This window comes from Marmota marmota, unplaced genomic scaffold (assembly GCF_001458135.2).
Source record: "Marmota marmota marmota unplaced genomic scaffold, marMar, whole genome shotgun sequence".
Taxonomy (NCBI): Eukaryota; Metazoa; Chordata; class Mammalia; order Rodentia; family Sciuridae; genus Marmota; species Marmota marmota.
In genome coordinates, this window is record NW_025999932.1 from 41,569,871 (window position 1) to 41,641,959 (window position 72,089).

The following is a 72,089-nucleotide window of genomic DNA, read 5'->3' on the forward strand; positions in this document are numbered from 1 at the left end:
TCCCAGAATCTGAAATCACTTTCAAGTTGTCTGATACAAGGCAGTTGAGCCCAGAGGTCCCTTAGAGAAAGATGGCCTTTCCTTTGCATTTTATGCTCTGATCTTAAATGTAAAGAAAGAAATATTCATGGAGGATGTTTTCTATTTTCTTAGAATACAGATTCTTAACCCGAGTTTCTTATTCCTTTGAGCTTCAAGGAGTTTATACTGTTTCTCAAGTGTTTTTTACAAATTTGTGGGCGTGTTAAGTAGAATCTAGGCCTCAACAGACTAAACCAAAATGGAGTCACTCAGGCTGAAGTTCCACTTCACCAAACCAAAACTAAATTGTTTCTGTGATCTTCTGCAGAATCAGGAGAGAGATAACAGCTAAATTCCCAAGCTGGTCAGTTTTAGCTGGTGCGATAAGGAAGTTCTCTGGGCTTTAACCCTTCCAAGGAAAATAATGGAAGTGACCTGATGCTAACCAGTCCACTTTTGGCATTGTGTGGTTTCCTTGTTTTTGCTCAGGCTACCTCACAAAACCCAGCTAGCTCTTCCTGCATGCCTGGTGTAGCACCTCTCTATTTTCAGAAGAGAGGCTGCCTGATCTATAAGTTGCAAGTAAAATGTCAATTTGATCATTTAACTAAATTTGTTAAAATTTATCTTTTGAGAGAAGACATGAATTTTCAGGGGCAGGGGCTATAGCTTTCTTTAGATTTTTGAGGGAATCTGGTTTCTATACAGGCGAGGACTCTTTCCTACAGAGAAACGTCACTGAGTATGGTTATTGGCTCAATCCAATCAGCTTCTATGTGCAAGTTTGGTCCAGGGACTGGGACCTATGGACCTAAGGAGAAAGCAAGCCCAGAAAACCCAAGAAATAATGGGAAACACACTCCAGACAGGGCCAGCTTCTGAGAGGATCCTCCTTTTTCTCTCCTGTTAAATTAAAACAGTCTGCAGGCAGAAAGGGTGAAAGCTGAAGGTCTATTTATTTTGCAATGATTGTTCTTTGGTACCTACCAACCACCCTAGAAGCATAACCAATGCCCAGTAAGTACTTTTCAGGAGACTAATTGATTAAGGGACTCTTTCCTAAATTTCTGCTTGGGATTCAAACCCTAAGTCCTCCTAAAAGCAAGCAAACTATCCTTTCTCAGATGTTGCTTCCAATTAGAATTCCCTATGCCAACTTTACCAATTGGCTTGTTTGCCCTGAGTCCAGTTTATTCTAAGTACCCATCAGTCATTTGAACAGCAGATCAGTTGTAGTAGAACTGCAGTGAACGATCGTTACTGTTTGGTCTTCCAGCATCTGAATCCACTTTCTAGGTGTAAGGAATCTCCCACTGTGGTGGTACAGGTGGGAGTCAGAGTCCTAACTCCCACTAAAGAATCTATCACAGAAAAACTATATTTCCTCTCCCATTCTTCTGATGTTAGGATGAAGGCACCTGACCTATTTAGGCAAATAACACTCACCAGGGACTTTGACCCTTGAATGAATAGTGCAAAGAGAGAACAGTTATGAGATTTGATTCACAACAGTGGCACTGGTTTAACATTGACAGTGGTGTGGCTTCAGTGTCCAGTGGTGGAGATCCTAAGTCATTGGTGATTGAGTTCTGCAAGCTACTTCTACTGCCCAGACTCTTTGTTATTTTTGTTCTGTTTTGACATCCTCACATCCTTGTTAGTGAGCAGATATCCTTCCAACAGATGCATGAACCAACCAGGTTTGGTTTCTGTTGCTTTCAGTTAGGTATTCTGAGCAATATAGGAAAAGAAAAACAAAATAGTATCTCAGGTCCTTTGAATCACCTTCATGGAGCATGGGTAGAAATGGAGCTCCCAGGCCTTGAATTGTCACCTGTAATGGTTACTTTTACATATTCACTTGCCTGGGCCCCAGAGTGCCCACATATTTGATCAAATATTCTTTTGGGTATTTCTGTGAGGGTATTTTTAGATGAGGATAACATGTAAGTCTGTAGACTAGTAGATTGCCTTCCATCTCAATCAGTTCTGTCTTAGAAAAGCACTATAGAAGAGGTGACTTACAAGTAGTAGAAATTTATTTCTCATAGTTCTGGAGGCTGAAAGTCCAAGATTAGGGTGTGGGCATGGTTGGCTTCTGGTGAGGGACCTCTTTTCTGGGTTGCAGATTGTCAACTTGTCATATCTTCACATGGTGGAAGGAAGAACCAGAGGGTTCTCTAGGATCTAACCTCATTTATGGGGTCTCTACCTTGATTCCCACCTTCTAATACCATCACCCTAGGGCTTGGGGTTTCAACATATGAATTTTGGGAAGACATAAACATTCAGTCCATAATACCTTTCTTGTTTTCTTCAATGTAACTTTTCTTACTATTATCCTAAAACCAAGCTCTGTGGCCAACACATGGCTTCCTTAGCTCCTATGAAAGTATGATTGTGTGTGTGTGTGTGTGTGTGTGTGTGTGTGAGAATAGCTGTTCAAATTGGTGTGTCTAGGGGCACACAATAACTGAAGAATTTTAGCTGCCATCTTGCTCTGTCTTTATGTTTTTGCCATAAAGGATACATTTTTGAGGAAATATATTTACTCTGATTTGATCATGTACAGTGTATACATGTACTGAAACATCAAATGGTACCCCCCCAAAAGTATAATTTTCATGTGTCAATTTAAAAAATATTTGGAAAGTTTATCACTTATAAACTGATGGAGAAATAAAAATTTCTAAACCAAACACTACCATTTGCTATGGCTTGTTTGCTCTGAGTCCAGTTTATTGTAAGTAAGAATCTAGATAGTTATCAGGACCTAGCCCCTACCCAGCATGTGGCAAAGAATTCAAACTTATTTTCTGCAAGGGTTTGAACTTGTTTTTGGATCCTCTATGGAAAAGATGAATTCATCAGGGGGCCAAATATTTACTTGAACTTCAGATAAAAGAGTTTATTGTGTCCAAGTGTTCTCATCTCTGAGAGAATATGAAAGTAAGGAGTGTGGGCTACAATATAATTTTTTAAAGATAAGCATGAACTTTGAAACCAAAGAATCTTGGAGTCAAAATCCAATTCCTACCATCTTACTGGTTATATTATCTTGGGTAAGGTATTATTTTATTTTTCTGAATCTTTTCATATCTAATAAGAAATAAAAGTACTCTGCTTATAGATGGTAGTGAAGATTTCCTGAAGTTATACTTATAAGTACCAGGTGGACTATATACTGGGGCACAATATCTATTGCGTCCCTTCTCCTTTCCTGTATGAAGAGTGTTCAAACAACACCAGAGATTTAACCAAGGACAACAGAGGAACTCTTGGCCTATGAGTACAATTAGGTGCTGTCTTAGTCTCCTTGTGCTATTACTGGTCAATGTATAAAAATAGAAATTTATTACCCATGGTTACAGAGTCTGAAAAGCTTTCAAGGTCAAGGTACCAGAAGGTTCCTTGTCTGGTGAGGGTCTTTTGCCTGTTTCCAGAACAGCATCTTGACTGCTGTGCTCTCTGGAGAAGAGGAATGTGGGTCCTCATAGGACAGAGGTGGAAGGGCAAACAGGGGTGAACTCCTTCCTTCGGGAAGCCCTTTTGTAAGGACACTTCATTCCATTCGGGATTTTCCAAAAGCCTGGATTTTCCCAATCCAGGAGGATAAGGTTTCAACATGAATTTTGGAAGGAGCAAAAGCACTCAAACCATAACAGGTGCAATATACCAGTCTGTTTATTGAAAAAGTGAAATCTTAATTAAAGGGCTAATCACAACAACATTGGCATTATTGAATAAAAAACTTAGATTACAGACCATACTTCTAGAAAATGTCAACCTTCAATACTCTGTTCACATGTGCTAGGCAGGCACTCTACAAAAGAGCCACAATCGCAGCCCAACTACCCTGTGATTTTTAAGAATAATATAACATCCATAGAGTAACCCATAAAACTAATATTGTAAATTCCCTGTATATTATATTAATATAATCATTATATTATCATTATATTATTATTAATTATTAGTATGACATCATTGTTATAGTATCTAAAACTGAAGATCTCTTCTATGGCCTTTACTATAGCTATTAAAAGTGGCATAATAGTTTTCTTGCAGCCTTTAATACTATACTAACATGATATCCATACTCTACCACCTAAATATAACAAAATAGCTTCCCTGGAGTCTTTAATAATAATGTAATATAGTCTACAGCATCTAAAACAAATAGAATAGCTGCCATGTGGCCTTGAATACTATCTTATTCATATTATTAGATAATGCTGACAAAATAGCTGCAGAGAATAGATGCTATAACAGAAACAGGATAGCCTCATTATGGCATGTAAAACTAATACAACAGCTGCCCTGTGACCTTTAATACTAACATTATCCATATGATAGCTTTGAAAATTGATAAATTACCTGCCTGTGGTAGGTAATTTATCCTTACTATAGCATCATTATTATAGCATCTAAAACAAATATAATAGGTTCTCTGTGGATTTTAGTACTAATATAATATTCATATTATAGAATCTTAATCTAATATAATATCATATAATATCTGCCTTGTGATCTTTAATACTAATAAGATATCCATACAATAGAACCTAAAATTAATATTATAGCTGTCCTGTGGGCTTAAATACTGACATGATATTAAGAGAGAGAGAAAGAAAGAAAGAAAGAAAGAAAGAAAGAAAGAAAGCCTGACTTTTCATACTGAGGGCTAACAGTTGGGAGCTGCATTTATTTTTCTTTTATTTATTTATTTTTATTATTTTAAGTTTCTTCACTCTAGGTTTCACTGAATTAACAAGAACATTTTCTTTTTCTTTTCTTTCTCTCTTTCTTTCTTTACTTATTTGTTTTACTTTCTTTGCTTAGCTTCCAAATGGGGGAGATTAGGGATTTATTTTATTTTGATGGGCAGCCAACACTATGTGCTTGGGATTCTTGGATAGAAGACTGTACATCGAAAATATCGCCGTTGACAGAAATAAATCAAATGTCAACCTTCAATGCTCTGTTCATCACTTCATCAAAAAAAAAAAAAAAAGCTGTGTAGGACATTTCTGGTGAAATATAACACATAACCTAACATAAATTTCTTACAAACTATTTTCATAGGATAAAATACTGTTTTGTTGGGGCTGCCAGCTACTCTTTTGTTAACATTTCACTTGGAAGGCAACCTTCAAAGCTACCAACCAAAAATATACATGAATTGCTCTCTTTTCTCAATCAGCTCTGGACAAATGGCATTGACTTTGGAAGTTATTCTTTGATGGCACAGGAACAAATAAAGGCAGGGGGCGGGGGAGACCCATGGAGGAAAATCACCTAGTGTCCTCCTAAATCTTATTTGAACACCCCAAGCTATGAACAGCAAAGATTAGCAGTAATGCTTGGATGTGATGGCATTTGAGGGGCATCAGATAAAACGACATAATTCTCTTTTCTGGAATTGGTTATTTTAACATTTAATTTCAGAATCGTCTCAAAAGAAAAGGCAGAGAAAATTAAAAAGGAAACTACAGCTCTCTCTGCACTGGCCTCCACTGCCCACCCTACCCCAGCAGAGTGGAGACCTTGAAAACCCAGAAGGTCACACTGAAAGTGTGCACACCCACAGGAAGGCCATCTGGAGGCTGCCCCAGAGTCCCAAACCCCAGGCATTCCAGGGCCGAGGTGCACATGGCACAGCGTCCCTTGTCAAGAGTGTTAAATCACTTGGTCAGTCTCCTGACTTCTTCTCCAGTTCTGAAGCCCACCATAAAGAAGACAGAAGACAAAAGCATGTTGACATTGCTCCAATATGACCAGGCCAACAAGCTGGAGAGCAAGCAGGGCAGGACCCAGCTGGCAGCCCTGGTGTGGTCTGGGCCACAGTAATGGAGACAAGATGTTAGATCATCTCTGGCTGCATCACAGTGGTTGCCAGCAACAAAGGTCACAACAACGCAGCTGGCTTGACCCAAATACAATGCATCTTTCTCAATGGGGAAGAGGGGGAGATAGTCCCGACATAGACTGACTTAATAAGATCAAGTTTAACATGCTTACCAGAGCTGAAATTTCCCATTGCTGGTCAGAGCTAGTGGCCAGAAATTTCAGGAAGAAACTTGCCCTAGGCTTTCTTTCATAGATCCACTGTTATTTAGTTAACTGTACTCAAAGAATAATTTCCAAAGTCAATGCCATTTGTCCGGAGCTGATTGAGTGATAAGATAGCTTAAAAAGTCACTGGAAAAAGCAGTAAATGTGATCTGGGGCCAGTGTGAGGAAAGCATGAGTGCCTGGAACTTGGCGTTCAAGTAGTGCTAGTGACCAAGTCAGCTGCAGTCATTTGACCTGCTTTTTCCATGATGAATTTCGTTCTCTGCATACACTGGGAATACTGGGACATGCTGTCACGCATCACTTCTCTCTATCATCCTTTTATCTTTCGGGGCTAACATTCCAAAGCTGCCTTATTAAATTCTAGACCCCATGAGATGTATTTTATATGCATTAGTTCATTTACAGCCAGCCTGTGAGGCAGGTGCTATAATTAACTCCATTGTAAAGATGAGGAAACCAAGGCCCAGAGAAAATATGGTCCCCACCCAAAAGTCACCCAGTGAACAGGGACTCCAGTCCAGGTCAGTTTATTCCAAAGCCTGTACTTTTAACCTTTTTCACTGCTTCTTAATCCTGAATTAAAAAGAAACCTGATCCAAAGTAAATGAAAATAGAAGGAAACAGCCATGAATGTGAACACGAAGTGTAGGGTTATTTGTGGGTGTAAGGGAGGAGGGAAGAGGCAGGTCAGTGAAAGATAATGCTGTGGTGAGTCCCTGGGGACCTGAGAGGAACCTGTCACCACCAGATAGCTGCTAGTGACTGAAGAGTGAAGTATGAGGACCAGAACTGGGACCTCATATAGTATGTAGAGAAATGTGCCTTGCTTCCTCCCTGGGAGAGTTCTCCCTCCCTTATCTGCTTTCTTATCCAGTTTGGGCTGGTTCCTAAGCACTCCATGATTGTTGTATTCACAATATGGAAAAGTCCTAGGCTTGCTGCCCAATTAGCTGCCTTTGAGTCTTGGCTCTGTCCCTCACTAGCTGTGGGTCCTGGGGTTGTTGCCTGAATCTCTGAATTAGTCTTATTACCTACAAATGACAATATTACCTACCTGTGAGGCTGGTGTAAGGATGAAGTAATATAGTGTGTGTTGTGTGTTTAGAGCAGTGCTGGCTACATACTGTGGTTCAAGATGGTTGATATATATATTGCTATTTGTAGTGTTTTATCCCACTCAAGAATATTATACTCGAGAATGGATGATGTGGCTTCCAATGAAAGAGCACAATACCACCTATGAATTAGTTTGTAAGGGCGACCATGACAATGGACCACAGGCTGGATAGCTAAACAACAGTTTATTTTCCTCAATTTGGAGGCTGGATGTCCATGAGCAAGGTGTTGGCAGAGATGGTTTCTTCTGTGGCCTCTCATTGGCTAGCAGATGGCCGTCTTTGTGTCTTCACATGGCCTTTGGTCTGGGCCTGTCACCAGTCATGCTGGATAGGCCTACGCGGATGGCCTTGTTGTAAGTGATGACCTCTTTAAAGGCCTAATCTCCAAATACAGTCACATTCTGAGGTCCTGGGAAGGTTAGGTCTTCCATGTATGGATTTCAGGGGGTCACAATTCATCCCCTTAAGACAATGAGCTTAATCATCCAGTTAGTCCTTTCATACTAGGATGAACCAACTATAGCTATAGCTCTCATAATCCAAACTATAGCTCTCATAATCCAAACAGTTCACCTCTGAACATTCCTGCATTAACACAGGAGATTTACAGGGACCCCTCATATCAAACCATAACAGCAACATAAAATGGACTAAGATCTTAACTAGAATAAAAAAAAAGACAAAACATTATGAGACCATCAAAGACATTTAAATACTGTCTAGATAGAGATCTTCAGACATTTTTTGGCAATTTCAGGGGTGTGTTAATGGTGTTGTGGTTTTGTATTTTAATAGCTCTTTATTACCTGGAGATATATGCTGAAATATTTATGAATGCTATGTTGAGAGTGCTGGGATTTTCTTCAGTTGGATGAGGAAAGGAGGTGTAGGGAAATAAATCTGATAACAGAAGAAATAAGATTGTTCATGAGTAGGTAATCCTGGATGGGTTATAATAGTCTCACTACTTTGTATATGTTTGAAACATTGTTATAAAAAGATTAAAATAGATGGAGAACATTTTTTCCATGTCATTACATATTTTTCTACATATTTTTCTAAGTTGTTAACATAGCCTTCCTTTGCATGGATTTATCATAATTAGTTGACAGCATCTTGTCCAACTGTTAAGTGATTTACTTTTTTTTTCTTTTTGCTATTAAAGATATGTAAATCTCTATACATAACTGCGATTATTTCTTTAGAGTAGATTCCTGAAAATGAAACTGTTGGGCCCAAAGGCAAGCTTGTATTTAAGGTTTTTGGTTCCATGTTGCCAAAATACCCTCCATCAGCAATAGCCCTTTGTTAAATAATAGTCACAGACCCCTCCTGCATTTTGCCAGTTGTATATATAGTGATATATAGTTATGTATAATTGACTTGGGGAGAATATGTATGCTGTAATGTTATCAATCATGGTTTGGTTTTGATCTAGAACCTTCATCATGGGAATGACAAATCAAACAACCAACTAACTGACAAAACTCTCCTGTTTGATGTGATAGAGATTAGAAAAAAAATAGTTACACTGTACATATTTTTCTACAATTTGATTTTTTTTAACTTATTAAATGTCTTGGAGGGCTGAGTTGTGGCTTGTAAGAAACTTACATTAGATATAAGGCAATAAGGTGAACACAAGGAAAATGTTAAACAAGATCAGCAAGTTTAAGAACTGGTGTGTGCATAAAGAACAATAGGAATTATAAACCCCAGCTGAGAAAAAAATAAAAGTGAGAACCAAGTCAGAAAATGACAACCAAGAACCCTGCTGGTTCCTACAATTGGCTGGAGGTCCCTTAAAGAGGCAGGTGTTACAGTCAGGATGTGGCTCAGTGGTAGAGAGCTTGCCTAGCATGCAGAAGGCCCTGGGCTCAATCCCCAGCATCTCACTCACATACACACAAATAGAGGCAGTTCTGAAGCTTTGTTTTCTGATAGTGAAAAAGAACACAAGGAAATTTCATGGCTCAGTTTATTTTTTGTAAATATGGATAATGAAGACTACTTCATAAGGCGGTTGTGAGTTGAATAAATACCTCTTATTTGCTTAGCACGATGCTCGGCACTTGGCAGGAATTATAGAAATGTTGACTGTATGTGGTGAATTATTTCACAACAAATTTATCTTGTGTTTCCATAGCATTTTTTTTCAAATGGTAGTTAAAACCCTACTACAGTGTTCTGTAATTGTTTGTTTCCATGACATTGTGTTGTTTATCTATCCTAGGGATACATGCTAACTTTTCAGCAGACTAGATACAACTCAAATTCCAACATCCACAATAGTAAACATGTTGTTATTGTTAAGTAACAAATTGCAAGTGAGCTTCAAGATTTCACTTATGTCCAACTATTCAGCATTTAGTTAATAAATTTTTTTTCTTTCTTTATTTATTTGGTAGAAAGTATCTGCAAGTGGAGAGAAGTATGGTCTATGGGGACCAGAGTTTCAATCTTGGCTTTGCTCTCTGCTACGTATGTGACCTTGGGCAAGTTTTATAACCTCTGTAAGTTTCCATTTCCCCATTTGACAAGTAATATTACTTGCCTCACTTCATTATTATGAAGATTAAGTGGGATAAATGTAGCAAACCACTCAGGATAGAACAGCTGGCATATAGCAAGTGCTCAGTATGTGTTATGCAGCAATTTTTTAAAAACAAGTTCAAGCCTTTTTATTCTAAACAGCAGTTTAGGTTCATAGTGATAGTGAGAGGAAGGAGCAAAACTACCCCATATAATCCCTTCCCCCACACATATGTAGGCCCCATGACCCACATCTCACTCCTGAGTGGCACATTTATTACGGATATAAATGTTATTATGGAAATATTATACAGGAAGGATCTGAGCTAGGCATTCTGTGATTTTTTTTTTCTTTTAAGCAACTATGTAATAGGTTTTTGTCCTCAATAAGATTGCAGTTTTCTTACAAAGATAAAACAAGTCAATATGAGTGAGTAGATAATAAAAGTCAATCTATGTTTAAGTGCCTAATAAGAAGAACACACAGAAATTCTCTAAGTCCTGGGCATGGATCAGTGAAGCAGATTTTTATCATTTTCTCCCGTTCCCTTTCTTAATGTCAACCACAGAAAGTTGGCCATTTTTTTTTCTGTTGTCTTCCTTTCTCATCTTTTGAATTTTTAAGACATAAAATCAGAAGTTTAGATCAGTAGTCACAAACTCAAGTGACTTCATGGATCAGGCAAGTAAAGCAAATGAATGACAACAGGAAGTAACCATAGAGACTAGTTGCTAAATAAAGCATAAAAATACCAGGCCTAAACAGAGGAGTCAAATATATGTGTTTGAAAATACTGTGTGGGTCAAACACAATTTGTTTTTGACAAATTTTGTCAAAGATTTTTTTTTTGTTATTGTTTGCAATTCTTGGTATAGGAAGTTTCCAAGTCATAATATATTCACAGGTTGAAAATTAATGTCATCAATTATTACTAATAATGACTGGCTAATACTTATTGAATTTCTTACCCCGTGTCAGATATTGTACTAAGTATATTTCATTCCCAAAGCAAGCAAGTGACTATTGTTATTCATTATTACATATAAGGAAACTAAGGCTCAGAGAGGCTGAATTGCTTATTCAAAGTTACAGAACTGGTAAAGAAAGACAACCTTTCTATGCTAACTTGTTCTTATCTCTTTCTTGGTGAAGATAATCATTGCAATGTTCCCTAAAATTACAATCCATTGAATGTTTAATATTCTGGTTTATTTTGCCAGATGATCAAATTTCTGTGAAATTAAAACATGCTATACAATAATAATGTCCTAAAAAATAAAACGAAGAGAAATGTAGCCCTAGTTGAACTTTGTCCTGCCCAGGGAACCTCAGGACAACTACCAAGCAGTAGGTATTTTCTGATCCTTGGATTCATTAACATGCATGACACAGTTGCCAAAAGTCACAAAGGAAATTGCCACTCTCTTGGTTGAAATTTGGAGCTAAGAGTGTAAATATCCACCTACCCATTCTCTAAGCTGCTTCTATGACCCTTATCGCTGTAGTGTCTGTGTTTTTATGGTGTTTTCAAGAACATTTCGACACTGAGAGCAGTATAAAGAAAATCTTGTTTGTTTCAAAGTTTCCCAGGAGCAGACTTCTGAGCAAAGAGGTGCAACTTAGCTCACTCAGATCCTCCTCTGAAGCCACTGCCATTAGCTCCTGTAGTAAGGTGGGATCACTCTGGTGCCAGACAACACAAATCCTCACCAACCAAAAGGCACTTATGGGGCACACAGCAAGTATGCAGCAGGCATACACAGACACTCTGAAGTTTCCAAAGACTTTAAGACTGTGGTTCTTGCTCTCAAGGGGGTTTTAGTCTAGAAGACTGAGCACATCTATTAGATATGTATCTACACGTATCTAATAAACAGTAGAGCAAGAGAGGATCTAAAAGGACAACAACATGTGATTAAAATTCTACATCTTTTTTTTAAAAAAAGAGAGAGAGAATTTTAATATTTATTTATTTTAGTTTTCGGCGGACACAACATCTTTGTTAGGTTAGGGTTAGGGTTTTAGTTTTCGGCGGACACAACATCTTTGTTTGTATGTGGTGCTGAGGATCGAACCCGGGCCGCACACATGCCAGGCGAACGCGCTACTGCTTGAGCCACATGCCTAGCCCAAAATTCTACATCTTTAATCTTGACAATCACCTTAACCAATACTTCTTAAGAGAAATTTCTAAGACCGTTTCTTTAAAAAGCTACTTTGAAAATACAATTTTCAAGAATTCACAAAAAAAAGACATTGCCAGGAATGTGCTTAAACAAGAATACAAAGTTTTAAAAGTGAAGTCAACTTATACAAAGCTATACACATAATTACATAGAACTATCATAAACACACACACACATGCAAATGAGTCTGTATAAAACTGCTGAAATGTCAACATTCTCTGAGGTGTACCAATGTCAGTTTTCCATTTCTGATGTACTATAGTTATATACAAAGTGACCACTAGGAAAGGATAGGCAAAGGGTTCATGGACCATATCTGCTCTATTTATTTATTTATTGGTGGCCATTATTTCTTTTTTTTTAATTTAAAACCCAATTTAATATTTCTTTTTTTTATTGGTTGTTCAAAACATTACAAAGCTCATGACATATCATCTTTCATACATTTGACTCAAGTGGGTTATGAACTCCCATTTTTACCCCAAATACAAATTGCAGAATCACATCGGTTACACATTCACATTTTTACAAAATGGCATATTAGTGACTGTTGTATTCTGCTACCTTTCCTATCCCCTACTATCCCGCCTCCCCTCCCCTCCCATCTTCCCTCTCTACCTCATCTGCTGTTGTTCAATTCTCTCCCTTGTTTTAAAATTATGGAACGCTTCACGAATTTGCGTGTCATCCTTGCGCAGGGGCCATGCTAATCTTCTCTGTATCGTTCCAATTTTAGTATATGTGCTGCCGAAGCGAGCACACAGTCATTATTTCTTGTGAATCTACAATAATTTCTAATTAAAAGGCTCAAAAATTGAAGAAAAATATCTTCCCCCCCAACCAGGAAAAAAGAATTAATCTCTAAACACAGATAAGGAAAAAACTCTAAGACATTTTTTAAAAAATATATCTTTATTATTTATTTATTTATTTTTATGTGGTGTTGAGGATTGAACCCAGGGCCTCATGCTTGGGAGGCAAGTGCTCGACCACTGAGCCACAACCTAGCCTTCTAAGACATTTAATAAGTTAAAAAAAAATCAAATTGTAGAAAAATATGTACAGTATAACTATATAAAAGGCATAAAAGAAATATATATAATATAATTATATATATATATATTATACATACACACATACATAAATATTACTCAAATATATTAGAAAAATATTTAAAACAATATACATCAAAATGTGTAAGGGGGCCTAAAGTAGATATTGGGGGATTATTAAATCAAATAATCTCTAATTTAACCGATGATTCAAAATTTTAATGAGAATTTATTGCTTATATAATCAGCAAATTTTTTTTAAAGGAAGACGATTTGGAGTTCCACTCCAAAAATTTTTGGTAATGTGAGACTGCAAAAGAAACAGATTGGCTCAAAGAGACTTTTGATGACCGATTTCTCATAATTATGTATAAATAAAATGGAAGTTTCATGCCCTGACATGCAGGATCAAAGGGTTTAATTCAGTCAGAAAGTTCCAAATAGCTAGGTGATAGTTGTGTCCAATTTTGTGAATTTCGGTTTTAAAAATAATCCTTCAGATATAATTTATTTCCCAAGGACTACCCCTGCAGTTCAGGTAGCTGTCACCATGGCGCCACTCATTGCTAACTTGTATAAAAGGAAGAATGCACCTTACAGCAAGATATAAATTTAAAAAAAAAAAAATACTTAGGTACAACATGCTACTTTTAGCCCTTAACAATGCCAGCTAATTACCACTGCCTAATTTAACCTTGGCTGTCTATGAGACCTAAGCTGGTTAACGTACCTAAATTTTTTAGTTGAGTCAAAAGTCTCTAGGCATAAACATTGATCTCTGTTTCTAGCACTTTGGAGCTTTAGAACAATGAAATGAAGCTTTTGATTCCTCCAGGTCCTGTTAGAACATCAGTTCATGATTTGTAACTTGTTGGAGACATGCATTTATTGATCTTCTGAATAGTCCTAATTATTTTGGGGTCTTCATATTTACCTCCCCGCCTTTCCATTTATTATAGGAAAAAATCCTGCCTATTTCTCCATCAACTTGGCTTCGCTTGAAAGAGTCTAGCCAGCCTGTCTCCTTCTCCATGCCAACCATCCCAACAGTGGTCATTTCTAACTGGGATTGTCTGATGATAACCCTCCTCCGTTTTCTTCTCAGGATGCTTCTCTAGTGTATTCATGTTTGGATGACTACTAATTTGGGTTTACTAGTCCATGCAAGCTTCCAAATACATTACGAGATACTGTGAATAGGACAAGGCCTTTCATCATCTGAGAAATTCAAAACACATTTAAATCAACAGTTCAAAATAGGACTTTACAAGTGAATTTTCTTACTAACTTCCCAACATACAGTGTGTGTTTCTGTATTTGTGTATAAAACGGATCATAGATATCAGGTAGGTCATAGTCTGATGTAGTCAGACAGAAAATAAAACGAGAAGCCTGGAGAAACTTCTTGATTTGGAAAATCTTGGCCTTTTCAGACTTGTTTCTCGTGGTTTTTCCATTGGCAGTGGTTAGAATTGAGATGACTTTCATAGTTGCCTGCACAGAATAAGTTTTTTTTTTCTTTTTCTTTTTTTCTGTGCTCTACATTCACGGTATTTATCAAACCACAGCCTGCTTTATACTGGGGGAAAAGTTCAATTTTTATATCCTGGTGATAAAACCACTCCGCAGGCATTCCTTGGGAAAATTAACATAAGATGTGCACTTCACCTCATGACATCGGATGGTGCTTTAAAAAAGTATATGAATGAGACACAAACCCAAAAGTAAAATGAGAGTTTTCAAAATCTCTGAACCAGGCTCCCCAAATCAAGATGGAGTAATAGCTACTTCTGTAATTTCTGCCAATTAATCCACCCCCACACCACAAAGCAAAGATTCCAAAATAAGTTAAAGAGCAGCATTAGTGACTCAGAGAGAATGACTTCACCCATGGGGCCTCACTGCCAGTGGTTTTCGGTTGCCACTGGTATTTCCCTCTGTACTAACAGTGACATTTACCTGGGGAGATAGAGGGGGAATAGATGACCTGACTTTCCCAGCAGCCCCTGCAGCCCGAGTTCTCGTCCTCAGAAGTGAAGGAGGCAGGCTGTGCCTCAGATTTGGTTCCCATGACCTCATGCTTTTCCCTGTCAAGGCCTTTCATTGGCTTCCAATGCACAGAGGCGAGGTTCTGCAGTAAAGCACCATGGGCACGGTTGTCCCCAACTGCCACAGTGTGCCCCTCCAGCCTTATCTCTCGCTCACTATTTTTTACCTTAAGCCAAACAAGTGGAATTAGTCTATTCCCCTTCTCCCTGTCTGGCTCAAGTTGTTAACCCTGTCTTCACGGTCTCTCTCCCTTCCCAGCCTTCCCAAACCCATTGTACTTATCTTTTAAGTCCTATGAACCCTTGTAAGATACCATCCCCTATTTTTCCAAAGATATGTACCTTCCCGAAAGCATTGCCACCTCTGCCTTATAATCAGATTGTTCATGTATGTTACAAGCTTCTTGAAAGATAGATTTGTTTTTGTGTGCTGGACTCCAATTAGCACAATTTTTGCAAGGACTTGAACTTCTCTGCAAGGATGCAGTGGGTAGTTATTAACGTGAACCTCAGACTCAACCTGTCTGAACTCAGCATCTGTTTCCTCCACTCCCTTCCCAACCTCTTCCTCCTGAAGTTCCTGCCCTCGTAATGGAAACCCCATCCATTTCACTGCCCGTGTCACAGAAATTGACATAACTCTTTCTCCTCTGCCCCTCAATCCCTCAGCCCCCATCTAATTCATAACCAAGTCCTGTCGACTCTTCAGTTTGCACTGGTGTTCTTTCCTGTCACAGTGCTGTGGCTTATTTTGGCTACCATCATCTCTCACCTGGATTGTCATAGCAACTCCTGAGTTAGAGTTAGTCTGTCTTCCTCTTACTCTCTCCATCATCCCTTCTCAACACTATTACCACACCAAAGCCACTGTGATATCTCTAAAATGAAGACCTGATTATGTCACCTTTTTTGCTTCTCCAAATCTAGTTGCAACTCTTTCACATTCTATGTGTGGCCTTGGCACATGTATCGCTATTGTGCTATATGCAACATCATAGGTTATCAGAGATATTTTAGTATTTACTATAAGGCTGGGATGTTTGCTGCTGACCTTCAAGTAGTAGTGAAGAAGGCAAGCCATTTTTTTTTAAACTACTGTGATTAAATTTTGAAACTAAAAATATCTTAAACTTCTTGCCCAACTTTTCAGATTCATTTATTTTGGAGGGCATGCATAATATGACTGAAAGGAGAGCTTTAAAAAAGAATACTTTCCATTTGCCTCTACTTATGTGAATTAGAATTTTCTAGTGACTTTAAAACACACAAACTTTCTTAAAATCAAAACATAACCAATGACAACTAAAATAACTAACTTGGATGCAGAGATTGATATGAAGCAAAGCATGACATTTAATTACAGATAATTAGGCTCATCAAAGTTGTCTCATTATCCTTTTTGATAAACATTTAAAGTAAAAATATTTGAAATAAACTTGTAAAATACCATATTTATCTGTTTTCTATAGTCAAAGCCTAAGTTAAATTTCATTCCAAAAGACAGTTTCCAGTGATTTTTTTTTTTTTAATAGGAGAAAACATTGATGCCTCAGCCAGGACCCTGTCTTCCTCTTGATCCTAGTAAGACGTTCACAGTCTGTCCAAATGCTGGCAGACCCACAGCCCTGTTTTCTGTTCCAGCCAGGATTATCTCTGATCCAAATGGAGACCTGTCCATTTCCTGTTGACATTTCTTGGTGTTCTCAAAGGGACCAAAAGAATGGCTCACTCTGAGCAGGATTGACCCCATCCTCTCCCTGTCTTTCACCAGGTTACAACTCTGGAAAAAACCCTGTTGGGTATAGAAAGCATGGCCGTACATATTCTTTCCCTTTGCTTCGACCCCACATCTCCTAGTACATGCACATTACTATTTCCAAATGCTTCAAGGGAGAGAACTTGCTCTGCAGAACTAAGAAACTCCCGCACTGTCAGGTAATATCTGGCTATCCGTGTTTTACAAATAAAAGGGCACCCCACTTCACAGGCAATCATATAATCCCTAGAATTTAGACCCTCGATCAGTAAGAAATACAATAGAGCTTATTTTGCTGAATCTCGACAGAAGGCTACATTAATGGCATGCTTGGTGCTTGTGGTCAGCAGAGTTAGGTGGTAGCCAGGCTGGTCATGTGCTGTTACGGTCTAGTTGAATCCATAAAGACGTGGATGATGATAATGCTAATTCCTCTGGATTAAATTCCAACAAGAGGTGCTTACAGCTGCCCAGAATGGCATTGAGAAATATGAGTTTGTCCTTGTCCTTTTGACCACAGTACTGGTTGGGTTCCTGAGAGCTTTAATTATTGCTTTGTGAACAGAGCTTGTCTTTGGCTTGGTGTTTATCAGCTCCAGAGCTTAGGAAATTGGGCTTTATCTCTTCCAGATTAGATCACTACAAACCTCATTGGGTAAAGATAGTAGAAGGAGGGTGGGGGACAGAGGCCCTAACTCCCTATCCTGTAAAGCCCAAGCCCTTTATAGAACAAAGCCCCAGGACCCTCCCTCCCCACCCAGCACAGGAGAACTAACTGGGATTTTATTTATTCACTTCTTTCAAGAGCCTTTTAATTGGCAAACCTCTCCGGCTAACTAAAGCACTGATTTTTCTTTCAAGATAAGGGACCGACTGCCTCAGGTTTCTGCTTCTTTTTCCATCCCCTTCAGGTTTTATTAACTTTGTAGCCAGGTTGGAGGTGGCTACTGTGGGATAGGTTGTCTGGCTCACTGAGGGACCTGGTGCCTGCCTCCCTCTGCCTCTTAGCAGATTCCATCCTTTTCCATACCACTCCCCAAGGAAGGAAGGAAGGAAGGAAGGAAGGAAGAAAGAAAGAAACAGAGAGAGAGAGAGACAGAGAGAGAGAAAGAAAGAAAAGAAAAGAAAAAAAAATGAAAAAACCATATGCAGTTGTTCTACCTGCTACTTATTTTAAAGGGACACCTTTCCTGGGGGAGTCAGGGTTGAGCTGGGTTTTAGCAGTCTTCTGGGGCTTTGGTATGATGAGAGGTCACAGAGATGCTGTCACAGGGGTGGGACCTGCATCCCTCAAAGGGGTTCACCTGTGGCTCCTGCCCTGGGCTTCGCTCCTGTCTGTGGCCGCAGCACTTTTCTGAGGGCTCTGGATGCCGCTCACCGTTTTCTGTTTCTGGGCACCACGGCCCTGTTCTTTGGCCTCCAGTGACAAAATGACTTCCTGATATCTAAAGCCTTGCCCCACCACCTCCCCGGCCAGAACCTTCCCGGAAACTTCCACAGAGCACTGCACATTTAAAATCCACCACGCCAGCTGTTGCTCCTTGGATTCCCAAGAAGTTAACTCCCTGGGCTTATTTATCTTGGGGGTGAGCTGGCTGCGTCTCAGCTCCTGGTCATGAACTGGCTTCTTCTGCTTTCTTTCCTTTTAACTCCATGGAAGTATTGAGAAGGGCTAATTCTATCCTTGTCACTTTGACAGACTCCAGGAGACATCCGTGGGGGGATTGAGAGACCCTCACCTGCTAGACTGGAGAGAGAGAGGGAAAAAACCAAATGCCAGGATTTCTGCAACTTAAGTCAGCTCATTCCTGAACACATCAGCCCGTCTCCTGGTTCTTGACCTCCTTTGGGCATTGTGTGTCTGATGAGCTCATGCTTGTAAAGACTGCAAGCCTTTAATTGAAGTGTAATTAATAATCATCTGATAAGTGAATAACAATAATAATGATGATGTAATCCCCTTCCCCCACGCCCCACCCCTGTTCTCTTGGGTAGTAACACTGTGAGATGATGTCCTGGTGTACTCAGGGAGATGAATGGCTGGAGGTGAGACGAATCATCATAGCTATAGGCTTGCTGGCAACGCCTGGGGTTGGCCTGCCAACCGGAAACCTAAGGGCGCAGAACAATGCAGCAATGTTCTAAAAGTGTTGAGCCATTCGGGTAATGGGAAAGTTCAAGTTGTTTCATGCCTCGGGTCCCAGGACACCCACTTGCTTCTGGCCAACCTGGTGGCCTCTCAGGCAGGATGGAGGAGCCTGGAAACCATATTGAAACTGATAGTTACTTATTTCTCCTGCTGCTCTGCCTCCCTCTCTTTCCCCTGGGGTGAGTGAGTGAGGCTCCTCAGAAGGGGTAATATATATGCATCAGGCTGCCATCTGCATACCATTGATGCTCCGATGGATGCCAGTCATGGTGCACCTAGTCATCTTGAGCACCTGATGATCTGAATGCAGAAGCCATAGGTTTTGGAAAAAAGAATCAGTTTGGTTCTCAGGCTTCTTGTGGTTTAATCTCCAAAGTAGACCCGAAGCTAAAAGAAATGGTTAGAATGGAAACATATAAACAAAAAAATGGTGAAGGAGAGACTTCATCATCCACTTTTGCCCTGAAGGCTTCTCAGGCTGAAAGGCTGAGATAGGTAGAATGGAATCCGCAGCTAGAAAAGATAATCATACCTTTCATTTGCAAACGGTTTATAGTTTACAAAGTATGACCTCATTTGAGCTTTGCAATAACTCTGTAAATCTGGCTGAACTGATTTCCCCAATTCACAGATGAGAAAACTGAGGTCCAAAGAGGCTGAGTGACTCCCTCCAGGAAGTGCCAGGGTCAGAGCCAAACCCACACTTCTAGAAGACGATTGGACTTGCTCCACAATGGGCTGATTACACCATCTCTTCTCTGCTGGAAAGATTGATATTCAACTTAATCAATAGTTAAGTAGTGAATGACTACTGTGTGCTGGGGACAGTGCTAATTGGGAAAATAGCAGTGAACTTAACATACAAGGTTTGCTTCATGATGTTTTCATCACTATTTTAGTTTTGAGTTTGCTTGAATCTCTAGACCACAATCCTTCTAGAGAGATCTGTAGTAATTAAAGTTCTTTTGGCTGCAACAGTGAAAGTTAGTTCTGGCTAGCAGTGCCATCAGAGGGAAATTTATTTGAAAGATTATGGGGTATCTCACAGAACCTAAGCAAATGTTCCACCCCAAACTTTGGGAAAGCTAAGAATTTCCCCAAGCTTCTCCAAGTTCAAGAAGGGCGGTTTCTAGAGTCTCTGCAGTAAGAGCAAAGAGGCTTTCTCTTTTAATCTAGAGTTTTGCCTACCTGTGACTTTCTTCTTCCAAATTCAAATCCCCAGCACAGAATCTCAATGGCCTTGTTGGCCCAAAGTCTCTATCTTTGGAATAACCTCTTGGGCCAGCAGGGCAGGATCATAGAGAGCAGACATTACTACTGGTCAGTTTCCAAGGAAAAGAAATCAGTCCGTGCTCAGGAAGCCACATAAAAAGGTGTTGGTACAGTACCCTACCCAGGGCCTTGGGGATCACTGCAGGGCAAAGCATGCAGTAGAGTACAATATTCTGTTACTGCCTCTCTAAGACCTTCCTCTCCTTTCAAATTTCCTCTTTAAGTTCTCTATCTTTCAGATGGAAATTTCTGTCAAAAATGCAAAAGACACAGTGCTTTATGAATATATTCTGAGAAATTTATGGTGAAATGAAATCTCTGGGATTTTTAAAAAAATATGCTACGGCTTGGATCTTTAATGTCCCTTTAAGGTTCCTATGCTAAAGGTTTAGGTTCCATGTGGAAACTTTAAGAGCTGGGGACTAGTGTGGAGGTCTTTAGGTCATTAGGGGTACACTCTTTCGGGGGATAGTGGGACCCCCAAGTTCTTTTCTTCCTCATTTTTGCTTCCTGGCATTATATGCTCTATCACATGCTTCCTGCCATATGTGCTGCCTCCCCAAAGGCCCAAAGTAATGGGGCCATGCCATCAGGGACTGAAAGAACCCAAGTAAACCTTTCTCTTTATAAGTAGATCAAGTCAGATATTTGTTATAGTAACAGCAAGTTGAGTCACACAAAATAGTCCAGGTACAAGACAGTGGAGCAGATAAAGTAAGAAGGGCCCATGTTCACGTTGGTTAGAGTTGGGTGATAGACACACAGGGTTCCTTTGACAGTTCTTTTTGCTTTTCTACATCATTGAAAATGTCTATTTTTAAAAGGATTATACAGGACTGGGGTTGTGGCTCAGCAGTGGAGCGCTCGTCTAGCACGTTCGAGGCCCTGGGTTCGATCCTCAGCACCACATAAAAATACATAAATAAAATAAAGGGATTGTGTCCAACTACTTCTAAAAAACAAATGTTTAAAAAAATAAAAGGATTATACAATTATGTTTATTCCTTCAGAATTTTTTTTTTTGTACTGTATTTGAAGCCAAGGGTACTTAATATAGAGTTACAACCTCAACCCTTTTTAAAAAAAAAAAAAATTTAAGACAGTGTTGTCGAGGCTGGCCTTGAACTTGCAATGCAACAGCCTTAGCCTCCCAGGTGGCTGAGATCATAGGCGTGTGCCAGCTCACCTGGCTTTCAGCCCTTTTTAAATGGATGTCTTTCTCTGTATAGATTCTTCTGGTGATTCCCTATGCACCTTTCTCCTTATTTGATATTTCCCTGGCTCTTCTATGTACTTGCCTGGACTTCTCTCTTGCCCTCTGTCCTTTGAACAGGGTTCCACAGAATGCTGAGTGCTCTTGTTTCCTGGCTGCTCTTGTGACCCTCCCCGGGTGGCCCTTCTGTGATGGGAGAACGTTATTGGGAGGAGAGGTTGGAGTGAGAGGAGGCTCTTGGTGGCATTCGCACCTGCAGGTGAACTTTTTACCCTGGCATCTGATGCCCAGCATCCCTTCACACCTGGAGAGACCGCTGTGGGGGTCCAGCCAGGTTGTAAAACATGTTTAGGAACAAGCTTTATTTTGGACCCAATGTGAAAGAAGAAAAGAGTGAGGCAGAGAGCTGGCTCGGGCCACAGCTCAGGTGGGGTGGGCCAGGGAGGGCGGCTTGCAGCAGGTGCCCGGTTGTCTTTCATTTCCAGCAGTTCCATTAACAGTTGGCAAGTCTCACTCACCTGCGGCATTTGTAACATGCAGCTGTTGACACAACTAATACTACCTCATGCTCTTGGGCGTTTATGTGTCCCTTGTCACGGTCACTGGAACTCAGGGGCTGCAGGGTCTGTTTTCTCCACTTGCTGCATTTGTATTGGGTGGGGAGACAGTGTCGCCACCACACCCCACCTCTCTTCATCAAATCCTCTGTTCAAAGCACAGTGCCCTCATTTCCCCCTCTGGATTGATGTTAAGCACTTAATGTAATTGCCTCACAGAAAAAAAAATAGCCAAAGATATACAGTCAACCACACCGTGGCCTCATATTTCAAAACCAGCCTGGCTTCTTTTGAAATGCTCCCTTACAGGGTGTGAAATCAATCATGTCATGCCTAGGTCTCCTCTGGCACAGGGGCACCAACGTCTCATCTTACTCCAGAAAATACAGCCAATGACTTGATTCCCTCTTTCCCTCAGCCCTGTCTACCCCAGCCTTCTACCCCCAACTTCCCCAGGGCCCTTTCCAGTGGACCCCCCTTTTTGCTGGGCAGCCTGCTCTGTGATTCTCATTTACCATAAAGACATTGGCCAGGCTGTTCGCCGTCTATTCTGCTCCCTGGTGCCAGCCTGTACCTTGTCCTCGTCCTCTGCTTCAACCAGTGCCAGTGACAGTCACTCCATTTCCCAGTGTGAGTCAGATCCTGAACGCTGGCCATTTTCTTTGCCCCCCTCCCCCATCCCCTTCACCTTTCCACCCAGGACACGTGATCTTCCACAAAGGAGAGCAACTGGGCTGGAGGCAGCCCTGTAGCCCTCCCTCTCCCCCTGAAGAGCCCTGCAGTAGCAGTGGGGAGAAGAGCGAGTTGGAGATGGCTGGTTCCTGCTCACCTATCATAGTGTTAGAGGGCAGGACCAGCAGGGAAGCAAAACCAGCTTATGGAAGTGAAGACTGTTGTCTAAGTCAACTGCCACCCTGAGGACCTTCTGCCTCTCCCTTGGAGTAACTGTTGGCAACCAAGCAATATGGATCCGGATGTGTCCTCCCAATGCATGTGTTGGAAACGTGGCGCCCAGGGCAGCATTGTCGAGCTGGGGGATTTAGTCTCCAGACCCTGCCCTCATGAATGACTTAAGGCTGGTCCCTTGGGAGTGAGTGAGTTACGTGGCAGCGAGTTAGTTATGGAGGGGTGAGTGCAGCCCCCACTCTCTCCATCTCTCCCATACTCTCTCCCTCCAGGTGACGTCTGTGCCATGTTATCAATGCTGTCGGGGACCCTAACCCGACACCAGCCCCTTGATCTTGGACTTCCCAGTCTCCAGAACTTGAACCAAATAAACTTCAATTACTTACAAATGACTCTGTTGTATTCTGTTGTGACAAAGCAGACTAAGACAGCTGTGTGGACAATAACAAGGAGGTGCAGGCAGGGGAAGTAAAGGCAAAGGGTGGGAGGGCAGGCGCGTCTATCAAGCAGACTGACGGACGACCCTCAGCTGCGCGGCTTTGCTCATTTCCCAGCTCTGCCGAGTCACCCACCGCCACACAGGTGAACCTGAAAATCTGAAACGTGACAATGTCTCCCTGGCTCTGTTCTGTTCTGCATTGATCTCCTCTTCCTATCACTTCTCTGATGCGTGTGCTGTGATACCCCACCCCCCAGTAGATAATGACAAGGTTATTATTCTTCCCTAGCAACTTGGCTTTGAAGAGAAAAATCAAAACGCACACATTTGCCCCCCTCAACCTGACCTGTTCTGATCATCTCGAACTGTCCCCTGAGCCCTTCCCTGTGTGCACACACTCACACAGCTGCGGTGCTGTCTTACGGTCTCTGAGTTACCTTGGCGAGATGCCTACGGCTAGTTCAGAATGGTAACTATAAATAAGACTCGGCCCAGAAGGTTAAATACCTGGCTACCCAAAACAGACTACCATTACCCCAGGGCACTCTTCTCCTGGTGCCCTAGAATGGTAAGCTTGGTTCTTTATTTGGGCCACTTATCGCCTATTTCTTCAAAGACTGTTTGTCGTGTAAATTGGCTTTGATCTTTGTCTATAGTTCAAATAATGGGAAGTTCAAAACATGTTGAATGGAAACACACGAGGAGATACATGATATAGATGCCAAGATGGAGGTGCCTGCCAACTGCATATGCCGAATCACGGGCACCGTTGAGTGGAGACCTCTAACCACTCACCCATCTCCTATGCCAAATAAGGGGTGGGTACCATTTAGAAAAAGGTGATCATTACTGCTTTCATGACAGTCTAGTGAGGGAACAGACTTCCATAAATCAGACCATGATTAATGCAACATAAATGCTAAGAAGAAAAGACACGAGGGACCGTGAAGATGCATTAATCTGTTTTCCATTACTATAACAAAATAACCAAGGCTGGGTATTTTATTTTAAAAAGAGATCTATGTAGTTTATGCTTCTGGAGGTTGAAAGCTGACACAGCATGGTACTGGCTCTGGTAAGGCCTCCCCGCCACCCTGGCTGTGTCACATCATGGTGGATGGTATCACAATGGTGGGCGGGAGAACTCCCACGGTGTGACAGACTAGGGCCAGTCTTGCTCTTTTAGAACAACCCTTTTTTGAGAACTAACCAGAACCATATGAGGACTACCTTATTCCCCCTCCAAAAGCAGCTCCCTTAATGACCTAATGACCCCACCAGGCCCCACCTCTTACAGGTTCACCACCTCTTAACATCATGGCAGCGGGGACCAGCCTCCAGCACGGATCTGCGGGGAGATCCAACCATATCCAAAGCGCAGCAGATGGAGTTCACACCTCCCAGGCTACAGAACCAGGGAAGGTGACATTTATGCAGTGATGTCAAGAATGTGGGGGAGATGGCAGGAATGGGGTGGGAGGAGGAGAGAGCTCAGCCTGTAAATTGCCAAAGCAAATAGGGATGCTAATGGTTGTGCTGGAGAGTGACTCTCATCTCCCTGGCAGAGACTTAACATTCCTGAGTTCCTCTTGGAAGCTTTCATAAGCAAATGGGTTAAGTACGCGTTTTATTAATAACAATCACACTGGCAATGCTGACCCTGGTTGAATGGTTCTTGTGCACCAGGCATCAATCAGAGTGTCGAATGGTACCTCAGTGATCCTGGTCCCCACCCCCCTAAACAGCTCAACGCCTGGCCCTTTACCCTGCTTAGCGTTTCCCTATAGTTCTCCCCACCACCCGACATGTTATGTGTCCCCGTCCACCTGTTTATCGCCTGTCTCTCTGATCGGAATGTGACCTCCAGGAACCCAGTTGCTTTTACTTATGTTGTTCACTGTTGTTTCTCTGGAGCCTCGAACACTGCCTGGCACTTCCTTGGTGCTCAAGAAATACACGTTTGTTAGATGAAGGCGTGGATGTTGTTCATTTACTCCCCACAGCATCCTTGTAGGTTAGTAAATTGGCACAAAGAGGTTAAGTCATTTACCCAAAGTCACACAACCAAAGGAGTGGTAGAATCAAGACTTACGCAGCAGGGTTATTTGAAAAACAGAAACAGCTATGTAGAGTGCATCAGTTTGACTTAAATGGCATTTGGTTAAATGGCATTCTGTTCAAACACTTCAGAAAAGTAATCCAGTTCAGTATGGCAGTTCTGACCACCATGGATTTTATAAAACAGAGATCAACGAGCAAGTGGCCCACAAGGACTGTCTTAATTATAGGAAGCCTTGTACCAGCCCAGGGAACTTGCAACCCAGATAAGATAAGGCCTCCTGAGTCATAAAACACTTTCAGATTCCATGGTATAATCCACAGCCAGTGTTGCTGGAATATCCCTCACGACTGACGCCTTAGTAACTCAGTCTGGTCACCAAGCATGTGAAATATGGAATATAGAAACACAGTTTGCTTGCTTGGCTTTTTCAGTTGAATTGAAAACTTGAAGGTCGTTGTGTATGTGTGTTTAAACAACAAAAGAGCTTGGAGTAAAGAAAGAAAACAGCAGCCACCCTTCGCCCCACCTGTCACCTTGTCTCCTGTCCAAAGGGGCAGAAGCTGAGTTGGCCTGAGGAATGTGAGTCTTGTTCCTGAGGCCATTTTTGACGGTTCTCTCCTTTCTACGGATGGCAAGGCATGTTGTTCAGTGGTCAAGTGACCCTGAGTTCAATCCCCGGTATCAGAAAAAAAAACATGTTTTGTGTTTATGAACTTATGTTAAGTTTAAGGAGAGTTTAAGCATATCCTGAGTGGCTTTATGTATTGATTACTGTTCCCAGCATATCTTGGGGGTACTTTTGTTGTGCAAAGGAAAGAAAACAAGCAATGCTTGTTGCTGTGAGAAATGTCATAAGCAACAATTTTCTGCAGGTTTTAAGTGCTTAAATTTTAACTTTCGTCACTTCTCCATACCTAATTAGAGCCATGGAAAGGCTATTACAACAAGGAACTTGAAACCCCAGAACAGTTTCATTACTGTCTTTACCAGGTTGTTATGAGAATAAATAAATTTAATTCAATTCATCAAATATTTAGTGTTCACTAAGCCATGTCGAATTCTGTGGGCACAGATGAAGAATTAAACAACCCTCCTGCCTTCACAGAACTTATGGACCAGCATAGGTTGAAAGACCAGTATACATATATTCATAGTAGAAAGTATCGTACCCTCTAGGTGACAGGGGCACAGAGTGATCCAAATACAAGTAAAGGAAGCACTAATTCTGACTGGTGCTACTGGGAGAGACTGTGGAAGCTATATAAGTCAGCTTCAGATTGCTATAACAAAATGCCTAAGATAATTAATTTATTTTAAAAAAAAAAAGATTTATTTTGACTCACTGTATTAGAGGTTCCAGTCTGAGATTGGGAAAATCCACTGCTTTGGGCCTCTGATGGCAATGGTGGGGAGCACATGGCCAAGCAAACTACTCACCTCAGGGTTAGGAAGAACTGAAAAAGAGGAGGAGATGAAGGTCCCAAAATCCCCTTCCAGGGGTACCCTCAATGACCAAAGGACCTCCCACCAGATTCCATCTCCTAAACATTCCGCTACTTCCCAATAATACCACCCTGGGGACCATGCTTTTAACACATGGGACTTTGGGGAACAATTATTGAAAGCACAGCAGAAGTGGAAACATGAAGAAGACCTTGAAGGAGGGTGATTAGAAGAAGACCTTCTCAAGTAGAGAGACCATGAGACAAAGCACGGAGATCAGACACCGTGAGATTCAATGAAAGCCTGTAAAGTACTCTTCAGTTATAAAATACTTGATGCCACTACTGCCTTTCCCAGTAGCCATGACCTCTCTAGGCAACAAGATAACAGCAATTCAGAGACACGGCCAGCTGCCAGCTTACCTGCTTGCAGAATTTGAAGTAGACCTGACTGGCTTTACCGCATGCCCCAGTCCCAAAGGAGGTGATGGTACGTGTCAAGTCCAACTGGGGAAAATTAACCCTGGCCAAAGGTTAACAGTTTCCTTCTCTTTCCATCTGTGAACGTCTTCCCAATGCCCTCTCAGCTCTGCCGTTACACATCAACTTCTCTCTCTCTGGCCATTCCAGGATCAAGTGCTGGTGAAGTTGCCTTCTAGCCAGTGACAGAAAGCAGCTTACCTTCATCTATGGAAGACTCACATTTTACATATGGGTCGGGTTTAGATGTTGAATGTCCTTTAAAGTCTCATGTACTGGAGGCTTGGTCCCCAATATGGTAATGTTGAGAGGTGGCGGGTCTTTAAGAGAGGAGACCCAGTGGAAGGTCATTAGGTCATGGGAGCACAGCCCTAGAGAATGGCTTCATGCAGATAAAAAAACTGTTATTTTGTTTCGTTGCTGTAACAAAATAATCAACATAAAATGGACTAAGACACACATGTAAATCGAGACTAAAAATTATAGTATCCACTTCATAGGAGAGGAACAGCGCTCACTTCATGAAGATGAAGTAGAATAATATACCTGGCATATAGCACTTAAAATATTATTTATTATGATTATTGCTAAGAGCAGGAGTCACCAAACTGTGGCTTATATGACAAATCCAGCCAGATCCATTCATTTATATCTTGTCTAAGTAAACTTCTGCTACAGTGGAATTGTAAGTGATAAATTGAGGGATTTATCACTTGCAAAACTAAAGTACTTTGTATCTGGCCCTCTACAGAAAAAGTTTGCTGATCTCTGATCTAAAGAAATGAGAAGAGAACCTCCTTGTGTTACATTCACAATCAATTAGATTTTTGTCTTTGTGGGTTTACCAGTGATTTTATCTCCTATTGTGGGCTCTTTTGTCTTATGATACTACATGGTACTCACCCTGGAGTCTAGAGAAGTCCTTATGTACATCTCCACATCTCAGCACCATGGAGTGCCCTAGAATATATTTATGTCTTCCCAGAGTCTTGCATTAGTGCCTAGGACCACATAGCAAATGTGAGGGAGGTGGATAAAAAGTTCTGTCCCTGATCAATTATACCATAATCTCTACTGAAAACTGCATAATACTTCTAAAATGACAAGGAATTCAACACCTTACCTTGGAACAACTGTTCTCTGGGTAGAGAGAAGCAAGAGCATGGAGAAGGCAAAGCACTCAGACAGTTTGAAATCCCCACTGACCCTCTACGAGGCCCCTTAGTTGAAGGGTCCACTCCACTTAAGTATCTTTCTTTTGGGGGAGAGGGGGCGGGGCGATATTGGGGATTGAACTCAGGGGCACTCGACCATTGAGCCACATCCCCAGCCTTATTTTGTATTTTATTTAGAGACAGGGTCTCACTGAGGTGCTTAATGCCTCACATTTGCTGAGGCTGGCTTTGAACTCTGGATCCTCCTGCCTCAGCCTCCTGAGCCGCTGGGATTACAGGTGTGTGCCATCATACCCAGCTCACTTAACTATCTTTCTTTTCAATAGATTCAGCATTATTGCTCTTCTGAGATGTACAAAAGTCTAGGTAGGTTGGGACTATGCATTCTGACAATATTTCCAGATTTTTATTATTTGTATATTAGGAAGAACATGGAGTTTGCATTCAGAAGCTCTCTGAGCCTTGGTTTCCTGGTATAGATAATCTCTTTGTTAATTGAAAAATGTGATTGTAGAGAGGCAATCAAGGACTGATGCAGGTGCATCTTGGAGTGACAGAGGTGTTCTTCGAGAGGCACAATTATGCGTTGAATATTAAGTGCAATGAAGAAATACGCCAAAGCAGGCTCCAGTTGCTATCGTTTTCACCCATCCCTCACCTGGCGGCCTGGACTGACTGCTCCAGCTGGTTGGACCCAGGGAAGGTTGCTTGGGAACCCCATCCTCATTTTTGCAAAGCCTGAAGCCTGTGTTCACTCCTCCCCAACTTTGATTCAAACGTGTCTGTTCTTACAGTTATTGGCCAGGGGAATTATGTCTTGCCAATGAAAATAGCTTTTTCTTAAATGCATAAAAAACACAAACAAACATTCATTTGTTAAAAATAACATTTCTTGAGCTTTCACTGGATTGCAAGGACTGTAATAAATGCTGGGGCCAGCAAGAATGGACTGTCATTGTCCTGCAGTGACCTCAAATCCAGCCTTGAAATACTCTCTAACAATTCTATTAGGATAACATATCGTCCTATTTTATTATAGCTGGCCGCAGCGGTGAAGGTCTCTGACCTCCTCCTACCCCCACTCATAACTCTTCCTCCCTGGAGTCCGCATCTCCTGTCGGTCCCCTTTTTTTCCCAGTGTCGGTCTCCTTTATGAATTTCAGTCCTGCTAAGGTCGAGAGGCTGTCAGCAGCTCGGAGGATTTGTTTTTTCATCCCGGGACTTGCAAGATAGCAGAGTTCAATGTCCTCCCAATATCACTTTTTCCTGCCAAGCCTGAATCTGGTCTTAGAACCATTGTCATTACCAATCAAGGTTGGCAGTTATGTTGAAAGCTGCTTATCATGGTTTAAAGGAAGGCTGGAATTTCAGGGGTCAGATAGCAAACAATAGTGTTTTGTTTCTATTTTGTTTTGTGGGGAGATTGAAAAGAAGGCTTCACGGTTGTTCCCCCACCCCACACACACACAGTCTAAAAAGTTAGGTGACATCAGAGCCTACCCCAATTACACATAAGGTCTCAAGGTAGCAGAAAGCATAGCCCAGGGGTGGCAATTATCATGAGGAAATGTTCTCGACCAAAAAGGAAATCAGAGATCATCCTCACCAGGCTGAAGATCTTGCTCTAGAAAGGAAGAAGGATGGTATTTATATCATTAAAAAGGAACAGTCACTTAAAATATCCACCTGACCGCAGGATTCAGAGCAGAAGCTTTGCAGATAGACAGAGATCCCGAGGTGCTTTAAGGCGCAAACAGTTTGCCTCAAGAAAAATCTAATTTGCATGCTGTAGAACAACACGACGAGGAACTCTATTCTAGAAAGTTCTACCACCTCAAGCCCTTTGTTGGATAGGGGCTAAAATCCACAGAAGAAAAATGAACATATTCAGTAATGAGGATTCAACCTGTTGTTCTGTTGTCAAGGAATCATTTTATAATTTAAGTATTATTCTTACCTTGAACAGCTTTTAAATATGCAAATATTCATTCAACTTGACTACCTGCTGGGTTACCCTAGACTGTAAAATTTTCAATATAGCTGTAGAATTTCAAGTGCAATGAATATGTCCTCATGATTATAATAGAAACAGGAGAGCTCAGATGGAGAACCTGCATTGTTGGAGCTGACCCAGAAGAATAAACTGTCCCCTGGTTAATGGGTGTGCTGACTGCTCCTTCCTGGTGGGGAACTGGGGTGGGTTAGGACAGAGAACCACAGAGCTGTCCACGATCCACGTCTGTTCTTTGTGAAGGCTTTGATGGGGGTCAGGCGGCGCTCCCTCAGGAAGCCTCCTCCCCCTGTATCAATGGCAAATCTCTGAGACCCTTCTCCAGGGATGGAAAGTGTTCCAGTCACTTGTCTGAAGGTACAAGCCTAGTGAGGTAGTCACCTTAACAATCCAACGAAAACTCGGTGCATTTCAAATGTGCGCAGGGTTAAATTTGTATTTGATATCGCATTACCAGCATAAAAACATCACCTACCAACTGTTTTGATCACTAGTATAAATTATTTAAAATTCCCATTTCCCTCCAAACCTTGCTTTTAGAATTGCTCGTTTTTTTTCTATCAGTAATACCACGATGGAATTTTTTCCTGTTTTTACCCAAAAAGCATTTTACATAACTCACAAACGCACCCAGATGTAAAAAGTGTTAACAGTTAAGAGCTCACAAAACACACGCGTTATTTTTATCAGATTTTGAACACAGGCCTCACATTATGAAAATACACCTCCGTGTTGTTCTCTCGATCAGCAAGATCATCCTTGACCTATCTCCTCAGGTCATTGTCCCATGGATGACCCCAGCTATCACTTCATGGAGAAAGAGTCCAAACTTTCTGCGACATTCAGAAGCATTTTTTTTTTCTCAAGCATATTGTGCTGGAGAGAAATCAACACAATGGGTTTGGAGACGAGACTTCGGCCCCAAGCTCACCCAAGGAACATTTGCAGAAGCCTGATTCAGAGCCTCAATTTTGGCAACCCCGTCGTGGTGAATGTAATGTTTTTCATATTAAGCAGCTCATTTAAGAAAATATGATTTAATAACATAATCTTTGAGAAAAGCACTTGGTAAAAACACTAATGAACATTCAATAAACATAAGACCGTAGAAGACTTTCTCTTACATTGGCCGCACCACAAGTCCCCGTCAGCTCAAGGATGTCCCCAAACATGGAGGGTCATTTCAGCCTTACCTGAAACCAGGCCAGGGAGACCTTGCCTGGCCCAATACTAATGAAGGCCTCCCTGTGCCCTCTTTTGCTCTTGCCTGTCCACCATTCACACCCCCTCCTTCTGATCATGGACACGGATTTTCCATGGAGAACCATCTCTTTCCTACTTCTTCTCCATCTGATTGGATGGGGCTTGCCCAGTGTGATAGACAGATGGCCAACCAGAGTACGGCATTCCTCTGGACACTGTGACTGGTTCAGGGATGAATCTAAGATATCAGGCAAATAAAAACTTGATTCTTGGATTTCCTCGGGAGGGAGTCTCTTTTCTCTAGAAGAGGAAGTAGGGAAGTTAGGAAGTGAGGCTGGCGTGCTAGCAGCCACCTTATTACCACAAAGCCCGCATTATTGAAATGGACTATGAACTAACTGTTGACACAGAGGGAAGCAGGAAATGAGAAAGGACACATCCAGAATTGCGTCATTTGGACTTCTGGATTCGTCCATTCCTGAAGTTTGACTCACGCACTTTTCGGTGATCTAGCCCTATTGACTTCTTTTTTACTTTAGACTTTGAAGTTGTTTTTCCCACTTGCAATAAAAAGAGTCCTGACTAAAATCCATACTATTCCTATTTGCGAAGGAGAAACTATGACTTGTGCCTGAAAGACAGACACAGTGCTGTCGTGCGTGGCCTTCAGCCCACCCCGCAGCTACTCTGCCTAACAGAGCTGAGTCTGGACCTTCAAATCCAGGTTCTCCAGAGTAGGGAAGAAGAGCATGAGAAGAAGATTAACATTAAACAGGGATGAGAGGTGGGAGGGAAAGGGAGAGAGAAGGGAAATTGCATGGAAATGGAAGGAGACCCTCAGGGTTATATAAAATTACATACAAGAGGGAGTGAGGGGAAAGGGAAAAATAATACAAGGGGGACAAATGAATGTCAGTAGAGGGGGTAGAGAGAGAAGAGAGGAGGGGAGGGGAGGGGGGATGGTAGAGGATAGGAAAGGCAGCAGAACACAACAGACACTAGTATGGCAATATGTAAATCAATGGATGTGTAACTGATGTGATTCTGCAATCTGTATATGGGGTAAAAATGGGAGCTCATAACCCACTTGAATCAAAATGTGAAATATGATATATCAAGAACTATGTAATGTTTTGAACAACCAACAATAAAAATTATAAAAAAAAAACAAAACAAACAAACAAACAAAAAAAAAAACAAAACAAATCCAGGTTCTCTGTGGGCACTGCAGCTCACTACACCCCAGCCAACAGGTGGGTCTGCCTTCTCACCAGGTGGTACCAGCTTTCAACCCTAGCTCTGGGACAGGCTTCTACTAAATCCTTGTAGACACTTCTGGTGTCTCAACTCCCCTCTGCCTGACCCATTTGAGATTTCTTGTTGCTTGAAGAATCTTTAAATGTTGCCCTCCTCCCTTGGCTCCCTGAGACTCTGCATTTGAGATTGTTTCATACTCCGAATATAACATCAAAGTTAAACTCCTGACCATTGTCCTTCCCTACTCTCAACAGGACCACCATTTATTTCTCAGTTTTCCTTAACACCTACATGGTCAATTCTTGCTTACCTTCTATATTTGGTAATAATGAGAAAGATTTCATTTATAGACCTGTATTAGTTTTTTTTTTCCCTGTCCCTATGACAAAATACCAGAGGCTATTTAATGTATAAAGCAAAAAAAGTTCACTAAGCTCCATTTTGGAGGCTGAACGTGCAAGATTGGACAGTCCCCTTGGTTTGGCCCTTGTTGAGGGCCCTCTTGTCTCTCTCACATCATGGTGGATAGTATCATGGTAGGAGTGTGTGTGAGAGGGAGAGATCACAGATGAGTCAGGAAGTGGCCAGTCTTGCTCTTTTATAACAGTCCCCTCCCAGGAGAACTAACTGGGGTCCCACAGGAACTCTACTAATCTCTTCTGAGGACAATTCTCCCAATGACCTAATCACCTTACTCTAAGTTTCTACCACCTTCATATCCCCACCCTGGGGACCGAACTTCTGACCCATGAAACCACTTAGATACAGGTATCCTGAACCTATTTCAGGGCCTTGGGTGACCTTTATGAAACTAACTAAGGTTCTTGACTTCCTGTGAGGCCCATGCCTGTCCCCTACCGCAGCTCTGAGACCAGAACTCTTCCTGGGACTCTGTGGTGAGACTCTACTTTGGAAACCAGACAAAGGCAACCTCTGCAACGGATTGGTCCAGGGCCATTTACGGTGGGGCAGTTGGAACACGGGACTCCAACGAGACAAGGCCTGCTCAGTCCTCAACACAGGCTCAGCCGGGCCCTCCAAAAGCAGAGGAGGACACTGCTCCCTGAAGACAGGAGGGACAGGTGGCTCCATCCCTGAAATGGCCCCTGGATGTCGGATCTGACTAGGAGGACCTGGATGACTATTGGCAAAGCTGGACATTTGGGTCCCTTGTTCTCAAGCTGGGGCACTAGCCTCCTGTCACCTGAAGGGATGAGGGATGAGCCCCTGGCTGGAGGTGGGGAGCAGAGCTGCAGGCAGAGCTCCTTGACCCAGGCTGCCCTGTCCCCAGGGAACCCTGGAAAAGCGGCCTCGCCCAGACACTGACCCAGCCAAGATTCCCTCGTCCTCTGATGGCCCGGGATCATCTCCTGTTCTGAACACGACCAGCCTGGGGAGCTCTTGCGCCATTCTTGGGGGAAGAAATGGATCCAAGAGAGGAATCCTGAGCACCCCGGAGGCAACCTCAGCCAAGAGAGATGGCTTCCCAAGCCAATGGGTGAGCGGGGTCCAAACACAGAGGAGGCCGCCTGCTTTCCCTAAGAACAGACCAAGCGGCTCAGCAACTGAAGTGCTGACTTCCGAGGTAACCGGAGAGCCCCGAGGCCACGGTGGGAGTCCTGCTGACCCACCTCAGCCCTTGGGTTCTTTCTGTGGTAGAGAAGGAGCCGGTGGGTCCTAGTGATGGAGCTGTAATGGAAACCACGGGTAACACCTTCCATAAGAACAATAAACGCTGGCCACGCCCTGGGACAGTCCACAAAAGTCTATTCAACACCTAATGTAAGACACAAAGACGTCTGTTTACAAGAAATGTGTTCTGAGTTAAAAAAAAAAAAAATGGACTTGGGCACCCACCTTCTGTGTAAAGCTGGAGACAGCCCTGGATGGCACTTGGGTGAACTCGGAAGGGTTGTGACCATCCGGTTGGTGCTCTGCGACCACTTTAGGCTGATAGATCAGCTCATCTATAAAAGTATCCCCAAGTTCTTTTCTTTTCTTTTCTTTTCTTTTTGCAACCCAGCCTCCATTAACTTCAGCCTCCAGCACTCAGGATCCTGACAGCAGGGCGTCTTCAAAGATGCACCATCCCTACGGCCGAGGGCCCATCTCTTCCTTTTCTTGGCATACATCGGCTGCAATATTATCTAGGTCTGTCTGTCTGTCTATCATCTATCCATCTATCCATCCTCTCGCTTGTAAGGCCTTTTTTTTTTTTTCTTCTGTTAATTGAAGATTGGACCGATTTAATAAAGGGAAGATTTTCCTTCAAGGGACATTCTTCATTTCAAAAAGGGTGGTGACGAGGGGCTGAGGATGGTTTAAAAAAAAAATTCAACCCTTCAAGGTGAAGGTCCTGAGAAAAGTCCAAGCAGAGGCTATTTTCTCCTGATGAGGAGACAGCGCTCTTTCTGACTGTTCCTCCTCAAAGTCAGAATCTTGGAGGAGGACAGTCAGGGAAGTGGAGAAGCCACCTATTCTTGCTTTTTTTTTTTTTTTCCTGGTGAAGGGGGACAGGACACCTTGTGAGTGGCCCAGCTCCGGGGTGGAGCTCTGATGAGTCACACACTCAGCCATTCATGCCCGGATCTTGAATTGCAGCTTATTTTGTTTCTGAAAAGACAAAAACCAATTATCCATAGCTAGGCCGAGCTCAGATACGCCCCGGTCTATCTTGGTGAGATTATCTTTTCCAGCCGTATCGTGGCCAGGTAAAAGTAACACGGAACTGGACATAAAAACACCCAACAGAAAGAAACAAAACCAAGCCAAAGGTATTTCCCCTGAATTTTGTGTTTTTAATCACTACCACGGTGTCCATTCCCCATCTCCCTTCATCTTTTTCTTTTTTTCTTTTGTATTGAACCCGGGGGTGCTTTACCACTCAGCTATGTCCCTAGTCCTTTTACTTTTTAATGAGACAGGGCTTCACTAAGTTGCTGAGGCTGAGCCTCGAACTTGAGATCCTCCTGCCTCAGCCTCCAGCGTCTCTGGGATTGCAGGCCTGTGCCCCCACACCCAGCCTCTTCACCTGTTTTTTGACAGCTGCTCTCCCCTTCCCAAGGCATCCTTCTTGTGCCCACCCCCCTCCACGGAGTGTCACTATCAGGCACGTCATGATGTCATAGCTACTGTGACCCACTTTCTCCTCCCCAAGAAAAGGCATTTCCTAAGAAGCCTGGGACCTCTCTGAGTCAACTCTGACCAAAAGCTTCAGACATAGAGAGTGCTCGGTAGATGTTGCCTGGGATTCTGAAGGTGCACTGAACTAGACCTTGAGTCTTCAACTGATGGCAAATAAGATTTAGATCAGAACTCTTTCCCTTCCCTATCTCAGCCTCCACGACCCAACTCCCAACACTCCATGGAGGTCCCAGGGACCCCTGGCCCCAGTGTCCCCTGCTCTGCACCTTCCTGGACCTCCCACCAGCCACCTGCTTTCCTCGTGGGCCAGCAGCAGCTGTGATCCGGAGGGCGCCCTCCCTCTCTCCACCTGTCTTACCCCCGTGTCTCCTGATGGGCTCTGGGTCATGCCTTTGAGGAGGTTGATCCATCGAACACAGGGCTTCCAATATTCAAGACATTTGTAATAATAGTCATTATATGGCTACCTTTTTAAATTAAAAAAATTTTTTTTGTTTGTTCTTTTTAGATATACACGACAGTAGAGTATATTTTGACATATTCCACATAGAATATAACTTATTCTAATTAGGATCCCATTCTCTTTTTTAAAATATTTTTTAGTTGTTGATGGACCTTTATTTTTTATTTATTTATATGTGGTGCTGAGGATCAAACCCAGTGCCTCACACATGCTAAGCAAGCGCTCTGCCACTGAGCCACAAGCCCAGCCACAGGATCTCATTCTTGTGGTTGTACATGACGTAGCGTTTCACTGGTGGTGTATTCATATATGAACATAGAAAAGCTATGTCTCATTCTTTATTATTCCTATCCTTTCCCCTTCCCTTCATTCCTCTGTCTAATCCAATGAACTTCTATTAGTCTTCAATTCCATCCATTTACCAGCAAATGCCATAATTTCATTCTTCTTTATGGCTGAGTAATATTCCATTGGTTATATAGCTACCTTTTATTGAGGATCTGCTATGTGCCAGATGTCATGTAAGATGCATTTAAAGCATGCTAGTCTCAAGCTAGAAAAGTCATTCCCTTTACTAAATCATTGGTTTAAAAAATATTGGAGGAATAGGACAATGGGAGAAGAGAGACAACAGAGATCCTGTCAACAGGATCATTTCAGACAGTGTTAACACTGCAAAGAAACAAAATGGTAATGATGCAGTGAGTGGTTTTAAATAGCAAGACCTGGACACCTCTCCAAGGGGGTAACGTTAGTGCCAGGACCGAAGGATATAAAGAGACTGGTGACGTAAACGGCGTTCGTGCACAGGGCCAGCATGGGCAAGGGCCCTGGGGACAGCATGCGCCTGTCACATTATTGAGTTATCTGCAGATCTGCTTTCTCTGCTGGAATCTGAGCAATGTCCTGGTTCCCTTCCACCCGTGGCTCCAGGAAGGTCGGCCTGTCCTTGCTGATGACTGGGCTTCCCCGCGCAGCCTCCTCCTGGCCCACTGGGACCCCGTCATTGCCCACGAGCCTCTCTCTCCCATCCCCGCGTGGCCCACTCTGGTGGCTCCTAGCGTCACCTGGTATGTGGTGCTCCCGGCTCGCTTTGCCACGTGTAACCTGAGCCGTCCCATGGGCCCTGGCACTCCTGCTGCTGGTCAGGCTCAGCTGAGGTCATCGGTCCACGCCAGGCCCTGGCTGAGCTTAGGCCTGAGGCCGAGCAGGAGCCGGTCGTCCTCGTGGGAAGCTTGAGCTGTGCTCATGAACTCGCGCTTTAGAAAGCTCCTTCCAGCGATCATATGAATAATCCGCTGGAGGACAGCCAGCCAGGACACAGGGAAGCCACGACGTGTGTGAACCTGGACGCGGGTCAGGCTTCCGCAGGGCTGATGCCTCACGGTTTCTCCTGGAAGCCACACTCGGGTCTTCACTGATGACCTCCTTGTCCTACACTGGTTCCATGTAGTTGCATGAGATTGATCCCATCTCTAGGTCTGAAGGCCATGTGATAGACCCTGTCTAATCAACTCCAAACAGTCCTGAGTTTATTTGTTTGTTTTATTTACCAAAAGAAAGAAAGAAAGAAAACAGGAAATGATTGTTTTTCTTCCAGAGTTCTTGAGAGGATAGGAGGTACTACTGGTGCTCTGGCAGCCATATTGCTACCATGAAGAAAGAGCCTGTGCACAAATAAAACCCCACACAGAGTATATCAGCCATACAGGATAGGAAGTGCCTTGATGTTCTCCTCCATCCAGCTGGACACCCGTGACTCAGATGAATGACAAATTTCCTTTTTCTCTTTTTTGAAACCAGTTTGAGTTGGGATTCTATTATTTGGAGCCCTACACCCTAACCTTAGATGATATAAATTAAGAAGCTGAGGAGCATTTCCATTACTTGCCCAAAGTCCCACAGGTAGCAGGGAATAGCATTTAAACCCAGGAAACCTACTCCCAGGGTCTTACGTCTGCGTTACCTCTAAGACTAGGGTAGGAATGGAGACGAGTAGATGAGTTGAGAGATGTTGGGCAGTGGAACTATGGCACCGGAAGACAGGCTGACTGTGGTAAATAAAGGGGAATGACTTATGTGACAGGGAGATGATGGAGTCACAGAGAAAGAAAATACCAAACGGAGAATGTATTCAGAGGGTGGAGAAGAATTGGGGGTGACGAGTTGTCTCTGGATGTTTTGAATCTGAAGTGCCCGTGGGCCACACAAATAGAGTTGCTAGGATCGCTAGAGAGCAGAAAGTTCTGGGCTAAGCCAGGCAGGATGGCTCAAGTCTGAAACCTCAGCAACTTGGGAGGCTGAGGCAGGAGGATCACCAGTTCAAGGCCAACCTGGGCAATTTAGCAAGACACTGTTTCAAAATAAAAAGTAAAACAGGCTGGCGGTGTAGCTCAGTTGTACCGCACCCTTGGGTTCAAGCCCCAGTGTTGAAAAAATTTAAAAATCCAGGTTAAACTTGTTCAGTTCTTCAACTGATATTCTTTGAAGTCCTGGAGTGGGTTATAGGGATTTGTGGGAGAACCCAGCAGTCAAGGAAAATTTTGGATCTCATGGAGGTTACATTTAAGACTGAGTCATTCAGTGCAAGTAATCTTTGAAGCCTTATGGGTGAATGAAGTGACATAGGGATTGCATATAGGGTAAGTGTATTGGCTTTCCATTGCTGTTACAAAATACCTGACAAAAATGACTTAGAAGAGGAAAGGTTCATTTTATTTTGCCTCACCATTTCAGAGGATTCAGTTCATGGTTGACCAGCTCCATTGTTGTGGGCCTGAGGTGGGGCAGAAGGGGACAGCCGAGGAAACTTTCGGCTCATGATAACTGGGAAGAAGATGTAAAATCTTCTAGGTCCCACCTCCAATTAGGTCCCACCTCCCAGTGGTCCATTCAGCCTCAACGGATTAATCTCCTGATGAGGTCAGAGCCCTTATGACTCAATCACTTCCCCAAAGCTCCTCCTCTGCCTACATGGGACTTCCTGGGACATTCCAGATCCAACCATAACATGAAAGGGTAACTTACTTCTGCATCACAATTTCCTCATCTGTAATTGTTGAGATGAAAGGAATTATTACACGTAAAACATTTAGAACAACCCTCACACTTAATGGTGAGCAGAAGGTTGTGGGCTAAGGCAGGCAGGGTGGTGCAAGCCTGTCATCCTAGAGATTCTGGATACTGAGGCAGGAGGATGGCAAGTTCAAGGTCAGCTTAGTGGGCAATTTAGTGAGACTCTGTCTCAAAACAAAATATAAAAGGGGCTGGGGATGTAGCTCAGTAACAGAGAGCTCTTGGGTTCAATCCCTAGTACTCCACCCTCCCCCCCGAAAAAAAAATCGGTCTTTCAACCAATATTCTTTGAAGTCCTGCGCAGGCCATAGGGATTGTGGGAGAACGGAGGAGGACAGCCACCGTGCAGTGCTGTGTGGATGCTGATGATGTCAATAAGGAAGGCCCTGGGAAGGGCAGGGAAACTGGAACAGAGAGCCAGGCATCCATTTAATCTGTCCCCTGGAAAGAGGCTCGTGTCTATCACAAAGGTAAAGGTTATGCCTGGGGCAGGACACGAGGCTTCCTACAGAAGAACTCCAAGTCACTTTGGTAGGACTCCTCCTCTCAGGGAGGGGAGCTTCAAACCCCTCACCTGCACTCACCTGCTTGGAGCATGGCCAGAGTGCTAAGCAGGGACTTGCTTCCAAAGAGTACCGCACAGAAAAGGGACAAAAGTGACCTTTATGGGGAGCCATCTGGCACCTCCTCCCTGGCAAGTGGTCAGGTCAACATCGACAGTGGAAAGGGATGTTGATGGCAGGTGCCTCCACGTGGGTGATGAAAGATGCCCTTCAGCTCTGGGCTCTGCCTCCCCAGACCACTGTCCAGCCCGTCCTGAGAAAGCACCGCACAATCCCAGGGAGCACAGTCCACCCGGCTCCTGCTCAGGACGCCTCACAGCCCAGAGGAGACAAGGAGATGAGGGGACCCAGAGCAGCGTGGGCTCCTGGATTAGACCCCGACCTCAACGGGAGGGACTGGTGAAACCCAAATAAAGACCGGGGTCCAGTTAACAATACTGCACCAACATGGGCATCTTGCTTTTGATAGATGCATATGCTAATGTAAGATTGACAGCTCAGGAAACTAGGTGAGGAGTAGAAGGAACTTCTGGTGTATCTTTGCAACTTTTCTAGGGACATACCATTGTAAAATAAAAGGTTATTTTTTTAATGAAAAATGCTCCCATCAATAAAAATATCTATTAGCAAGTATCTTTGTATGTTAAAAATTATGTGTTCTTTTAGCCTTTTAAATTATATTTAATTATGTTACTATAAACACTATGAATTAGAATTAATGCCTTTAGATTCACACAGTCTAGCAGCTATATTTTTTCTATTTTTTATTATTATTTATATATATATATTTTTTTCTATAACATGTACAATATGAAAATAAGAAATTATACCCCATTTATGTATGATATATCAAAATGCATAAATGCATTATGTACTTTAAAACTAATTAAAACAAATAATTTTTTTTTAAAAAAAGGAAGAGAAGGGAATAATGTAACACATAGGCATATTTTTTTAATATTTATTTTTTTAGTTGTAGTTGAACACAATACCTCTATTTTATTTATTTATTTTTATGTGGTGCTGAGGATGGAACCCAGGGCCTCCCACGTACTAGGCGAGCAGTCTACCGCTGAGTCACAACCCCAGCCCCTAACAATCTACATTTTTGATAGTGTGTTTTTCTCTTTTTCTTTATTTTCTTTTTTATTTCTTACATACATGACAATAGTGGAGTGCATTACATTCATAATTATCCATTCACAGCACAATTTCTCGTAACTCTGTATATAAAGTATGTTCACACCAAATTATGACATTATACATGAGTGCTCTCTTTTTTTTTTCATTACGATTCTTAATGCACCTTTATACCACAATTTATCATACCTCTGCTTGTATATAAGGTATGTTGACACCAAATTCACATCTTCATCTCTTTCTTCAATGGGCTGCCCACAGGCCTATGAGGTCAGGGGCTTGTCTGTCACCCTGCCCCACCTCTCTACTGCTTGAAGCCAGGGCCCCATCCTCTGCACGCGTCTTGGCTGCCTGGGGCTCCCAAATATTAAAATGAAGCTGGGTATATTTTTACTGAGCAGCCAATGGTATTCTAGATCATTTGCATATCATGCTACCTTCTCTCTATCCATCGGTTCTATGGAGGATTTTGGACCACATTCCAAGGGCAACAGGAAGGTTTTGGAGGGCTTCAGTAAGGCAGACGTATAATCAGCAGAGTGTGAAACGGTAAGAAAGGGGCAACGTTAGGGGGGTTATTGTCTGGCCTAGAGGAGAAATGGCAGCAACTTAAACCCGGTGCTGACGCCTGGATGGGAACTCATGATACCATGATGGTCATAAAGTTTATAAACCCTTTGGGGTTTACAGTGTAAATGCATTTAACTTCTTTCCCGATTAATGTTTACAACTCTAGGTAGAATTTCCATTTTGTAAATGGGAAAATCTGGAGTCATAGGGAATTAAGTGAACTGCTCAAGGCTAAGTAGCATAATTTTAACCCAAGCATTTGGATTCCAAATTCAAGGTGCATTCCAGCTCCCAGCTACTACAAGATTACAGGTGAGATATATGGTAACTATTTGGTCCTTTACCCTGTGGGTTAATGGTTTTCCAAATTAATATATTTACAAGCTTTAAAATACAAATCCATGGGCCCTGCCCTAGGAGATTCTAACTCAGTGGTTCTGAGGGGGCCTGGAAGTCTGTAGTGAGTTGGGAGATATAAGGAAATAAAAATATCTATTAGCAAGACCACACCTTGAAAATCGATAGTGCTAAGGACTTTTGCTTGTTGTTATGGTTGGGATGTGAAATGTATATCTGGTGAGCAGAGCCTCTCTCTGCTTCCTGATTATCATGTGAGCTGCTTCCCCCCACCACACTCTTCCGCCATGTTGTTCTGCCTCACCTGGAGCCCTAAGGAATGGAGACTGTTATCTACGGGTTGAGACCTCTAAAACCACAAGCCCCCAAATGAACCTTTCCTCCCTAAAATTGTTCCAGTCCAATCTTTTAGTCAGCAAAAAAATGCTGACTAAAATACTTGTTTTCCCAGTTCCCATGCACAGGTAATACTTGAGTCTTCCTTAGGGAATTGTTGTCCCAGTGCATGTTATAAGGACTTAAAAATGAACACAGACTGTTCAAACCTATTATTAAGGCAGCTATCTTCTCCAGAGCAGTGGGTGGAATGCTTACGGACTCTCCAAATCCGAATGTTGAAGTCCTAACCCTCAACGTGATGGTACCGGGATGGGGGGCCCTTGGTGCCATAATTTTTTGGCAGTGCTGGTGATCAAACCAACGGCCTTGTGCAAGCTAGGCAAGCACTCTACCACCAAGCCACATCCCCTGCCCAGGAGGTGGGGCCCTTGAGAGGTGATGAATGGAATTTCAGTTGTTATAAAAGAGACCCCAGAAAACCAGCTGGCCCCTTCCACCAGGTGAGAGCATAGCTTGAAAGGGTCGTCCATGAACCAGGAAGCGGACCCTCACCAGACACCAAATCTATGGGCACCTTGATCCTGGACTTCCAGCCTCCAGAATTGGGAGAAGTGAGTTTCTATTGCTTACAAGCCACCCAATGCATGGTATTTTATTATGGTAACACAAGGGGACAGTCACAGTTAGCAAACTTTGCTTTCAAACTATTTTTGCTATTTAATAACTACCTTGTCTCCTTTCCTCCTTCTCAGTGGACGCCTCTCCTGTGACCACTGTCCTCACGTCCAAGCCTGTCCCTGTGGCTTCCTGGTAGCAGGCCTCTAAGCCGCAGCGCAGACCACAGCCACGAGTTCTCTGTAGCTCCTGGTCCAACAGCGCCTGCCACACAGCCGTCTCTTCACAGCAGAAACCTCAGTCTGTGCCTGGGTTTTTGCAGAGCTGAAGAAGGTACAGGAGAGGCTGGTTTGGGTGTTTTCCCATCTTGAAGCACTCGGCCAAACTGCCGGTTAGGACTTCCTTGTGTTAAGAAAAGAACTCAATTGTCCATAATCACTCCCTGTTTTATTTGGCCGGAATGATGGATTTTCTTTCTATTTTGTTTAGCTTTTTGGCACATGTAACATCAGATGTACTTCTTTATGTAATTGCATTCTGTTAACCGCTCTATTTGAAGGTTGCTTAAGCTATGTAGCTTTGCTATTTATGAATTTTATCTACTTTTTAATCACTACCAGAAAATAAATACCTGGGCATTTGTAACTGAAGTTACAAAAGACAGGCCCCAGCTAATGGGGTCTAGGCACTTTGAAGAGCAAAACTACAGTGACCCATCAATGTTTTATTCTCAAGCCTTGTCTCGGCCTCTGCTGGCCCACCTTCAAGTTCCTGTCTCTCTGTTTTCCATAGGAACATTTTCTTGGAGGACAGAATCAGGTGGAAAAGAAGAGAACATATTTCCCTCCACAGAGCCTTGACTTCTCAAAGTCCCTCCCAGAGGCATGGCAGCTACAGAGGAGCTTGCTTCCACTTGAGAGAAGTCCTGGACCACCTCATGCGATCTCTTCCAGCCCCAGGGGCCATGGCTCGGTCTCTACATCAGTGGTGGGGTCTCCAATGTCCAAAGCTGTGACTGTACCCTGGGAGCCTGCTATGGACCAGCCGCTGCAGAACTGCTTCCCATACTTACAGACATGGCTTTCTTCCAAACAGATAGGGCTACGCCGCCATTCATCAACCATCGGTGGTTGGTACCCTCTAGGACCCCTCAGCCTCAGGAAGCACATACCCCACAACCCAGGCTTGGCAGTTTTTCCTGACAGCCTCTCAAAGATCACATGTGGTCCCTTCTGGTTAGCCACGTCCATTGCTGGAGAAACCTGGAAATTGTTTCTATGGGACACAGTCAGCTGATACAGCCCCACCCTCTTACCTCCCCTCAACCTTGGATGTGTCCCAAGAACTGATTCCAAAGTATTCTCCTCTTCTGGAAAGCCTCTGAGGTTCAGGGAATATTTCAGCTCTTTCTCGGATGTTTCCCATCTTAAAGGGTGGGATTGAATGGGTCATTTTACCTCTTTCTCCCTAAGGGGCTGGCCATGGGACATATATTCTGCTTCTTTATAGCAATATGGCCAGGAGGAGTAGAAAACTTTGTGCCTTTGAAAACAGTGTGGTAACTTTCGACTCTTTTGAGTTCCTCCTGATTCTGCTTGTGGGGTGGAGGAGTAGCACCCCCTCCCTGGGCACTGTCTATAAATAACCCCCTGGTGTTAGGGGGCCTGGACCACCTTCTGGGAAAGATGACATGTTCCTCTGCTTTCATAACCTTTTTAAGACAGTGAGTTGGTGGGGAAAGGCTGGCTTCTAAGGAGAACAGCTTGGAGTCTACATCGTGACCACTCACAGGCTTGGTGGACTTGGGTCTAAACTTCCAACAGGTTTAATCCAAGAGGTGAAGACGTGGGATAGGTAGGGTCTTTGGATAGAGGAACAGAGACCACAAAATAGTGGATCACTGCATAGGGGTGGAGGCTGTCTGGGTCATCAGGGTGGAAGCAGGACCCTTCACAGTAGCTGAGGGAGGGGTACGATGACAAGTTCCTGCCCTCCAGAAAAAGAGAGAGTATTCTGGCAAGGAGGAGGCAGATGGTCAGGCCCCAAGCCAGGCAGCTGTGGTTTGGGGCAGGGTTCCAGGGCCAGCAGGGGGTGGAGTCCAAATGGGAGCTGAGCAGGCGCCCAGTCATATGCCAGTCTTGGCCCATGGGATGGATTTAGACAGAAATGTCCTGGGGCAGGACATCTGGGTGCCAAAGAGCTTTCTCCAGGCCTCTGGGTCCTAGCCTTAGGGTCTTGGCCTTAGCAAGACTGACCATTCCTCCTTTCCCCCCGTGGGGGCAAGGGCCCCAGATTATAAGCCAACCAAACTTGTGTAGGATCAGCTCGGCTACCTAGGAGGGCATAGGAGTTGTGGGATTACCTTCCCCCCATCTTTCCTACCAGATCCCGACTCTTCTCATGATAGGCAGCCATTGCTACACACTGAAACAGATGAGGTCCTGCAGTCTGCTGGAAGTTGCGATTGAAATCTGTGAAATACGTATACAAGAAGAGACTGTAGATGGCAGACAGATTTATATGTACCTCCATATAGATGAGGCATACTCACGCATAAGCATAGGTCTTATATACATAGTAGATGAATTTCTAAAAAGTTGTATATAGATTCTATTTTTGTGAATGATCCTTTTTTGAAATTTGCCAAGGCAACATCTCCTGATGAACCTGTATGTTCTCTTTAATTAAAGAGGGGATATATGCGTGGGTTTATTTTTGGTTTTTGGGGGGTTTTTTTGTACTAGGGATTGAACCCAGGTGTTCTCTATCACTGAGCTACATCCCATGGCTTCTTATTTTTTATTTTCAAGACAAGATCATGCTAAGTTACTGAGGGTCTGAGTTGCTGAGGCTGGCCTCAAACTTACAATCCTCCTGCCTCAGCCTCCTGCGTCACTGGGATTACACCACCATACCTGGAAAACATTCTGCAGCCTAACTTGTTTTTTCTTTCTTATCTAATTGTACAAGCTCAGAGCTAAACTTTCTTGGTTTGTCTTCTAACATGGTTGTTTTCTTTTTTTCAATCCATGTTGTTACTTGTCTTCTGTCTGTAAGTCCATGAGGTAATAACTTTATGGATATTTATCACATGGAATTTTCAATGATTTCAGTGGTATCATGGTATCACTTGGAAGAATAATGTATAAGCAATAAATAAATGAGTCAAATTTTCTAGAATCTTTTAAAGTTTGGAAAGTTGGCCAAGTGATATGTGACTAGGTTCTGGGAAGCCAGAGGACTTCTGTTGTAATGAACAGTGTGTCATTGTGAAAGTCACCTGGCAAGTCTTGAGCACAGGGCCAGACCTCTACGGTGGTTGCGGGTGACACTGGGTGTGCTCCTGGGAGGGATTTAATCTGAAGTACCTCCTTGTCCCAGGGGACTTCTGGCCTCCAAAGGCAGGCTGGCTGTGCCAGTGTCTCCCTTGGCACCTCCTCTCTCAGCCACACTTGCAAACACACCTAGGAATGCTGGCCGCATCCTCCCTGGGCAGTTCGGACAATGGCTTTGCAGTCCTGTTTCTGACCCGCTTGGTCAACACGGCGCCTTGACTCAAAGATATCAGGGCAGAGAAAGGGCCGCTGTGTCCCCAGGCCCATTCCTCAGGGCGGGGCAGGGAGAAAGGCAACTCGATCTGCCCCTTCGACCTCTGGGGAGAAGCTCAGGCTGCAATCTCCCCTTTCTACCCAGAGCCAGCCGGAGGCACTGGCTGGTCTAGAAGGACTGACTTGGTTTCTTATGCTGGCATCTCCTTCCCCTGTCTTCCTCCTCTCTGTGTTCCTGGAGATAATTTGCCGAGGCAGGAATGTGTATTGGGAAACCGTCCACCAGAACTCCACATGGCCCGGAGCAGATGTGCGGCTCTGCTTTGTTGGGGATGGCCAGCTGGGCTGGCGTCTAGGAGTCCTGCTGACCCCCTGGGCTAAGGGGTGAGTGTGGCCGGCAGTACTGGCCCCAGGAGACCCCAGAGATGAGCAAGATGCTCCAGGCAGAAGCCACTGGTGCAGAGAGAATGGCATTGAGATCCCCGGTCAGCTGGAGAGGAAGAAAGAAAGGACAATAGACGGCTCCCCTCTGAAGCAGCTCCTCAGGCCTCATGTCATAGAACAGAAAGGAAGGTTCTAGAAATGACCGGAAGTGATTTTCAAATAAGTGGAGGAGTACCATGGGCAAAAGAATTGGGCTGATTTTGTGAGATTTTAGAGTGTCACAACTGAGACCTGCAAACACAGGTTAGAATTGGGTTCAAAATAAGGAAGAACTTAAAGTTGTTCAAAAATATCTTGAGGCCATGGATGGATGGATAGATAAACAAAACATGGTGTAGTCCCACAATGGAATATTATGCAACTTGAAACAAGAAGAAAAAAAATTTTTTTTTTTTTTTTTTTTTTTGGTACAGGGGATTGAACCCAGGGGCACTTAACCACTGAGCTACGTCCCCAGCCATTTTTTGTATTTTATTTAGAGACAGGGTCTTGCTGAGTTGCTTGGGACCTCTCTAAGTTGCTGAGGGTGGCTCATGATCCTCCTTTCTCAGCCTCCCAAGCTGCTGGAATTACAGGCGTGCACCACGGCGCCCGGCCAGGAAGGAAATTCTGACACAGGCTCCAAAGTGGGTGAAACTTGATGGAGTCTAAGTGAAATAAGCCAGTCGGAAAGGACAAATACTGTATGATCCCACTGACAGACAGGGGATGCAGAAAGTAACCAGAACAGTGAAATTCACAGAGACGGAAGGCTATGAGGACAATTAGAAAAGAGAGGCAGGAAGGCAGGGAGGCCAGCTTCCTGGGAAAGGAGAGCCATCCCGATGAGCGAGGCAGCCTCTTCTGCCTTCCACTGTCAGGTGTGTGTGAGGGGCCGCAGTGGCAGGGACTCCTTAGCTCGGGAGGCTGCGTGGTGTAGCTAGAAGCTCTGAGATGTTGAAGGAAGAGTGTTTATTCCACCCCAGCAGCCTCACTTTCCACATCAGTAAAATGGCAACAATCCCTTTGCAGAGAAGGGAGGTCTGTGTGAAAGTTTATTCATATTATTGTCCCTGTATTATTATTATTATTATTATTATTATTATTATTATTATTATTACTGGTCTTATTTTTATTGGTACTAGGGATAGAACCTAGGGCACTTAACAACTGAGCATCATCCCGCCCTTTTTTTTTTTTTATAGTTTTTATTTTGAAACAGGTTCTCGCTGAGTTGCTTAGGGCCTTGTAGGTTGCTGAGGCTAACCTTGAATTTGCAATCCTCCTGCCTCAGCCTCCACAGTAGCTGGGAGTACAGATGTGCACCACCATGCCCAGCCTATAATATTATTTTTTAAAAGTCTACTTTGAAAAAATTTTCTTAAATTGTTGATGAACCTTTATTTTATTTATATGCAGTACTGAGACTCAAACCCAGTGCCTCACACAGGCTAGGCAAGTGCTCTAGCATTGAGCTACAACCCCAGCCCCGAAAATTATTCTTTTAAAGCATACCTTAGCATGATTTGTCTATCAGTGATGTGGTTCTTGCCAAACCCATTTTGCAACCTGGAAAGGGAGTTGATATTGCAAAATACATTATCCTTGTACTGCAATGACACAACAGTAAAACCCTGCACTCTTTTGGACATCCTGGAGTGTTTTATGAATAGCGGGGTGATTTCTTCTTGGTGCAGGTTTGTGGAGACGTCCTGGGGGCACATCAGTAGCAGAACTGAGACTTGGCCTCTTCGACTCAGGAGACCCTTGGCAACACTATCTTAATCAGAGAACTTTCTGGAAATGGTTCTGTACCTCTGCCAAAGGACAACTGGGAGAGGGACGCCCAAGTCAACAAGGTGGGATGATGAAGGCAGCAAGGGTTTTCCTCAGGAGTGTATCAGCACTTGAACACGGTGGAGTTGTCTTTTCCCCAGGCACCTCCATCTCCACCTGCCTCTCATTGCCCAAGGCAGAAACGAGAAACTGAAATAACAGAAGCAACTTCCATCGAGATGAAAGCAACAGAAACACTGTGGATGTGTAACTGCCACTCTGCCTGGTCCACAGCAGCTTGGGGCCTCGGAAGGTTGTGATCCAAGGGCTCAGAGATGGAGATTGGGGTCTGTGTTCAAGTCAGCAAGAAGTGGCTCTGCCATTCTCCCACTGCCACAGAGGTACAGCTTGAACAGCCTGGAAGTGACAGGAGTCCACAGGTTGGGGCAGAATCTGCCTGGTGCCCACCCCCTGAGGCTCAGGTCACCTACTGGCCGCCTCCCTGCAGATGGGGGTGCCTGCAGGCTGTGGGAGAAGGCGGCTGCTGTAAGACTCCAGTTATCCTTCCATGCACATAGCCATTTTCCTTGTATTTCACACACATCTTGGTGTTCAAGGTTAAAAGTTTGCCTAAACCTACAGGTGATGGAAACCCAGTTGGGACAAATTTAAACATACATGGGAAATTACAGATTCTCAGGAACTCTAAAATTGAATCTAGGCTGTGAATCTCAGAGGCCGAGTCATAGTATCATAATACTGTGCACTCTCTTTTTGTCTCCATGTTTCCAATATTGCCTTCACTCTCTACTCTGTAGCAACGATACCCACCAAGATGAATCATTGCAACTGAGAAAAAAAGTAGAGATATTTTTAATCATTTAAATTTAATGATTTTTTAATCATTCCAGGAAGACCTTGGGGAGATTCTGTCCATCCTCAAAACAACTACTCTGATTTCCTAACCCAAATCATGTGCCCAAATCTTGAGTCAAAGTATGTGTCAACCACACCCAAATCATTGTCTAAGAACAAGGGAAAACGATCATGAGCAGACAAAAGCCATCTTTTGACATCCTGGTATGTGTTCATGTTTATTCTTACCAGGCTTAGGCTGTATATAAGTTTATATAGTTATATAGTTTATATAGTTATATCATATAGTTGTTGCTGCCTATTCACAGATTACTATGAGAGAAGTAAAATAGACCCGGCTTCTGATTTTAGAGAGAGAGAGATAGAAGGTAGAAAAAAAAAAGATTAAATATAAGCGCTAAAGTATACAGAAGTGGACGAAATGCTCACATTTCATTGGTGGTAAAAAGCAAAGTGATAAACAAGTAAAAATGTTTTGGAAGGTATTGAATTTTTTTTTCCCAAGTCGTTTTTTTCAATCACAAGCATTCATTGTAGGAGATCAAGAGATTTCTGCTTCCAGCCATGATGAAGTAACAGAGAATGGATTTCTCCTCCTCCCTTAAACAACGATAAAAATAGGCAAAATAAATGAAATAATACTTCTCATGTATTGGGTGACAAGCCTCACAGCACTTTGATCTGAGAAGAGGGAGGAAAAAAAAAAGGCAAGTCTTACAATTGTCCCAGATGCTGCTGGAGGCGATTTCCAGCCTGCGTGCAAGAGGTAAAAATGGAGTTCTGCAATCTCCTGGAGATGAGGAGCTAGAGATTCAAACCAAGGGAGGTCAAACCACTAGACCTTTTGAGTCAAATCACTAGAAAGGGGGAGGGGGAGCTGGAGAGAGGGAGGGAGCAAGGAAGAGAGAGAGAGCACATTCCAGAGCTCTGCAGAGGGATCACTTTGAAGCTTTAGCTGAGTACTGACCTATACACACACAGACACAGACACACACACACACACACAGAAACTCTCTGAGGGGAAAGAATCACTTTCAAAAGCAAAAGGATTAACAATTCCTGAGACTTACACAGAACTAGGAATAGAATGGTTTATGTTCCCATAGCTAAAGTAGAAAGATATCCTAAAGTCCTTAGAGGGCGAAGTCTTCTTATTTAGTTTTAAAAGTAGGACTAGATAAGTCTGGACTACAGGCAGCTCTGAACTCACCACAACAAAGATTAAAATCAAGCTTTGAAAGATCCAATGGATCCCAAGTAACAATTCTGTTCCAGAATTGCTCAATACTATTTAAAAGAATACAACAAAATCCAGCAACTAACAGTGTAGAATCATAACATCAGGTATTCAGTCAAAAATCACCAGGGCTGGGGCTGTGGCTAGGGCTCAGTGGTAGTGCACTTGCCTGGCATATGGGAGGAACTGGGTTCAATTCTCAGCACAACATATAAATAAATAAAGGTCTATCAGCAACTAAACAAAAAAATTTTAAAAATCACAGGGTATGCAAAGAAACAGAAAATCACTACTCACAATGAGAATTAAAAATGATTAATTGTGAAACAGAAGTTATAGGAATGATGAATTTGCAGATAAGAACATTAAGTCGTCAATGTAATATATGCTGCTGAATTATAAGAAAGTAAAGGAAAAAATAAGAGTTGCACTGGCTGGAGAATAATGTGGCAGAGCCGAGAGGGTGAGGAGGCTGCGTCTGGCTTCCGCTCTCACAGCCATGGCAGCACCTTGAGCTCCATGGAGACAGTGCCCGGGCAAGTGAGAGCTGGACGGGCACTGGGTGACTCTGGTCCTCACTGAGGAAAAGCAACTAAACATGGGCAAAGGAGATCCTAAGAAGCCGAGAGGCAAAATGTCATCATATGCATTCTTTGTGCAAACTTGCAGGGAGGAGCATAAAGAAGAAGCACCCAGATGCTTCAGTCAACTTCTCAGAGTTTTCTAAGAAGTGCTCAGAGAGGTGGAAGACCATGTCTGCAAAAAGAAAGGGAAATTGGAAGACACGGCAAAGGCGGGCAAGGCCCCTTATGAAAGAGAAATGAAAACCTCTATCCCTCCTAAAGGGGAAAAAAAAGAAGTTCAAGGATCCCAATGCACCCAAAAGGCCTCCCTCGGCCTTCTTCTTGTTCTAAGCATACTGTTCTGAGTATCACCCCAAAATCAAAGGAGAACATCCTGGCCTATCCATTGGTGATGGAGCACCAATGGGAAAGAAACTGGGAGAGAGGTGGCATCACACTGCCGCAGATGACAAGCAGCCTATGAAAAGAGAGCTGCTAAGCTGAAGGAAAAGTAAGAAAAGGGTACTGCCTATGAGCTAGAGGAAAACCCGATGCAGCGAAAAAGGGAGTTGTCAAGGCTTAAAAAAGCAAGAAAAAGAAGGAAGAGGAGGAAGAGGAAGAGGAAGAGGAAGAAGAAGAGGATGATGATGAATAAGTTGGTTCCAGCACAGTTTTTTTTTCCCCTTGTCTATAAAGCATTTAACCCCCCTGTACACAACTCACTCCTTTTAAAGAAAAAAAAAATTAAAATGTAAGGCTGCATAAGATTTGTTTTTTAGCTGTACAGTATTTTTTTTTGGGGGGGGGGGTGTTAGTTAACACTCTACTGAATGTGTCTTTAGACAGCCCTGTCCTGGTGGTATTTCCAATGGCCACTAGTCTTGCCTGGTACAGTATGGGGGCTGTAAATTGGCATGGAAATTTAAATCAGGTTTTTGTGGGTGCACAGAACCAATTAGTTATATACGGGGATGGTAGTTTTTCCATCTTCAGTTGTCTCTGATGCAGTTTATATGAAATAATTTATATAAATATCATTCTGTAATTGCAAAAAAAGTTGCAGCTGTTTTGTTGACATTTTGAATGCTTCTAAGTAAATACAATTTTTAAAAATTTAGCATTGTAGTCCCTTTCATAGGTCTAAAATTTTTCTTCTTGAGGGGAAGCTAGTCTTGCTTCTGCCCATTTGAGAGCCCATGAATTGTTACAGTGTTTATCTTACCATATAGTTAGATGATAAAAACTTTTTGTCTACCCACCCTGCATATCATCATGGGGGTAATAAAAGTTAAATCGAGGACATTTTCATCCATCACTGAAACTCCAAAACTTTAATCAGTTGATAGCAAATTTCACATAGCCCACTTACACTTACCAAGTGAAGAGCAGTCAATTCTATTCACAGCATGGGATTATTAGAATCAAGCAATCTGAAAGTCTGTCCTTGAAGGACTAATAGAGAAGTATGTTCTGATCTTTACTTGAGGACTCCACATTCTTAACTCCCATTACCATGTAATGGCAGTTATATTTTGCAGTTACCACATTAAAGGAGAGCTGAGAATGCATCCCAAAAGCGTGATTTAGAATACAAGACTGGCATATTAAATTTTTTTGTTGAAATTAGTCCCAGCTAAGGTTCTGAAAGTGCTGGCTATAAATGCCTTTTCCCATTTATCTAAATATGGACTGCTCAGGAAACTTGAGACTCCATTGAAAGTATTTTTACTTAATTGGGCCAGCTTTTAAAATTACAAGGCCAAGTTTGAAGTAAGGTATATTTTCTTTCTTCCTTTCTTTCTTTCTTTCTTTCTTTTTCTTTCTTCTTTCTATATTTTATTTTTTAGTTGTAGTTGGACACAATACCTTATTTTATTTATTTATTTTTATGTGGTTCGAGGATCAAACCCAGGATCTCACACATATTAGGCAAGTGCTCTACTGCTAAGCCACAATCCCAGCCCCGTATATTTTCCTATATTGTGGTTTGCCCCTTTATAAATCAAAATAGACAAGAGGAAAAAACTTTGCATCTCTACCAATTATCAAACTTTTTGATCTTTTTTTCTTTTTTCTTTTTTTTTAAATTTTAACAAAATCCAAACTCATTCATTAGAGTCATCTTTATCTGCTTAGCAGTTTAGGGAAAAATCTGACAATTTTGTGGTTTTTGAGATTTATCATTAAAGTGCCAGTGTTTTAAAATAGTGTTCTTGTAATTTTACACACTTTTGTGATGAAGGGCTGTTTTGTTAAATAATTTTGACTTGGATTCTTTCCATTTGCATTTGTTTATGTAATTTCAGGAGGAATACTGAATATCTGAGTCCTGGATGATACTAATAAACTCATACTTGCAGGAAAAAAAATAAGTAAAGGAAAACATGAACTTGGCTAGAAGATAAATTGATGACATAAAAAAGACCCAGATAAAACAAAGATGAAAAATACAGTATTTGAAGTGCATAATATTGAATGGGATAAATAACTACTCAAATATCATAGAAGAAAACATAAGTGACATTGAAGGCAGAGAAACTATCTCTTTGAATCAGAGATAGAAAAAAGACTGAAAAAAATTAATAGAGCATTAGTAACTTGTGGATTTCACATGTATAATCTAAGCATACTACATGTGTATAATTAAAGGGCCAAGAAATGGTATGAGAAAGAGAGAAAATATATAAAGAAATGATAAGTAAAACTGTTCCAACTTTGATGAAAACTACAAACTAATAGATTCAACAAACACTAAGCAGAATAAACGTTAAGAAAAGCATACCAAGGAGCTGGATATTATAAGTGTGGTCCACCTGTATATAATCCCAGCTATCTGGGAGGCTGAGGCAGGAGGATTACAAGTTCAAGTGCACCTTGGGGAACTTAGCAAGACCGTGTTTCAAAATACAATTTTAAAAAGGGCTGGAGATGTAGCTCAGTGGGAAAGCATTGCTGGGTTCAATCTTCAGTACCACACACAAAAGAAGAAAGGCAGAAAGATAAATATACCAGGACACACCATAAACAAATTGTTGAAAACCAATATTAAAAGGAAATTTTAAAAACAGCCTGAGGAAAAGAGACACCTTACATATGTAGGAACAACAACAGCAGATTTCCAACATACAAACAAACAAACAACAACAACAACAACAACAAAACAAACTACATAACCCAGAAGACAATGGAGCTACATCTTTAAAGTAATGAAAGAAAAATTGTCACTCTAGAATTTTATATCCAGCTAAAATGTTTCAAAAATAGAAATGAAATTAAAACTTTTCAAATAAATAAAAACTGAAAGAAGTTATCACTAGCAGTCTGTGCCACAAGAAATATTAATAAAAAAATCTCAGGCAAGCTGCTACACAAGAAAATTATCTATACAAATGAGTGAAGGGTTCCATAGATAGCAAACATATGAATAATTTCTTTAAAAGATGATTGATCATTTTAAGCAAAAATAAACACAGTGTATTGTAGGGTTTTTTGTTTGTTTTTACTTTGCAGTACTTGGATATTTGAGAATTGAACCCATAGACATTTTACCACTGAGCTACATCCTCAGCCCCTTTTATTTTTTATTTTGAGACAGGATCTTGCTGAGTTGCCAGAGTTGGCCTTGAACTTGCAATCTTCTTGCCTCAGCCTCTGAGTCACTGGGATTTCCACTCCCTGCTTCATGACATATGTTGAAGCAAATGCATCACAATAGTTGCAAAGGCAAGAAAGAAATAGAAGTGTACTGTTGTAAAATTATTATACTGTAAAGTGGGATAAGATTATTTGAAGTAAGATTGTTATGAGCTAATATGTATATTATGTACAATACAAAGAAATATTATGAAATGTATTACATGATCAAATCTTGTTAAAACAAACTCTGATGTGCTATTTCAATGACTGTATCCATCTCAAATTTGGGTCTTTTATTCTGGCCTTAAATAGTTACAATGGCATTTGTAATTTCAAAATTTAACCTTTTTTGTGTGTGTGGTTCAACATCTGTTCCTCTTTTATTAAACAATGCCAAATAACAGCAGAGGAAGTATTTTCAGCATCATGCTGGTCTCACCCAGCTAAATTTGGTACTGTGGAATTTGTTGGTGAGGACTAACGATGTGAGAATTCCTATGCTTGAAGTAATGCTGGCTTTGAGCCATTTCTATTTAAATGATGGGTTTGGAACAAATTGTGTTTACAAATGGATTCTGCCATTTACAAACAGTACTACTTTCTGTGAGGGAAATATGTGAGGTCTGTGACATGGAGGTCCCCTACGTGGCATAGCAAAGGAAAGAGCATGTACTTCCTCGGTGCCCTTCCATGTTCATTTCGGAATGAACACAGATTTTTGGAAGCCACATTGGAAAATTTGCTTGCTTAATGAATAGCCATTCTTGTCAGATGAGTAGAAGAGATACTGACTTCATTATCTTTCCATCAACACCTCTCTCTTTTCAAGGTTAAAGGGGAGCAAACTTGCAACCATTAGCTTCAAGCAAGATCTGTTACTTGGGTAGGTGGGGGGAGATAATTTGATAATGGGATAACAGGTTAAATGGTAGCAGATGACATAGGTACCTGGTAAGGTACATGGTCAATGGGTACATCTAGATAGAGACCTGGACAATATGGCTTCGTGGTAAAGTGCCAGTAGGGAACTCAAGAGACACAAAGAATGTCCCACTTCTGCCATTTGCTAAATCTACAGCAAGACCATTTAATTCCCTGGACTTTACTTTCTGCACTGGACCATCCTGTGCTTTCCTAAGTGAAGTGCATAGCACTGGTAGGACGTCACATTGTCTTTTTTTTTTCTTTTTAAAATGTATTAATGTACTTTAGAAAAACTCCCTATATCCAACCATCATCTCATTAATACTATTCATTAGGATGAATTAAAAATATAAAAGCAAGTCACCATAGAAACAATTATGTAAATAACAGTCCAGACAATATTAAGATGAGAGGAAAGCAGGCTGGGGATGTAGCCCAGTGATAGAGAGCTTGCCTAGCATGTATAAGGTCCTGGGTTCAATACTGAAAAGAAAAATGGGAAAAGAGATTTTTTTAAAAGCATACATATTCAATAGCACATAATAGTACAAATAGAAAGAGAGAAACAATCATGGCAACAAAATTTTTAGAACAAGTCATCAGAAGGACACAGGATAACTTACCCAGCACATTCAAGAAAGCTGAATCCTAAGCCACAGTGGGTGAAGCTGAGGAGCACCTTGATTTGCACCCAGAAACTCTGAATGGCCTGGGAATTTGCAGCACTTGTTACATCTAGAAGCAGAAGAGGGACAGTGAAATTGAACACAGAACAACTGTGGCTGAAAGTCTGCTTACAGAGGAGTAGGGCACCCTCTACCACTCCACTCAGCCAGAAACCTGCCTCCTCACCAGCTGGTAAGACACTCCAGGATAAAATTCTTCCAGAAAATAAAACTGTTGGCTACTAAGGGTGTGAAGGTAGAGAGAAGATTTATGCAATAAGGAAAGTTTGTAGACATATTAGTGATAAATATATGGAAAAAATCTTATTATACTATTACTAACTCTACAGAGAATTGTCCAAAGGACACAAGTAGCCATATAGAAAAAGTAATTGCAGTTTTATAAATGGCTTAGATGTCAATGAGTGTATATTATTAATGCAATGTCAATTAAATGTTGACTTTTCCCAAATGTCTATGATGGAAGAATGGGGCAAGATGGGAAATGGGGGTGAGAGTGGGAGTTGGGTAGGGAATATTGAAATTAAGCTAACTCTGACTCTTCTGTAGTAGGAAGTCAATAGATGATGCCATTTTTTAAAAAATCAAATAGAAATATCAGGACTCTTTTTTTTAAATGAAAAACCAGAGTAAACATGAAAATAATAATTTAGAAGCATTGAAAGTGATAACTTCAAAGGAATGAAGGACAGCTTTTATTTTATTTATTTTTTGTAACAAATATTATAGAATTATTTGACCCAACTATCAGCAATACAACTTTCAGACATTTTTTTTAAGTCTTCAGGTATTCTAAATACCATTTTAAAAGTTATGGATGTACTGTGCGAATAAATGAATTTGGAACCCCCAGATCGTGAATTGACCTAGAGACACAGTGAGTTTCCATGTTACCATTTGCTTGGTGTCATAATACCCAGATGGCATAAGTCACATTCCTTTATTATTTAAATTACAAGAAAGTTATTTGCAGGAGGGTGATGGGGAGCATTATAAAATGGAGACATTTCAGAGATTCATAATCTAGGGCTGGGAGCTATCTATGACTCTTAACATTTCTTAAATGTTCATTTATAAAGGTATATTTTTACACTTTTGCTTAGTAAAACACCATCACTTCTCTCACTTCCCCTTTTTTGAAGTTAAAGGTTTCTAAAATGGCTAGGACCAGGATACACAGCTTTCATAGTTTCATTTCATGATGTTTCTTAAATAAATGGAAAATATAAAAGGGGTGGATGTATATCTTTTATTAAATGAGTAAGAAATGGAAAATAACAGGCACTAAATGAACAATTCACCACCTTCTCACCACCTATCCCATGGGAAAGGAGATTTGTTGGCAATTCCTCAAATTACATCATTTCTTGGTTCCTGGAACCTAGACTAGTAATGGTTAAGACATAAAGGAGCTTCTTTTTCAAAGCAGTCTGGTGGCTGGAAGGATCTACAAGTACATCAGAAGAAAGGGAAAATTCATGGACAATACTAGATTTTATACCCGATGGTTTGGGGGTGTTCCTGTGCCAAGGGAAGTCCTTGTTGCATGTGATTTTGTAATAATTAGGACCAGCTGTGCCTGGGTAATTCGGGTTAAGTTTTATGCCAAACCCCAACCCTGACACTTTCAGGAAGATCTTTGTGGTCAAGAGCTCCCAATTGTCCTGTAGAAAATTAAGAGAAGGTAAGTCCAATTCTCTCTTCCCACTCAGCCAGTGTTTTTTCTATTGAGTACTGATAAACTCTCTAGTTTCCACTCTTGCTCCATCTCTGATGCTAATGCTCCTGATGTTACATTGCATGTTCAGGGAAGCATTTTTTTTTTTAAGTCTTCATTAACAATTTTTTCATTCTGCTGGAATTTGTTCTTGGATTACTGCCCTCACTCACAAGCCAAACCAACTCACCCATAATTCACTAATTTGTCGGCCAATAAAGATGAACTGTCTCACCCTCTCTGAGTTGAGAGGAACAAGGTGGTTAGGAAGACTTTTATTCTATGCTCTGTCTTAACTTTTGAATTTAAATGAAACGGCAGTGTGCAAGAAATTCCTATTCCAAAAAGTAATTACTATGGAAATATTTCAGCAGAAGAATGTTCATTGACTGGCTTGCCTTGCTACAGGAGTTCTAGTTGGCATGAACCATACTTCAGAGACTTGCAAACTTCTTACCTTCAGGTCACTTAAGTTATATTTTTATTGTTGGATTATGTATTTCTTGGACGTTTTTGAAACGTAGATTCTTTCATGTCATTTTTCCTTTAATTATTCTATACTAAGTCTTCATTTATTTTCGTGGTACTGGGTGAAGATTGAGCTCATGGGTACCCTACCACTGAGCTATATCCCTGGCCCTTTTTATTTTTTATTTTGAGACAAGTTCTCACTAAGTTGCCCAAGTTGGCCTTGAACGTGCAATCCTCCTGTCTCAGCCTTCCAAGTTGCTGGGATTAAAGGTATATGCCACCCCACTTGCCATTAGAACTTTTTTTTTTTTTTGCTATAACTTGAAGAGAGCCCCCAATTAGGCCATAGTGTCATATACAGTGTTTTTTGTTTTTGTTTTTGTTTTTTGTAGAGTATTTTACTTCAACAGCACTGAAGTTGGCTAGTCCTTAAAGCCAGATCAGGGATTTAACTAGTCCTAAATTTCCCTGGTTAATCCAGACTGGCCTACCCTGTGCTCAGGCCTGTTTCCACTGTTCACTCTGTTGCAGCTATAAAGGAGGTGGAGCAAGAGCCCCAGCCCCCATTGCTATTTGTGAGGGTGACTAACTTGGGGCTAAATGTGGAATTCACTGCATTCCTATAGTTGACTCACTTCCATCCAAAACCCTTGGGCTGGGGCTGGAACTCAGCTCATGCTCTCTGGGGGTTGCTTCTATGATCCAAGACATAGGATGATCTTGTCTGGGTCAGCCCAAGATTGTACTCTGTCTTAGAGACCTGGGTTCAGCTAGTGAAACAAGCTGATTAAAATAGCTTAGATGAGCTGATATGGGAAAGAGAATTCGGAGAGGAATGTTCTGAATGGATCTGAGACCTATCTGGTTACTTGACCTGCAGTTCCAACAAAGTACCCTCTTCCATCTGTCCCAGGACTGACCTCAGTGTCAAAGGTACAGTGGGAATCGGGCTTCTTCAGAAGCACAGGGAGCTCACACTTAATCTGATTCCCTGGTTTGGTTACCCTCAGCCACACTCTAAATTGTCTCAGATCCTACAGCAAAAAATAGTAGAAAGATCCAAAAATATTTTTCTTAAAGGCCTTTTAACTTGTTTACTGGGTAGTTCATAATGTGTAATGGAACTTATACCATTGACCCCTAGGTTTTTCCTATGGATGGGGGGTGATATACATTTATAGATCAGCAGTCTCTAAAATGAAGTGCTTGTACCTGGTGGACCTGCAAGACCATCTTCACAGTAAGGAAATATCCAAAGTTAGCTTTATTTCAATGTAAAATAAGACAGAAATTAAGCTTCACTAGTGTTTAATAAATGGATCAACATTGGTTTCTCAGTCCACATATTAGGAGGTCAGGTGTTCTGGAAAACAGAGGAGAGAATCTCTGGGAATTCCACCATTTGGAGGATTGATAGCATCACCATATTTTGGTTTTGCTGTCAGTGTACTGGGACATAATGTAACTACAGTTTCTATGTGGTAGGTTTTGTGAATTTATGGGTTATATAATTTAAGTTCGAGTACAATTAAATCTGACATAAGTAGGTAATGAAGAAACATTTTTCTAACGGAATCGAAGAGTCATGCTAATAACAAAATATAAGCACAAGTTAACAACAGAAAGATGCAGAGCAGACACCTCTCTTATTTATCTGTCACATGAGGTAAAAATAAGGACAATTTGGATCAGTCATATGGTCCTAACTAAAAATATTAATGAGAGAGCAGAGTTATGGTAACTTTATCTCATTCTTTTGAAAAATTTCTGTTTTTTAAATATCTGCACTATGTTAATGCAGTGTTATATGTTTTCATTTTATAAAGAGGCAGACATTTAGTGAATTAGTATGCTCAAACTTTCCCCCCCATGGGATTTATAATCAAATAGTTTAGAGATCATTATTAAAGGGACATAAACGGGCTAGGGATGTGGCTCAAGCGGTAGCGCGCTCGCCTGGCATGTGTGTGGCCCGGGTTCGATCCTCAGCACCACATACAAAGATGTTGTGTCCGCTGAAAACTAAAAAATAAATATTAAAATATTCTCTCTCTTTCTAAAAAAATAAATAAATAAATAAAGGGACATAAACAAAAACAAAAGCCCCTCTCCAAATTCACTAAGCACAGTGAGAGCCAGCAATAAGTTCTGGCGTTCTCAAGTCTCAACCACAAATGGCTTCCAGTTTTCAGGGTACCTGTGACTCTCTAGACTGCTACCACTTTAGGTATTTTCAACATTACATACGAATTCCATCCATGAGGCAGTAAAATGTTGCTGTGGAGACAAAATTCTGGAGTCAGACAGCTGCAAGATACAGCTCTGGCCCAACCCACCAGCCCTGTAACTCTCAGAGGTTTGGTTTTCTCATCTGCCAAATGGGCTCCTCAGCTCCTCAGTGAGTTGTGAGGATTAAACGAATAAATAAATATGAAGCAACCCCCCCCCATTGTAGGTATTATTATTAAGAGTTTCGTGAATTATAATTTTAAAAAGTTAAGAGTGAGGTTGGTCTAATTACCTCAGGAATCCTGTGGGACTTGATAAATTCCTTCCTCCCCAACAGACTCACATAGACATTTCCCTCACCAATGGACACCTGCGCTGAGATTCTCCCAACCCTCAGCACTGAGCCCCTCTAATGCTTCATCCTGACAAAGAGAGTTTCCACAACTCTTTTGGCAATATTAATGGGTCATGTCTCTAGGAGTCTAAATACTTAAACCGTGTCCCCTAAGGAGTCATGTCAGAATCTTAGGGGTGGTGATTGGTAAAGCAGATCAATATAAAGGTAAGATATAAATTTGTCATGTAAATAAAAATGCTCACATAATAAAAACTACAAAAAGTAGAAATTAACAAGCCATCTTGGCTGATGGGGATATTTGGAAGAATCTGTGACTGCAACAGGGGCGAAGTTATGAAAGCCCCTCTACACTGGCTTTTTAGAAGCAGAAGAAGGTTTGAGAGTTTGATGTTTTTGAAGAAGGAACAAGATTTTTTTTTTTTGTACCCAGAGACTGCACTCAGAAGTACTTGACCACTGAGCCACATCCCCAGCCCTATTTTGTGTTTTATTTATTTAGAGACAGGGTCTCACTGAGTTGCTTAGTGCCTCACCATTATTGAGGCTGGCTTTGAACTCGCATTCTCCTGTTTCAGCCTCCCCAGCTGCTGGGATCACAGGCGTGTGCCACTGTGCCAGGCTAAGAGGGACAAGATTTTTACAATGGTGAGCAGAGGATGATGATCACACACTTAACCAAAGAAGACATTCAGGTGGCAGATAAGCACATAAAAAAAGATGCTCAGCATCTTTAGTCATCAGGGATGTTCAAATTGAAACAGCAATGAGATTCACCTTTTCAAATGGTTTTTTTAAAAATAAGAAAACAACCAAGTGTTGGTGAAGATATATCTTACTTCATTATTGCTGAGGATTCAAAATGGCACAGCCACTTTGGAAAACAGTATGCCTACCACACAGCCCAGCAATCCCACTCCTAGATGTTTACAGTTGCTGCAGGTCAGGATAGAAGAGGGATTGACTACACAGGGGCAATACAAAGGAATTTGGGGGATGATGGAGCTATCCTGATGTTACTCTGGTGGTGTTACTCTTTGCATTTGTCAAAATCCATGGAGTTGTACAGCCCAAAGAATAAATTTTACTCAATACAAGAAAAAAAATCATCTAGGTAGTCAGAGGCCTAACATGGTATGCAGACCATAGCAAACAAATTTTAACAGTGTGACAAACGAATGCTATACCATGCTGTGGGGATGGTGGGGGGAAATGGGGCCAACCTGGGGAACTTCAGAAAGAAATTTCAGTAGGCACTGTAAAACTAAAGACTAAAGAGAACGTTCACAAGCCCTGTGCTCTAGAAAGTGCATTTGTCTCTCATAAGATATGGGTTAGCAATTTTGAAAGTACTTTTTCTATATAAGTAAATTCATAATAGATAATGACAACCACATATAAACAAAGAAAGAATGCTACAATGAGCCCTAATGTGCTGGGCTGGATTTTAAGTATCAGCTCGAACTCATGTATATTTTTGTATTTCTAAATATGTATACGTGAGAGCAGAACTTTTCAAGTTTGGCACTATGGACATTTTAGACGGGATAATTCTTTGTTGTTGGGGACGGACCTGTGTATTGTTGCATGTTTAGTAGCATCCCTGACCTTTACCCACAAGATGCCAGTAGAGCCCATCCTCTGAACACTCAGAATATCTCCAGCTACAAGTAGCACAGCCAGGTCTTGAAACCAAATATCCTCAGGGGGTGTGTGTATGAGTAAAAATGCCCCAATTGGAGAACCACTGAATTAGACATTAGAAGTAGGCAGCTGTGTATATATGCATGGTTTAGTATACATATATAATTTCCCAGCTCTGCTCACTGAGAGGACTTAGTGGCACTCCAGGAGCAATGAGCTCACCTCCCACCCAGATTTTGGTTTCTAAGTACCATTCTTCAATAAAAGGAACTAGTGCTTCTTAGGGAAATGGTTGATTTCAGGACTGAGGCAGAGGGAAATACAAAATAAATCTGAAGTATTTTGTAGGACAACACAACCACAAAAGCCTACACAACAGCAACAAAAAACAAACAAAACCAAACAACTGGATGGCGCTTGTTGATACCTGAAGAGCTTCCAGTAGCCCAAACTGGAACATTTTGCACTAAAAAATGAATAACAATAATATTAAATTTTAATACAAGGAATAATGTAAATATCCATGAGTCTATAGTGATGTAAATAAAAGGAAGAAAGAAAGGACAACTTTTTTTTCCAGAATTCAAATTAATAAATGGACAACAAATGAAGGAAACCAATAGAACTAATAGAATATTGCAGTGATAATTCCAATAGGCAAGAATCTGTCCTGTGTGTTGTACTTAGCACTTACAAGTGCTAAAATTAGGGATATATATATATATATATATATATATATAGAGAGAGAGAGAGAGAGAGAGAGAGAGAGAGAAACAGCATGTGAGAGAAATTTGGCAGGTGTCCCCTTGACCAAATGACCAGTGTTAACATCACTATTAATGAGACAATATTGTATATTCTCTCATATGATGCACTGAGAGGGCACCTCACGTGTGTTATTCTTCCCCCAATTCTATTACCTCAAACTAACCAGGAGGAAACACCAGACAAACCCACAAGGAAGGAACTTCTACAACATGCCTGACTTGGAGTCTAAAAATGCTAAGGTCGCAAAATATAAGGAAAGACCAAGAAACTGTAGCAGGTTGAAAGATACTAAAGAGACCTGGAAAATGAATGCAGTATGCAGTGCTGGAATAGAAAAGAACCTCAGTGGAGAATTTGGGAAAATCTGATGAATAAATGTACATATACATACATATATATATATATATATATATATATATATATATATATATATATATATATATTTTAGTCAACATGNATATACATACATACATATATATATATATATATATATATATATATATATATATATATATATATATATTTTAGTCAACATGACAACTAATCTCTTAATTCTATCAATCGTACCAAGATTACATTTTTTAGGGGCTGGGGTCATGGCTCAGTGGCAGAGCGCTTGCCTAGTATGTGTGAAGCACTGGGTTCAATTCTCAGCACCACATATAAATAAATAAATTAAAAGGTATTGTGTCCATCTACAACTAAAAAAAATATTTTAAAAAATTACATTTTTTAAAAGATTAGAATCATGGAAGTATTCCTCAGTATACCATTCTCAGTCCAATCATAACACATAAATTATATTCCAAATGCTGTACACTCGCCTTAAAAACAAGTAGCCTTCTAGAAATTGCCTTCAAAGAATTGTGGAGGTCATCAAGCAATCCTAAGAACTCCTGTCCAACATATGTTTTTTCCTATTTTTTATAGATTTGTAGAACATGTCATTTTTTTAAGAGAGAGAGAGAGAGAGAATTTTTTAATATTTATGTTTTAGTTTTCCGTAGACACTACATATTTATTTTATTTTTATGTGGTGCTGAGGATTGAACCCAACGCCCTGCGCATGCCAGGCGAGTGCGTTACCACTTGAGCCACATCTCCAGCCCCAAACATGTCATTTTTTTTCCTACAAATTGAAGGTTTTATATAACTTAAGAGGATGTGGCTGTAAAGTGTTTTGGGGATCATCTGCAATGAAAATGAACAGATGGACACCTAGCCTTTTTTCCCAGTAAAACCACTCTGCTCTTCCTTCTGTAAGCACATCTCCGCAGGTTATCCAGCCAACCCTCCCCACCCCCTTCAACGTTCAACCCTGCAGGAGGTCTGGTAGGAGGGGGCACCTGGGGCCACCAGGAGGCAGGGCAAAGAGCCAGACCCACATCAGAAAGGACAATGGGGAGTGGCTCCTGGCTCACTCCCGCCAGGTGCTAGCCTCACTCAGGTTGCTGCACCAAGAGCTTTGTGCTGGTTGTCACACTCACTTGTCCCAACACCTCATGAGGCATTGTAGGATTGTCCACATTTGTTAGATGAGAAACTGAAGCCTAGGGCAGCTAAGTGACTTGCTGTTCAAGGTCACCCAGCAATAAGTAACAGAGCCAGGTCTAGAAACCAAATCTGAGTCATTGGCAATACCATCGTCACTTTCCTCAGGTCTTGCAAATGGTTGCTGGGGTGAGCCGTCGACGACTGAGAGAGCAGGGAGCCATGCCAGGGCTGGGCATCTGGCTATTGGCGATCATAGGTAAGACAAAAGACTGCAAGTCGAGGCAAGAAAAAGTCCTCAGAGGTCAAGAGAAGACTCCGGTGGCAGAGCACAGAAACTGGCTTTCCCTTACAGCAGGGGATGTCTGCTTCATGTACTGATTGTTTCCTGTGAGCTCAGGAGCTGATGGTGGTGTGAGCTGTGCCATCTGCAATTGTGAAAGAGGCAGTGAAGCTCAGTGATCAGAAGATAGCATCGGAGCCATGCTCATTGGACCTGAGAGCCCAAGCTCTGAGACTCACCTTCTGGGACCACCTTCCCGGCTCCTCCAGCATCCTCCTCTATCCTCACAATTCCCTTCCTCTCCTTTTCAACCTGTTCCCCATCACTGCTTCTGTTATGTTAAATGGCCATGCATTTGTCATTGTCTTTATGTCGCATTTAAATTCGGCTCAGCTCCGTGAGTGACTATCGGTTTTTAAAATCATTGGCTCTCCATAGTTTAATCATAGAATCAAGATACAGGGGTACATTTATATAACTGAACTAAAGCAGGGAAGTGGGAGAGAACAAGAAAGTTACCTAATGTTAATTGAAGGATATTTATCAAAATAAGGGATTGGCCAGGCACAGTGGCACACTCCTGTAATCCCAGAAACTCCAGAGGCTGAGGCAGGAGGATCGCAAGTTTGAGGCCAACCTCAGCAACTTAACTGTTTCAATATAAACAATAAAAGGGGCTGGGCATGTAGCTCAATGGTAAAGCAGCCCTGGGTTCAATCCCCAATGCTGCATAAAAAGAAAACAACCAAATATTCATCAATTGGGACTCATTAAATAAATATGTGAATATCCGTACCTATAACGTATTGTATCATCATGGAAAAATAAAATAATGTGTTGTCTCATGAGAAAAGCAAATTACAAAAGCACATATGAAATTGTATAATTTGTGTTGGAAAAACTTTATAAATGCATATGTGTGCCAACAAAACTATAAATTGTTTATATGTATACATTACAGGTAGCACAGGTAATAAGCACATATAACATGCATATTAAAATAGATATTTTATAAATATATTTATGTAAAATGCACAAAGTTATTTTTGGAAGAATACGTGCATTAAATGGTTAACAGTAGCTACCTCTAAAAAATGAATCCGAAGGAAACACAAAGTGAATGATGGGGAGGGACGGGAATGTTGATGGATAAGAGCTTCCCAAGGTGCAGGGAATGAGAAGAACACTGTCACCCCAGCCTGGCTCTTTCCACAGACTTCTTAAACAAAAGCCGTTTTGATCTATCACCACACAGAGCCCTTCATTTTTCATTTACGACGGTGAACTAACCACTGGTGAAGAGAGACCAATAAAGGATTTTAGTGTCTATGTTAGCAGGTAGATTCTACTCACTTAAAGGCAGTGCATTGCATTAAAAAGAAGAATGCTGGAAAGTTATTTTGTTAAGTAGGTTGAACTAATTTCTCTATACTTTCCTTTATCCTTTAATTGGTTTAATAAGTTCTTTCTTCAAAGATAACACAAAGAGAAACCTCAGCCAGCTTTAATTATCCCCAGATGCCCAAATGCAGTCACTCAAATTATAATAGGAAAATTATTTGTTAAATGACACATTAGACTCTTCCAGAGGCTTCTACCTACTTATTTGTGGTATCCGTCTTCCTTGGCAACTCATATTTTACTGTAATCGCTCTGATTTCTAATTCTTTTCTTTTTCTAGTGATCCTTTGTTCCCGTGAGATGTTCTAGCTTAACTCCTTGTCATACCTCACAGCCAAATGGCCCCGGCTTTGCGTCTCCTGCTGTCTCCTTCTACCTGTGTGTGAACCCGGCAGGTCAACACAAAAGGGGAGCCACATTCTTTTTTTCTGACCAAAGTAGTGTCAGATCCATCACTCCAAGTCATTGTCAAAATGGGAAATAAGCTAGTGAGGAGACAAGGGTGACCTAGGATGGGGAAAGGCCTGAGCCATGGTCAACACACCAGGCCTGAGATTTAAGGAACTTCCGTTCACTTTTTTGGACATCTGCTTCTCAGTGGCAAAAAGAGGCCATAAAAGCCACCTGACCTCTGTGTGTCCAGTTTCCATGTTTCAGGAGAATGCTGGTAAGATTTAGACTTTTTTTTTTAAATACTGGGGATTGAATTCAGGGGCACTTGACCACTGAGCCACATCCCCAGCCCTATTTTGTAATTTATTTAGAGACAGAGTCTCACTGAGTTGCTTAGCACCTCACCTTTGCTGAGGCTGGCCTTGAACTCGTGATCCTCCTGTCTCAGCCTCCCCAGCTGCTGGGATTACAGGCCTGTGCCACCACACTGATCTTGAGAAAAACCACTCCATGGGACCCACATACTTGCCTCTCTTCCTGGAGAGAAGAGGAAGTTGTGGTTTAAAAAATAAAGTCTGAAGTTGTACTCTTGCACTCATTGATTTAAAAAGAAAGAAGAAAAAAAGTATTTTTTTTCCTTAAAAACCAAAATAGTATGCTTTAAATTGAAAGAAAAGCAAACATGGATGAAAAATATGTATTAAATGTAAAAAAAAAGAAAAAAGTCAGCCCTGTGATTGCTGTGGATTACAAAAGCCTTCCCTGTTTTTGTTACTAAGTGGCCCTGTGATTTAAAGCTGCTGACAACACCAGCCACTCACAATGACACCGTCCCTCTTTCTTCCCCACACAGTCCTGGCAGACACTCATTTGTATGTATGGTTTCAGCCTGTCTGCTGTGTCTGGCCAAAGGGACAGTTACTAATGGCATATGTTAATTACCATCCACCAACTTCCTTTCGTGAGGGTGTTTATTAACATTCTCACTTCTGCCCATTGAACCAGCTGGCGCGAGGGTCGCTGGCAGCCCAAAGTTCACGTGCTGTGTGCACTCTGAGCTCACAAGGTAGAATAGATTCTTCCTTTTGGATAATGAAATTCTTTCTGTTTCTATCTTGGCCGAGAGTTTTCTGAGATGCCCAGAAGATGACACCAAAATAGTAACTTGGAAACAAATGGTTTGCTGTTGTGGCTCATCCTGGGTTGTTCGAGAAGTATTTTGGTCCTATAACATGATAGGTATTCATCCATCTGTTCAGACATTTTTATCAGTAGCAGATACCAAATAACCCTCATTCTACTAGCCATATAGACCTAAAAGCTAGGAAATAAATCACTTATGTATTAGTGAGAGTATAAACTATGTTAGGAAAAAAACCACCAATCTTTTTTTTTTTTTGGGGTACCAGGGATTGAACCCAGGGGCGCTTAACAACTGAGCCCCATCCCCAGCCTTTTTTTTTTGTATTTTATTTAGAGTCAGGGTCTCATTAAGTTTGCTCAGGGCCTTGCTAAGTTGCTGAGGCTGGGGATATTCCATTGTGCAAGGACCTGCCTCAGCCTTCTGAGCCGCTGGGATTTCAGGAGTCCACCACCGCGCCTGGCCAGCCTTCTTTAAATACATCTCTAGACTAGATTTTCAACAGCATGACACGTTATATGCATGTCAGTAATATTTAAGAAAGTGGAGATTAGGCAGAAGAGGAAGAGCTAGATAGAGGGGAAAGGTCTCAAAAGTTACAAACTATGAACCAACATATATGCATGTCACAATAACAACACGACAGAACAGGAAGAACTCTTCAGCTCTATTTCTCTTGCAGCACAGGTCTCCTTAATGCACCCTGAGGAGGGACACAGACCAAAATAACAAAGCAGCAATGGCATGGTAAACAAGTATTCCTCAGTGTTCTCCCTGGTGACATCCCTCCCCAACACTTGTCACAGAATATCAAGAGGAGGAGAGAGTGCTGTGTGCTAGAAAGGCAGTTCTCAGGTGCTTTGCTGGGGAATTGGGGTCCATCCCACTTTAAAGACTTGTTCTCATCTGATTGGGGGGTCTTGCCACAAATATTAGACTAGCAGGTTTTGGGCTTTCCTATTACTTGGTGCAGAATGGTGATTTTTGTTAAAGAAGTTTCACAGCTGCAAAAGACATAGACTTTTGTAACCTCTTTTTTAAATTAATTTATTTATTCTGATTCATTTTACATGATAGCAGAATGCATTTGGATTCATAGTACACAAATGGAGCACTATCTTTCATTTCTCTAGTTGTACACGAAGTAGTCACCCATTTGTGTCATTATACATGTTCCTAAGAGAATGATGTCCATCTCATTCCACCATCTTTCCTACCCTCATACCCGCTCCCTTCCCTTTGCCCTATATGAAGTTCCTCCATTCCTCCCATGCTCCCCACCCCACCCTCATTATGGATCAGCCTCCACTTATCAGAGAAAACATTCGACCTTTGGTTTTGGGGCTTGGCTTACTTCACTTAGTATGACATTCTGCAGCTCCATCCACTTACCTGCAAATGCTATGATTTTATTTTCTTTTAATGCTGAGTAATATTCCATTGTGCAACCTCGTTTTCAGTGAAAGCTGAAGCAGCCCTGTGATTTGTATTCTTAATCCTGAAAAGAGGTCACACCTCTTTCCCTTCTCACCCTTCAAAGTTCAACTGGTTCCTAAGGGTATGTGATGGAAAGTCAAGACCATGCATGATCAGTCTTTCCTGGGTCTGAAGTCAAGGGCTCTGGGAAAGAGAGTGTTCTATGCCACAGCAGATAGAGGAATGCCACCAGCTAGGAGAAAGATGCTTTAATCCATTGATGTTTGTTACTTAGAACTGACATTCAGCTGTCATGCATCAGTGTGGCTATATCTACACATCCTGAAAGTTTCTCTCTGCCACAGACATACCAATCCCTTCCCCAGGACCCCCTGAATCCTGTAAGACCATGTGCCTTTCTGATTAGCACCTGGCCCCTGGGGACCTCCAGGATTCTATTCCAGCACTTGGACTGGCATCATGCAGAGAGGGTACTGCCATTGGTCAGTGTAAATATTTAGAGTCTTGCCCTTGCCTGTAATGTCCTAGCACTAAGCTGGTAACACAGAAAAGAATAAAACACTGACCACTATCTGCCAGGGGTTCCCAACCTGGCAGAGAATTTTCATGAAAAAGGCTCTGTGCTAAGTCCCAGGAATTTGGAGATGGCGCCACTTTGGTGAAATTGATCTGCAGTCTTGGAAACTGGACTTTATTAACATGTGAGAATAGGTCAGGTTCTCAGGGACAGATTCACGTCATTCAAGCTCTCAAGAGACTGCTGCATAAACCCAACAGACAATTTATTAATTTGCAATGAGAAAGAAGAACTTTTAAGCAGAGTGGACACTTGTGTCGCCTTGACTAATGCGTTCACTCCCTGTGGGAAACTCAACAGGAAGACAAATCGTAATGAGAAAGTAGCTTCAGTACACAGCCTGGCCAGGGGACGTTGGAGGATGGTTCTAATGTCAAAGGGTGTCAAATGTTCTTAAGCTCATGCCTTCATCTTTTCTTTGGAGATGGGCCTGCCAAACAGGACTGGCTGTTCCTATGAGGTCACTCACTACTCCCCCTCTCTGACCCCACTTTCTCTGTTCCATGTAGATATCCTGCTTTGGTCGACATGCTCTATCTTTAGATTTGTTAATACCACCAACCCTGCTCTAGCCAAACTCTTGATTTCTTATCCCTGGCTTGGAAGACATTCTATCTTTCAGTTCTCTCCCTCCTAGGTCCTACAGTGTGGGTTAGATTATTATCGTGTAACTCATTGGTTCTCAGTTTGGCTCAATTTTTGAAGAATCTGAGAAATATTTTAAATACGGATGCCTGGCCTTACCCACCCCCAGAAATTCTTGTTTACTTTCTTCAAAGTGCAGTCTTGCAGTCTGGGCATGAAGCTTTTTTCAAGCTCCTCTAAAATATGCAAACAGAATTTGGGGCTCCTAAAAAGTTAACATTCAAAGAAAATAGTTTTGGACTTGAGGAAACTTTGAGAATCACTGATTTAATTTTCAGAGTTGAAAAATGCTTTGAACATGTATTTGAACATGTATCAATGCCTGTGTTCCAGGTTGAGATGCTGAATTATTTGGTCTAGGTTGGAAACCAGGGCCCTGGGCATTTTTACAAAGCCCCCTAGATGATTCTCAAGTGCAGCCAGGGTTGACATCCACTGTTCTAAACCTGAACTTGTTTGGCCCTTCTCTTTCCTGCTTGGATATGCATTGCACAAAGGAGAACACAGGAGATAAATTGGAGGCAAGGACCCCAGAGGTGAACAGCAGGGCCCTGTGTGTGTGAGTAAACCCAAGACATCAGCAGGAAGAGCAAAATGTAGGAGAAGAGTTCAAAGCCTGCTTGTTCTTTATATCCAAACCAAAT

The 72,089-nt window shown here is 41.9% G+C and overlaps 2 long non-coding RNA genes and 1 other non-coding gene across 4 annotated transcripts; 1 reads left to right on the top strand and 2 right to left on the bottom strand.

The window, feature by feature from the left end:
* Nucleotides 1–12,589: 12,589 nt before the first annotated feature.
* LOC125616182 lies at nt 12,590–12,696 on the bottom strand. The gene has a single exon (XR_007346823.1). It is a non-coding gene; the product is annotated as a U6 spliceosomal RNA (small nuclear RNA).
* Nucleotides 12,697–16,371: 3,675 nt separating this feature from the next.
* Nucleotides 16,372–27,718, bottom strand: LOC125616162. 2 transcript variants are annotated; one of them, XR_007346807.1, is made up of 4 exons: nt 27,256–27,718; nt 26,734–26,844; nt 19,182–19,328; nt 16,372–19,050 (listed from the first exon to the last, which is right to left on the bottom strand). It is a non-coding gene; the product is annotated as an uncharacterized LOC125616162 (long non-coding RNA). The 2 variants fall into 2 exon arrangements; XR_007346808.1 differs by lacking the exons at nt 26,734–26,844; nt 27,256–27,718 and adding an exon at nt 19,474–21,087.
* Nucleotides 27,719–42,859: 15,141 nt separating this feature from the next.
* Nucleotides 42,860–45,936, top strand: LOC125616161. The gene is made up of 3 exons (XR_007346805.1): nt 42,860–43,220; nt 43,362–43,557; nt 44,017–45,936. It is a non-coding gene; the product is annotated as an uncharacterized LOC125616161 (long non-coding RNA).
* The last annotated feature ends 26,153 nt before the right edge of the window (nt 45,937–72,089 follow it).